The 51296-nt window shown below is 41.3% G+C and overlaps 2 protein-coding genes across 3 annotated transcripts in view; both read left to right on the forward strand.

Moving 5' to 3' along the window:
- The first annotated feature begins 12292 nt into the window (after nucleotides 1-12292).
- Nucleotides 12293-27953, forward strand: LOC131470085 (ceramide kinase-like). 2 transcript variants are annotated; one of them, XM_058645619.1, is made up of 13 exons: nucleotides 12293-12622; nucleotides 16629-16769; nucleotides 17472-17594; nucleotides 18979-19104; nucleotides 19187-19253; nucleotides 22701-22846; nucleotides 23324-23398; nucleotides 24235-24387; nucleotides 24472-24577; nucleotides 24676-24755; nucleotides 24915-25120; nucleotides 25444-25658; nucleotides 25747-27953. In XM_058645619.1, the coding sequence occupies exons 1-13, from the start codon at nucleotides 12487-12489 to the stop codon at nucleotides 25832-25834; spliced, it is 1662 nt and encodes a 553-aa protein (XP_058501602.1). In that variant the 5' UTR covers nucleotides 12293-12486; the 3' UTR covers nucleotides 25835-27953. The 2 variants fall into 2 exon arrangements, with proteins under 2 accessions (XP_058501602.1, XP_058501603.1); XM_058645620.1 differs by lacking the exon at nucleotides 12293-12622 and having other exon boundaries at nucleotides 16644-16769; nucleotides 17472-17560.
- Nucleotides 27954-32505: 4552 nt separating this feature from the next.
- slco3a1a (solute carrier organic anion transporter family member 3A1a) overlaps nucleotides 32506-51296 on the forward strand; it is a 20736-nt gene continuing 1945 nt past the window's right edge. Inside the window, exons 1-8 of the mRNA XM_058646470.1 lie at nucleotides 32506-33191; nucleotides 34873-35323; nucleotides 48044-48142; nucleotides 48214-48486; nucleotides 48685-48849; nucleotides 49646-49844; nucleotides 50705-50873; nucleotides 51144-51296. The exon at nucleotides 51144-51296 is cut by the window's right edge and continues 14 nt beyond it. Of these exons, the coding sequence (XP_058502453.1) occupies nucleotides 33048-33191; nucleotides 34873-35323; nucleotides 48044-48142; nucleotides 48214-48486; nucleotides 48685-48849; nucleotides 49646-49844; nucleotides 50705-50873; nucleotides 51144-51296 (1653 nt within the window). The 5' untranslated portion in view covers nucleotides 32506-33047. The remainder of the gene's footprint in view (nucleotides 33192-34872; nucleotides 35324-48043; nucleotides 48143-48213; nucleotides 48487-48684; nucleotides 48850-49645; nucleotides 49845-50704; nucleotides 50874-51143) is intronic.

Raw genomic sequence — 51296 nt, forward strand, 5'->3', positions numbered from 1 at the left:
AGATCTAAATGAATGAACTTAACTAACAATCTAAGGACATGTTTTTATAAATGTTATATGCTTGTCATATTAAGCCTGCTCTTTGTAAGAGAATACTACTAATATACAACATACAATATTATTTAATATGTTAAGCACATCATCATTTAATAGAAATACATTCTTGACATTTTCAATCCACTTTCTAGTGGATTATTGCAGCTTCACAGTGTAAAAAGTGTGAGACGTCCTTGTAATACTGTAGTCTGACGTCTCGTACCTCTTTTTAAAACCCTGCATGCGGCGCAGGAAGGAACAGATGGAGCTGTGTTTGGCTTTAGATCGCAAGAACTCTGCATATCTGTTGGAGAACTCAATGTCTCCTAGCTGCCTCCTGCGGTCCAGCAACTGCCTAAAAACAAAATCACATTAACCATTAAATTAACATGACATCAGCTGGGATTTCAATAACCATTTCATTCATTCATTCATTCATTCATTCATCTTCTACCACGTTATTCTCCACATGCCAATCCCAGCTGACATAGGGCGAAAGGCGGAGTACACGCTGGCCAGGTCAACAGTCCATCACAGAGACACACAACCATTCACTCTCACATTCACTCTCACATTCACGCTCACATTCACTCTCACATTCACTCTCACATTCACTCTCACATTCACGCTCACATTCACGCTCACATTCACTCTCACATTCACGCTCACATTCACTCTCACATTGACTCACATTCACGCTCACATTCACGCTCACATTCACTCTCACATTCATGCTCACATTCACTCTCACATTCATGCTCACATTCACTCTCACATTCACTCTCACATTCATGCTCACATTCACTCTCACATTCACTCTCACATTCACACTCACATTCACTCTCACATTCACTCACATTCACGCTCACATTCACGCTCACATTCACTCTCACATTCACTCACATTCACGCTCACATTCACTCTCACATTCATGCTCATATTCACTCTCACATTCACTCTCACATTCACACTCACATTCACTCTCACATTCACTCACATTCACGCTCACATTCACGCTCACATTCACTCTCACATTCACTCACATTCACGCTCACATTCACTCTCACATTCATGCTCACATTCACTCTCACATTCACTCTCACATTCACACTCACATTCACTCTCACATTCACTCACATTCACGCTCACATTCACGCTCACATTCATGCTCACATTCACGCTCACATTCACTCTCACATTCACTCTCACATTCACTCTCACATTCACGCTCACATTCACGCTCACATTCACTCTCACATTCACTCTCACATTCACGCTCAGTTTAGAGTGTCCAGTTTACCTCTGCATGTTTCTGGACTGTGTGAGGAAGTCAGAGAACACATGCAAATCGAGCAATAATTACCAACATGAAATAACAGCTACATTAGCTGAAGCACTGAAGCTTTGTTTCCACTCAACATTATTGTATTTTGGATAATCAAACTTAAAAAAAGCTATTTGCTTTAAGCTGTAGTGCAGAACCTTTAAATATTAACATATCATCCCATACTATTACTTGTTATATTATTACCTGCCATCAAAACTCAAAGACACCTCTTCAGTACATTCATAGGAAGGGGGAGTGGCAGGTACAGGTGGTGTGACAGGTGAGTGGTGCGGCGCTGGAATTGCCATGGCATGAACCATACAGTTAAAAAAAAGTGAAATATTTTCCCACATCTCCAAAATTAAAGCTAACAGAGTTCATTTACAAGAAACTCGTAGTAAGTACTTACTGACAAAGGAGGGTAGTGTGCGAGCTGTTTAATGGTATGTAGTATTAGTGAGTATTAGTGAATATAAACTTGGCACAAAGTCTCATCAGACTTCCGTCATCATATCCAATAAACACCAATCAAGAGTAGAGTAATAGTAATAATCTATTTGGTAAGTGTTTTTATGGGCATAAGCCACACGCTCAACTCTGCTGCTCAACCCACAAATGCTTTTTCCTGACAAACATGTCACCATTTAAAAGGCAAATAAACAGGCTTTCACACGGTATAAGATTAACTGCCAAGAAGCAAAGAATCCAAACAAAGAAATAACAGTCCAAACACCAGCGGCGGCTGGGGAATTTTTGGGGAAGTCAGTTTTTCACATGATCTATAAAGTTCTTTCTCTCCACAGAGTGGGAGTGAAGGCTCTGTGTGTGTGTCTGTGTTTCTGCACTTACTAATGTGACCAGCAGAGGCCGACAGAGGCTTGTTCCATGAATGGGCTGAAGTCTGCCATCTCTGTTGCCTTGTTGTATATCTCTACCTCATCTCCCTCTTGTCCTTTCTCTCCCTCTCCTCTCCTCTGTCCCTCTCCTCTCCTCTGTCCCTCTCCTCTCCTCTGTCCCTCTCCTCTCCTCTGTCCCCCTCCTCTCCTCTTTCTCCCTCCTCTCCTCTGTCCCTCTCCACTCCTCTGTCCCCCTCCTCTCCTCTTTCCCCCTCCTCTCCTCTTTCCCCCTCCTCTGTCCCTCTCCTCTCCTCTGTCCCCCTCCTCTCCTCTTTCCCCCTCCTCTCCTCTGTCCCTCTCCTCTCCTCTGTCCCCCTCCTCTCCTCTTTCCCCCTCCTCTCCTCTGTCCCTCTCCTCTCCTCTGTCCCCATTCTTCCTTTCACCCCAACCGGTCGAGGCAGATGCTGCACATCTGTGAGTCTGGTTCTGTCAGAGTTGTTTCTCTCCAGTGCCCCCTAGTGTTTGTTCATTGTGTGAACAGTTGGGTTTCTCTGCTCTCCATGATGTTGTCTATGTACAGAGACCAGAGATCATGTATGCTGTGATTTGGCGCTATACAAATAAATGAAACTGAATTGAATTATCAAAAGGTTTGACTATTTAGCCATTTATTTTTCCCTTTAAATATAAGTTTACCTGAGTGTGGCCTCAGTGTTCGTCCCTGGTGAAGTCAGGTGTTTAAACTCAGTCAGGTAACTCTCCACTCCATCCTTGTTTCTACGTTCATAGGACAAGAAGCACAGCACTCAAAGGAAAGGCAGGTTTACTTTCATCATAGCAAACTAAATGATTATTATTGTTGTTATTATCATTATTATGTGTATTATTCTGCACATAAATGAAAACGTAGAACTTGTGTGAGATTGTAGATGTGGTGTACCTGACTGGAAGTGCAGTCGTCAGGTAGAGGAGAGCAGACAGCAGGAACACCTGAGTCACACTCACAGACGACATCATGAGGATGCTGACAATTTCCTGAGGAAACAAGAAGAAACACTTTCATGTTTTAGTTAGATCTGAATGTTACCACAATGTTACAACATGAAGAAAACACTACACAAAACAGTGTTGTCCTGACTTGTCCTGAACGTCAAATGCCATTGAGACATTACCTCAGCATACAAATCCAGTGGGAGAATGAAGGACTCACCTGATCAGATGTTACTCAGAGACTCAGAGACAGTTGCAGACTGGGTGTCAGGATGTGTGATGTATCCTTTTGTACCTCCTCAGGTATCGACCCTTCCACAGACCTCCCTGTGATTTTATTGCTTTTCTTTATTGGCTTGTCAACATAAGCTGAACCACTGGTTTGCTCACTTCCTGAAATCTTAACAAAGTCATTGGCTCCAACTTCCTTAATTAGGTCTAATGACCTGAGAGAGCGGCCGGCTATTTGCTCATATAACACCCACACGTCAGGGCTAAGTATTGATCATCTATCTTACATCTATGCTGATTTATTGCAGTAATTCTGTGTTTGTGTTTCCTCCATCCTGGTTTTTCAGGAGGATTTGTGACCTCATGGCTTTATTAGATGGTATTTGCTACATTTAGGGTGGTGATAGTGCAAGAACCAGGTGATCCTGGATACATGGACCAGCTGTGTGTGGAGACCAAAGAGACCAAAGAGAATATAAAATTAAATTAAACTAACACAGGAAACAAGCAGAATATTCACAGCTTCATCATGTTTTCATCAGTTTGCTTTTCCTTAAGCTGCAGAGAGTGACTTTTTGCTGTTGTTACCATTCTGCCTGTTGGGGCTTTGTCAACAGAAACCAAGTAACATTTGTATCCTGCATCCTTAATCTAAACCTGAACCATAATCTAAATCAGATGAACCCAGTTTTGCTGTTGCCTCCATGGATGGACAAGGATTCTCATGAATGTCACTGGCTAACACAAAATCTGAACATGTTATACTGAAACACAGTCATGTGCAGCTTACAATTTAAGTTATAGGCCCCTATGAGGTAAAACCAAGTCAAACCCAAGACCAAGTCGAGCACAAGACCGAGCCCAAGACCAAGACCAAGACCAAGACTGGGAAAAAAAACAGACTAGTGTTGAAGTTAAACTAGGGCTGGGCGATATGACAGTCCGTTTTTTTAGCTGAATGGCGATACTCGATATATATCTCGATATTTGTTCTGTGATGTAATTGGAGTTTCCCCCAAAGCATTATAACATATTAGATCAAATGTTTTCCAGAGGCAAACCCTTTAAAAAATAAACAAACAGTCCGTTATAAGTTTAAGCCACATGCCAAAGGTCAGAGGTCATTGAAATAAATAAAAATAAAAATAAAAAATAAAAAATAAAACAAATCTTTCCTGCATGACAATAATATACAGTAATTAATTCAAAAATACAATACTGTTACAATTTTTTTTTTTTTATAAATCTTTTTATTCGGTTTTTTGTTTACATAACAGTAGTTCACACATACAGTGTATACAGTAAGACTTGCAGTAAAATTAGCAGTTGGTAGTCCTACACAATATATGCTGAAATCAACAACAACTTAACTTAAAGTCTGAACTGCTCCATGAGCCGTTATTATCCCTTTCCCCTACCGACCCACTGTTAGATAAAGAGAACAAAAAAAAAAAAAAAAAAAAAAAAGACGAACACATACGAAACAAGAACAAAAAATAAATAAATAAAATAAAATATTAAAATCACATGTTAAAATGAATAAAATTCAGAATAAAAAATAAAAGAGGTTGGGGGGGGGGGGGGGCATCTAGTCACTGTCTGGGTGAATAATAGTTCTATCTAAGTACTCCAAGAAGGGCTGCCAGGTTTTGTTGAAGGCATTATCAGAACCCGCCAATGAAAATCTAACCTTCTCAAGCTTGATATGAGTTAAGACCTCTCTAAGCCAGCTATTGTGTGAAGGTGGAAGAACATGCTTCCATTTAAACAAAATAAGGCGTCTGGCCAATAGCGTTGTAAAGGCCAGTACTCGGCGCTTTGACGCAGGGAGTTGAGGTGTAGCGAGTGGAGGGGAGCCAAACAGGACCGTGCAAGGATCAGGGTTAAGGTCCATATCGAGCACCGTTGAGAGTGTATCAAAAATTTGGCGCCAGAAACCGGTGAGTTTCGGGCAGGACCAAAACATATGTGTGTGATTAGCAGGTGACTGTTTACATCTATTACAACTGTCACTGGTGTCTGGATAAATCTTCGCCAGTCGGACATTTGTGTAATGCACTCTAAAAAGAACTTTACATTGTAATAAACCGAGCCTGGCACATATAGAGGATGTATGAACTAGCTTAAGGATTTGGTCCCATTGTATATCTGAAATTGGAACTCCCAGCTCCTCCTCCCAGGTCTGTTTCAGACGAGTCATTAGGTCAGGGTTAAGGGAGTCAATGGCATTGTAGATCACGGAGATGGAACGCTTTTGTGCAGGATCGAGGGTGAGCAAGGAGTCAATCCGAGACCCGGGTGGATGGTTAGGGAAGTGAGGGTAGTTGGTTTTAACAAAGTGCCTGGCCTGAAGAAACCGGAAAAAATGAGATTGAGGTAATTCAAACCTGGCTGCAAGCTCCGTAAAATTAGTAAATATGTTATCTTTGTAAAGGTGCTTGACATATAATAACCCTTTGTTACGCCACATAGTGAAGGTGGCGTCTGACAGGGAGGGCGGGAATAAATGGTTTTTAACAACCGGTGCTAAAGTTGAGGGATCATTCAAGCCATAGTGTTTGCGAAATTGGATCCAAATTTTTAGTGAATTGGTTACAACAGGGTTCTGTGAGATATTATGCACCTTAAGGGGAAGTCGCGCAGTAAGGAGGGACTGTAAAGAAAACTTTGAGGACCGTAGCTCTAACTGAACCCAAGAGGGGCCTGTATCAGCTCCTCTGTCAATCCAATTAATGAGTTTGTTAATATTGCATGCCCAATAGTATTGGATAGGATTGGGTAGTGCAAGACCGCCCAGCTTTTTGGGGAGTTGTAATACAGCTTTTCTAATACGGGGGGGCTTATTCAACCACAGAAAGGATGATATTGTCTGATCTAGCTGCTGAAAAAAGGATCGTCTGATGAAAATCGGAATATGTTGGAACAGGTAGAGAAATTTAGGTAGAATCACCATCTTTACCAGATTAACTCTACCAAATAGGGAGAGAGGGAGGGAAGACCAGCGAGCCAGGTCAAGCTTGCACTTATCAATGAGAGGGCGAAAATTTTTGTTGAAAAGGTCATTAAAAGAAGCAGTGATGAATATGCCTAAATATCGAAACCCCTCTGTAACAACTCTGAATGGAAAAGAAGACTGTGGCATCTTCTTAGACAGGGGATTGATAGGGAGAAGTTCACTTTTATTAAAATTCAATTTGTAACCAGAATATTTGCCGAATTGTGTTAGAATGTCTGTAATAACAGGGATGGATGACGCAGGGTTTGACACATATAATAACAAATCATCCGCGTACAGGGACAGCTTATGGGTGACTTCATTCCTGGTGATGCCCTCGACTCTCCCCTCCTCCCGGAGCCAGATGGCCAGTGGTTCGATAGCTAGAGCAAACAGGAGGGGGGAAAGGGGGCATCCCTGTCTACTGTTACAATTTTAACAGAAATAAAAACGGACTTTAGACGGACTTTGGAACATTTTCACAGATACAAAAAATTGTATCTGTGAAAATGAATGCTTAATTGGGTTTGAACAATTTTCTCAATTATTTCACTGTAGTGTGTGAACTATGAACCAGATGGTTCCCGCCATAGATATATAAAGGCTAGAACCTGTCTTACACCCGGAGTGTCTAACATCCGCACAGGACGTTGCCACAGTCAGCTCGCTCACCCATAACATGTGTTGTAGTGGTACATGGACTTTTTAAATAACCATAACATGTGTTGTACTGGTACATGGACTTTTTAAATAACCATAACATGTGTTGTAGTGGTACATGGACTTTTTAAATAACCATAACATGTGTTGTAGTGGTACATGGACTTTTTAAATAACCATAACATGTGTTGTAGTGGTACGTGGACTTTTTAAATAACCATAACATGTGTTGTAGTGGTACATGGACTTTTTAAATAACCATAACACGTGTTGTACTGGTACATGGACTTTTTAAATAACCATAACATGTGTTGTAGTGGTACGTGGACTTTTTAAATAACCATAACATGTGTTGTAGTGGTACGTGGACTTTTTAAATAACAATAACATGTGTTGTAGTGGTACATGGACTTTTTAAATAACCATAACATGTGTTGTACTGGTACATGGACTTTTTAAATAACCATAACATGTGTTGTACTGGTACGTGGACTTTTTAAATAACAATAACATGTGTTGTAGTGGTACATGGACTTTTTAAATAACCATAACATGTGTTGTACTGGTACATGGACTTTTTAAATAACCATAACATGTGTTGTAGTGGTACGTGGACTTTTTAAATAACCATAACATGTGTTGTAGTGGTACGTGGACTTTTTAAATAACAATAACATGTGTTGTAGTGGTACATGGACTTTTTAAATAACCATAACATGTGTTGTAGTGGTACGTGGACTTTTTAAATAACCATAACATGTGTTGTAGTGGTACATGGACTTTTTAAATAACAATAACATGTGTTGTAGTGGTACATGGACTTTTTAAATAACCATAACATGTGTTGTACTGGTACATGGACTTTTTAAATAACCATAACATGTGTTGTAGTGGTACGTGGACTTTTTAAATAACCATAACATGTGTTGTAGTGGTACGTGGACTTTTTAAATAACAATAACATGTGTTGTAGTGGTACATGGACTTTTTAAATAACCATAACATGTGTTGTAGTGGTACGTGGACTTTTTAAATAACCATAACATGTGTTGTAGTGGTACATGGACTTTTTAAATAACAATAACATGTGTTGTAGTGGTACATGGACTTTTTAAATAACCATAACATGTGTTGTACTGGTACATGGACTTTTTAAATAACAATAACATGTGTTGTAGTGGTACGTGGACTTTTTAAATAACCATAACATGTGTTGTAGTGGTACGTGGACTTTTTAAATAACCATAACATGTGTTGTAGTGGTACATGGACTTTTTAAATAACCATAACATGTGTTGTAGTGGTACGTGGACTTTTTAAATAACCATAACATGTGTTGTAGTGGTACATGGACTTTTTAAATAACAATAACATGTGTTGTAGTGGTACGTGGACTTTTTAAATAACCATAACATGTGTTGTAGTGGTACGTGGACTTTTTAAATAACCATAACACGTGTTGTAGTGGTACGTGGACTTTTTAAATAACCATAACACGTGTTGTAGTGGTACGTGGACTTTTTAAATAACCATAACATGTGTTGTAGTGGTACATGGACTTTTTAAATAACAATAACATGTGTTGTAGTGGTACATGGACTTTTTAAATAACCATAACTTGTGTTGTAGTGGTACATGGACTTTTTAAATAACAATAACATGTGTTGTAGTGGTACATGGACTTTTTAAATAACCATAACATGTGTTGTAGTGGTACGTGGACTTTTTAAATAACCATAACATGTGTTGTAGTGGTACGTGGACTTTTTAAATAACCATAACATGTGTTGTAGTGGTACGTGGACTTTTTAAATAACCATAACATGTGTTGTAGTGGTACATGGACTTTTTAAATAACCATAACATGTGTTGTAGTGGTACGTGGACTTTTTAAATAACAATAACATGTGTTGTAGTGGTACGTGGACTTTTTAAATAACCATAACATGTGTTGTAGTGGTACGTGGACTTTTTAAATAACCATAACATGTGTTGTAGTGGTACGTGGACTTTTTAAATAACCATAACATGTGTTGTAGTGGTACGTGGACTTTTTAAATAACCATAACACGTGTTGTAGTGGTACGTGGACTTTTTAAATAACCATAACACGTGTTGTAGTGGTACGTGGACTTTTTAAATAACCATAACACGTGTTGTAGTGGTACGTGGACTTTTTAAATAACCATAACACGTGTTGTAGTGGTACGTGGACTTTTTAAATAACCATAACACGTGTTGTAGTGGTACGTGGACTTTTTAAATAACCTTAACACGTGTTGTAGTGGTACGTGGACTTTTTAAATAACCATAACACGTGTTGTAGTGGTACGTGGACTTTTTAAATAACCATAACATGTGTTGTACTGGTACGTGGACTTTTTAAATAACCATAACATGTGTTGTACTGGTACGTGGACTTTTTAAATAACCATAACATGTGTTGTAGTGGTACGTGGACTTTTTAAATAACCATAACATGTGTTGTAGTGGTACGTGGACTTTTTAAATAACCATAACATGTGTTGTAGTGGTACATGGACTTTTTAAATAACCATAACATGTGTTGTACTGGTACATGGACTTTTTAAATAACCATAACATGTGTTGTACTGGTACATGGACTTTTTAAATAACCATAACATGTGTTGTAGTGGTACGTGGACTTTTTAAATAACCATAACATGTGTTGTACTGGTACGTGGACTTTTTAAATAACCATAACATGTGTTGTACTGGTACGTGGACTTTTTAAATAACCATAACATGTGTTGTAGTGGTACATGGACTTTTTTAAATAACCATAACATGTGTTGTAGTGGTACATGGACTTTTTAAATAACCATAACATGTGTTGTAGTGGTACATGGACTTTTTAAATAACCATAACATGTGTTGTACTGGTACATGGACTTTTTAAATAACCATAACATGTGTTGTAGTGGTACATTGACTTTTTAAATAACCATAACATGTGTTGTACTGGTACATGGACTTTTTAAATAACCATAACATGTGTTGTAGTGGTACATTGACTTTTTAAATAACCATAACATGTGTTGTAGTGGTACGTGGACTTTTTAAATAACCATAACATGTGTTGTAGTGGTACATTGACTTTTTAAATAACCATAACATGTGTTTATTTATTTATTTATTTATTTATTTATTTATTTTTCGGTCATGAAATTTAGATCACTCATCACATAACAGTGCAGTTCACACAATATACATAACCGAAAGGGAATGCGGGAGAAGCAAAGCATGTTTCAGCATCCGATAGAACTCAGAGATATAGTCTAGCTCTAGACAGTCAACTCAGACTCCATGTGTGTTTATTCATGTGTCCATGATGTTCCGTCGCGCGTGACATTCTCGACTTGTTGCCTGGCATATTCAACTTCCCAAAAGTCACAAATAATCCAATCAATCCAATCAATAGAGGGCACTGCATCATATTATTATTATTATTTATTTTTTTTCACCGTGGCAGCTAAATACTACTCATGTGTTGACATTTGTCTCAGTGTCAGCTGTTGTTTGGGTACATTTTTTTTTTTTTTTTGTTTGGTTAACTTTGCTTCCCCTGCCGTTTCCCACAGTGTCTACAGATTTCTGTCCCTGACCTGTCATACTTTCTTTCTGTGTCAGTCTGTATCGATTAATAGTCATCTCTACATACTTCTTTTTAAATACACTCAGTTTTGCTGATTTTTTCATCTCCTTATCCAGATTGTTCCACTGTCTGACCCCCGTGACCGATATAGTGAAGGATTTTAATGTAGTTCTTACCCTTCTCTGCCTAAACCTCATGTTCCCTCTTAGATTGTGTCCCTCCCCTCTGTTCAGGAATAATGTCTGTAGATTGTGAGGGAGGTTTTTGTTGGCAGCCCTATAAATCATCTGTACTGTGCGGTATTTTATTAAGTCATAGAATTTAAGTATTTTTGATTTGGTAAATAGTTGATTTGTATGTTCTCTGTAACTGGCATAATGTAGGATTCTCAAGGCTCTTTTTTGGAGCGTAGTACAACAAGTACAGTGCCTTCTGGTTTAATAGTTTTTGTGCCCTCCAAAGTATGGACACACTCCTGGCCAGCTTGCCTTTTAACTGTTTGGTGTGTGGCTTCCAACTTAACATGTCATCAATAATCACTCCCAGCACTTTATACTCATTAACCCTTTCAATGTCCACTCCATTAACTTGTATGTTAATACTAGTCTTACAGCCTTTTTTCCCATACAGCATATATTTAGTTTTCTCTAAATTTAGAGATAGTTTGTTTATATTAAACCACACATGTAGCTTGGCCATTTCATTATTGACTGTTTCCACTAGTTGGTTTAGGTCTTCCCCCGAACAGAAAATATTAGTATCATCTGCAAATAATGTCAATTTCAGAATATTGGATACCTTGCATATGTCATTAATGTATAGTATAAACAGTTTGGGGCCCAGCATGTGCATAACATGTGTTGTAGTGGTACATGGACTTTTTAAATAACCATAACTTGCTCAATTTTCTACCGATTTTCAAACGGTTTGGGTTGTTATAAACGTCAGAGATAGACTGCATATTTATGAATAATTATAACCATAGGCTTCAAATAACATTAAACAGAACAGAAAGGTGCAATGAATACATACACACACACACAAGGTACTTATGTTAAATCAATATATATGCTACTAAAACTCAGGATACAGAATGGCATGAGATAAATGTATACTTTTATAATAGGAATATTACTAATATAATAAAATAATGTATTTAATATGTATTACTTGTTTAAACTAAACATGCATGTAATAATTCAAATTATTATTCTTTAAATACAGTAACTATACAGGAACTATATTTCACTCATTGAAAATACATACATATACACACACAAATGAATCGAAATATAGTTATAATAGTAAATGTTTGTATGGTTTGTTATCTCACTTAATTATGTTGGTTATTAGCCGTGTGAAGAATAAATAACGAACGACTGACCTGACCAAAATCCATACATTGAATAATAGAGTACGTCTATTTAATATCCATTCATCCATTTTCTACCGCTTTATCCTATTTTTATTGCTTTATACTGTCACAATCCACGATAATTTAATATTTGAGTCATCCGAACTTTTTGGTAACACTTGAACGCACCACACAGCCCCTCCTACATCCGGTAAGAAACCGCTATGTGTGAGAAAAACACATTCTGACCTCAGTAAACACTGATGTGACAGAGTTGTACACACTACCGCAGCCGGTAAAAAGCCGTTTATTATCGGGCTTTGGAGCCTTTCATCCCTGACACGCTAACAAAGATCATGCCCACGCGGTGGTAAATAACCACGCGCTGCTATTAGCTGCCTCCTCAGCCGGCTGAAGGAGGGACAGGACGGACAGTCGTAGATGGAGCGGCCGGGCAAGCTGCTGCTGCTCTCCGAGCTCCAGGTCAGAAACGTCGCGTACGATGTGAGCCTGAGCCGGTTCCATCTCACCTGGAAGAGACGGATTTCCAGTCCCGTGTACCACCCGTTTAGACCCAGTAAGAGCTGGATATAAAGTCTCTGTCTGCCCGTGTATGTTCGTCTTTAATCCCTGTCGGCCTGAAAGATTTAGCAACATATGACCTACATACATCCTGTGTGATAAATAACATACAGGGAACAACAAGGGAACACCAGGGGACATGTTGTTTGGACCTCGATCGGAACACAATGAGCACAACTCGGTGTGGAATGTGTCAATAAGTGAATCGATTGATTTATGCGGTTACGTAACTACCTGCGTTACATCGACACTGTGTGTGTGTGGGGGGATCGAACTGAGGCTGAACTTTTCGAAAGTCTTCATATTTTTCTTTTTCCAAGACATTGAATCCAGTTTCTTATTTATTGAAAACATTTGACCGTCAGTTGTGAACCTCTGGCTGGGGTGACACGTAATTGAGTTTTATTATTATTAATAGGGGTGACACGTAGATTCTCCGAATCGTATTTGATTTTCTATTTTAAGGTCACGATTCGAAACGATTATCAATGTTGTTTCTCTCTTTTAGGGCACATGGGTCTGCCACTTTAGACTTGTCTAATTTATTCTAGAATCATTGGTTTTATGTCATAATAACTCATTAAATGTCGATTGTCTACATGGTGTCATGACTGATGTCATGTCCATCATGTATTTGCAGTGTACCACACTAAGGCCTATTGTCAAATTGAAATAATGTATTCACAATATGTAACAGTTAGCAGTCAATTCTTAAATGCATGGTTTTCCACCACTGGAATAGCCCCTATAGGGCCACAGTGTTGCCCCACTCAGAGTCCTGCTTTCACTCACTGACCAGCTGAGACACGCAGAGGAATGTGGGAATGATGTGGACCTCACTGTTGGACGAGTAAGTAAATGTTTGTTTACAAACGAAACATTGTGTGTCAGGTGGTGTTATTGAAGTCATGTTGTTCCCTGTTTATGTTCAGAATTTGCAGTGATTTATTTATTTATTTACAATTTGAAGTTATTGCTAACATGCTAGCTAGTTTATGATAGCTAGCATGCTGATTGTAACAACAATTCATTCACAGAAACATATGAAACAGTCCACTGTCCACAGTTGTCCACAGTTGTCCACAGTTGTCCACTGCACTGCAACACTAGTCCCTATCGAAGGGCTTCTATGACATTGACAAGGATAAATAATATTAAAGTAAACTAAATATAAAACAACTTTGTTGAAAGCGAACATTGACTATAGCTTGTAGAAAGAATATATCATCATTGTGTGATTACAATCTCAGGTGGAATGTACTGTAGGATTCCTGTTGGTGTTTTTTATTTACCTCAAATGTTGTTATTCAGTGCATGTAAATGGGAATGGTGGCAGAATCTACCTCCTTCAAGCCAGTTGATGATTTCTGCATAAAATCTATTTTTATGGGGTGGTTATGGTGCAATGAATGGACTGTCATCCCTCTTACAATATGATGTGATTCCAGGTTCAGCAGCTCACCATCGTCCTGGACAAGCGTTGGTTTAAGGATGTGAGTAAGTTCATCTACTTTAGGTATACACTGTATGTTTTACTAATGTCTGTGTCCATTACCAAACAAACCGGAAAGGTGGAGTTACTGAAGCCCAATTTACAAAAAAATTAAAAAAAAATGTTTTTGGCCTGTATGCATGGTGGCATGTCAGTGCTCACTTTCATTGTTATGTTGTTCTGATAAATACAAAGACATACAGTAGTTAGTGTTTCTTTGATAGTTTGAGTTTTGACAATACATATTTTGTGTTTGTTTATTACACATTACAGGACTACATCAGATTTGGAAAACTTCCAGAACCATATCCTGATGTACGCAGGAACATCAGGAGGGTAAGAGGACCACTTTTCACTCAAGCAATGCTAGCAGCATCCATTACAACTGTCACAGTCGCCTCCTTCCTGCATGAAACAGAGATTTACACAAGATGTACTCTACATTTATAGTATACTGGTCGCAGTGATTACTTTCCTCACCTGATTGTTTAACAAATGACTCTCTTTGTTGTTACAGATGATACTACAAGAAGCGTCTGCGATCATCAGACCAGACGATCACATGTTTTGGTGTTCTAGCTCCAGTACAGCCACCTACAACATCTGAGCTTGTTACAACTCTTGTAATGTGTGGTATAGGTGTTCTCCTAAGTGAACACTGAGGATTCTGCCTTGTGTGTACATGTGTATTTCATTCTGAAGTTATGTAAATAAAAGTTTGTCCTGTTTTTCAGAAAATTCCTTTTCTATGTTCAAATTGTCAAAAAAATTAATGAGAGAACAGAAATGCTAATATACAATCATTAGCCACCAAAAGGAGCTTGGTACTTCACCCCACTGAGTGGGAGTAAAGTATTGTTTTAAGAGGCTCTGTCTGTCTGTCTGTCTATTTGTTTGTTTGTGTTTCCGCACTTGTCAATATGACCAGCAGAGGTCGCCAGAGGCTTGTTGTGCAAATGGGGTGAAGTCTGCCATCTCTGATTGCCTTATTAGGACTTGTGGTGAAGTCGTTCTCAAGAGTAAACACTAGGGATGTCCCGATTCGATATTGATATCGGATATTGCTCCGATATCAGCCAAAAAACGCTTGTCGGATTATATCGGATTGCATCTAAAATCTCTGCTAAAACAACATTATTTCATAAACCAGCGCCACCACTGTTTGTTAATTCTACCCCAAAAAGCCGCCATGCCAAGAGCTTTCTGAGTTTTAAATGTGTCCTGAAGCTCCACACACGGAGCTAAGTACGTCTGCGGGGCCGGTCCCCCGGCTCCGGGTTTACCTGCGGGCCGAGTCGCTCACCCTGTGTGGGTTGGGCTAGTCCAAAATAGTGAAAACAAGGGGGGGTGTTCTCTGAAGACACGCTGTTACCTGTGAAACACGGGTGCTCTGAAAACACCCCCATTAGCACTTGGTACTTTCCTCCTGATTAAATTAACGATAGACTGTATGAAATTAACATGGCAAAAAATCCAATATTCTTATTTTGACGGTTAAAATGTGTGTAACCCAATGGTTAATAATAAATGGGTCAGTTTTTCTCATACTTACTGTTGCTGACTATTGTTCTCCACAATACAAAATATGTAATTAAAGTATGTATGATTCGTGCTGATATCGTATCGGATCAATATCGGTATCGGCCAATACTCAAGGCTGCAATATCAGTATCGTAACGGAAGTGAAAAAGTTGTATCGGGACATCCCTAGTAAACACTGAGATCCTGCCCTCTGTACATATGTATGAAACATTTTGAAGGTGTGTAAATACAATGTTCAATTTCACACATTCACAATTTCACAAATGTATTTGTGAAATTTTGGGAAAATGTCTCAAACACAAAATGAAGATATATAAATGAGAAATTGGAAGATAAAAAACCGCCTCTTACTTAAATTTGTGGTGGGTCAGACTCAGATGAACGAGACATAGAGGTGTTTTCTGGATAAACATTCCTGGAAAAACCCCAAAACTAAGTGTTACAGCACAATCAGAATAGTCGTTTGCCCAACACTGATTTTTACAACGTTATATTTTGTCTTTACTTATTTGTAATGTCAAAGCTTTGAGAGAAAGGACTTTGAGTCCATGAATAGTGCTATAAATTAAATGTATTATTATTATGTCTTTTAAAAATATTGATCCACCTCAGCTCTTTTATTTTACAGATATATACTGTATGATAACAATCATAGTCGCTGTAAAATACTAAATTGTCTGTATAAACTGTGAAAAAAAACTACAAAAATGAATCCGTGAAGTGGATGTTTATTTGACCATCAAACTTATCGATAAACTCCAGAAGACAGAAGCTTGTACTGTATTACTGGCTTCATATCCATTTTTATTGTGTTTATTTTTATTATTTCAGTCCCTGTACTAACACTGATCATATCAGCATTTTGTTTTTGTTATTTTCTGGGCTGCTGCATAATTAGTTATTATTAGATCATCTTGAAATATCATGCAAAACTTTCTGTATCTAACTGAAGTTGTTTTACTTTCAGGTTTGTATCACAATGTGCTGGTGTCCGAGATCATCTCTGTCAGAGAGGAAGAGGAGGATCCAAGCAATAGGCGAGGAGACGAGGGCAGCTGCATGAAGTTCAAAGAGGGAGAAGGAAAGGTGTGCAGGCACGCCTTCACAGGTAAACACATCTGGACATGCAGTCAAAACAGCAAGGCACATATTGAAGCTATAAAGAATACGAACAAGGAATAACACATTTCACCAATTAATCCTAGAATTGAATCTATTTATTTTAATACTAAAGCTTGATATAATTCATGTCTTGGATTTAAAATTAATGATTGTGTCATTTATACAAAGGAACATGGCTGTGCAATTACTCGTAATTTGTGTTGCAATTACAATTATGGTATCAAACGATTATAAAAACAAAATAATCAACACAAAATGATTTATTAAAAAACAAAATGATTTATTACAAAACAGGCAATTTTATTTTGGAAATAATGCTTTTAATGTTGTAAATGTGTCCTGATAAGTCCTTTGCGTAGCCTAGCAGTTGCAGGGTCATACTTAGGACATTGTTAATATCAAGTGACAGTAAATACTACATTAGGCATCAGATGTAGACAAATACAGCTGCACTTGGCACAGATAAGAGTTCTGTTGTTAATTACAGGTTTCACAAAAAAATGACACCAAAAAGCACCAAAGATTCATACAGTGACCACACTGTAAATAAAAACACACAAAGGAATGCATGCTAATTATAAAGGACAAATTACGATATGAATGTTTCTATTTCTTCTTTAACTTTTATCCTCCTTATACTTTTGAACCTTTTTTTTAATGAATAACGTTTATGTTTATTGTGTTTCAGTGTTGTATGTGGAGAGATGTCGGCAGCACCGCTGGCAGTTTGCAGAGGTCACCTTCATGTGTCCAGAGAGGGCGCTGTGTCAACACTGGGTCAGCAGCATCACAGAGCAGCTCAACACTATCAGTATGACTTCACATCAACACTCCCTCACTAAAGGCTACTTTACTCTCATTATTGGATACTTATGTGTCGGGCTGGGTGACATATATATTGTGAAAAAAAGGTAGAAAAAAATACAAAACATATCAATTAACTTCAAGGCCGTGTAACACATGATTACAATGTAACAATACAAACATTTTAGTTACTCTTAAGTAAACATAAAAATATTAATCTACCAGGGGTTTCTTTTCGATAATGCATAATGTTGCATCCATTTTTTTATTGTAAATAACGCAAAAGAAGTCAGTAAAGTCAAGGCATTGTAATTGTAGTATATTATGTTATAGATATATAGATCAATATTAAGAAGAGTCTATGAAAGTCTTAGTAAAACGTGTCGACAGACTCTTAATTGTTTTCACTCTGTGGTCCGTCTCAACCTCTTTGTGGAGAAGACACTTTAATGCTGCAGTTAAGGGAATAACAGATGCATCAGATGAGCTGATGTCTTCAGTTAACTGAAGAGAGAGAATGTTCTCTGGTGTGAAGTGAATGTCGCGGGGAGTTCATCTGCACTGTCTGCAGCCAAAGATGCAGCATTTAACAGGCGCTGTTCCACCGCGTACAGGAATAGACAGACAGATAGACAGACAGACAGAGAGATAGACAGCTGGCTGAAGTTTTTGCATGCGTCATCACAACTTCCTTTTTCGGTCGCTTTGTTAAAAGTCTTTTGACCGAAAACCGGAAATGCCTTTTTGGCAATTTCTGGCCGATATGTTTGGGGCGCTGAATTTCCGGTGCATCCTTAACGAGAATCAGTTTAATGTTTTAATGTTTATAGTGAGGCTGGTCATGTTAGCAGCTCAGCAACAGGAGTGAGACCCTCATGAGTTTAAAAACACCTCTGGCTTCTTCCATGTGTTTTTGGAACAGCGTGTGAATTTGGCCTCTGTTCCAGACAATTATGTCTGTAGCATTTTTAACACTACATTAAGGTGTGTTAATATTGATTTGTTTATCTGGATCCCAAGACCCGTTTACCTCAGTGTGTCCAGATAGTTGTCACATAGCACACCTGTGAATGACAGAGCTCACATGGCAGATCTGTCAGAATCTCATACCTCGGTGCCTTCACATATACTTATTGAAAATGTTCAGTTGATGCTCCTCGTGAAAAGCTCCAGACTCAAATATGCAGATATTTGACAAGTGCGAGCCAGAGGCAGGTGAGAGCCAATCATCACAATAATCTTGTTTCCAGGTAAAGCTGAAGCAGAGTTCTACTAGAGCGTCACTCAGCAGCAGCTACATGCAGTTGCTGTGAAATTGGAGTAGAAATGATAAATGAATACTCTACAGAGTTGCTGTCAGTCAGTCATGCTGATGTTGTGACTGTTTACAGCCAGCAGACCCAAACATCTGCTCGTCTACATCAACCCATATGGCGGGAAGCGGCAAGGCAAGCGTATCTACGAGCAGAAGGTTGCCCAACTGTTTGATAAGGCTGGCATCTCCACGGATGTCATTGGTATGTACTGTAATGTTGTCTATGACGCTCTGGGACAGATATTATACAATAACACATGTTCTGTCTGTGTTTGGTACCTCAGTAACGCAGTATGCCAATCATGCCAGGGATCACTTGAGGACGGAAGCAGAGCTGAGAAAGTTTGACGGGTGAGTTTCACAGGCGGGGTACACCCTGGACACCCTGGACAGTCCGCCAGTCCATCGCAGGGCCACTCACACATAGAGACAAACAACCATTCACTCTCACATATACGGTCAATTTAGGGTGCCCCATTCACCTAATCCCCATATTGCCTGTTTTTGGACTGTGGGAGGAAGCCGGAGAACCCGGAGAAAACCCACGTACACACGGGGAGAACATGCAAACTCCATGCAGAAGGGCCCTTGTTCCAACTGGGGCTCGAACCCAGGTCTTCTTACTGCAAAGGCAAGAGCGCTAACCACTACACCAACCGTGCAGCCCCAATTCAATTCAGTTCAATTGTATTTGTATAGTGCCAAATCCCAACATACATTATGTCAAGGCACTTTACATAGTACAGAAACCTTTAACCTGTAACTGATCACATAACTTTCTGTACTAATCGTAGTTAATCCCATCCTTTCATTTTTAGATATATTTTTATAGATATTATTTCTTCTAATTCATGTAAAATGAACACAGAGAAAGCACATTTACATACACACACCATGGTTTATTGACATCTTTATATTTAAATTTCAATACAGGACGGGTGTTATAATCCCTTTCAGTGGGAAATGACCTGGCGATGGCTGCCAGGGTGAGGTTGCCACCACCAGGACACATCGTCAGTTTTCTTTTGGCCTTTTATCACAACACAGCTTCCGCTGAGGCAGTTCCACCACAGGCTGATCAGTCCTGGGTCTGGGTTCTGTGGTTAGTTTTTCCGCTTGGCAACCCAAGTTTGATCCAAGCCCAGGTTTGGCCAAGTCTTTGATCACTTTCCCGTGGACCTGCCCCCTGACTTCCAGATCCCTCAGGAGTTTTGCTGTGGAGCTGGCCACAAAGCAAAGAGTATTGCAGTGTCTTTAAAGTCGTGCATAATGAATATCCAGTTCAAGACTGTTTCCTGTTTTCCTCGTCGTATTCTTGGTTTTTGGACTTGTTTTTTGTACGTGTTTGCACTTTTTATAATAATCTGTTTAAGCTTCTGATCCTGGTCTTGTGTCTTTTCTGGTCCACAATCTTTAGTAAATTGGGACAGATTAACATCCGGCCAAAATGCTTTGGACCCGGTAGACACCAGCAGAACCCCGACCCATAAAACACTTTCAGCCCAGAGTGCATTTAAACAGTTATTGAATGCACTTTGAAAGTAACCACCTTATGGCAGAAGAGGTTTCACAGCTGGTCAGACAACAGCAGCCACACATTGTCTCCAAGATACGCTATGTCATGCGTCTACTCCACAGAAGAGCTCTACAATGGGCTGAGGTGCACCACTCCACTGTGGGTCCAGACATGCTTTCATTTACAGACTTTCTGTCCCGGTTCGTCACGGTTTTTGACCAACCAAGTCACGTGGGAAATGCTTCTCAGCGGCTGCTCAGTTTACACCAAGGGGGAAGATTGGATGGGATTATTCTGACTATTCAATTAAAAGATGAACTGGCTACACGTGAAGACCCATGTATCTAAATAAGGGAAAGAGCGTTGCACTACCAGCCTGAAGAAAGCCTCTGCAGGAGATGTGATGGTGAGGTCATTTCACTGCGGGTTGTCTGGTCCTCTGAGGAACCCTGCTTCCTGTTGAATGCCAGTCTCTGTCTTGATGGATAAGTTTCCCCCTGTCAGTTATCATTGATGAAGGTGCTGAGGAGAACTCACTTAAAGGTGACATAGACCGGAAGCTCCAATTAACGCTGCGTTTGTGTGTGTATCTGCGTCATTACCTCGTTTATGAAACCCTAAAGTTTCAGAACAAACAGTTCAGCCACTGCTGAGAAAATAGTGTTGTATTGTTTTCCTGGGCTCTGCGAAGCGGATCGACACTTCCTTAATTTGATGTCGTCATCAGAAATCCTCACCACCGTAGCGCCTCCCGGTGCGGGCACTAGTCCGGGCACATCCGGTTGCGTACATTCAACCGCAAAAGAAGAAGAAGAACTAGTCTCGTTGTAGCTGCTGAGATGCAGAGCATCCACCGTGCCAGAGGGGGAGCTGTGTATCTGAGAGCTGGCCTATCTATTACGTCACTTCCAGGTACCTGGCCAATCACAGGACAGTAAGAAAGCTCTCGTTGGCTGGCCAATCACAGCAACTGTTTGGTCTGAAACAGCGCGGCTGACGAGAGCGTCAGTGAGGAGATATTTTGATCGGCTCGTTTGCAGCGATTAGGAGGTTTTTAATCATGAAAACAAGTTAATATATGTAAGTAGACCTCCATAACTAACATATATGTGTGATACAAGCATTCTATGTCGCCTTTAAAAAAAAGTATCCTCTACCCCAATTCAATTCTGCCTTTGAGCTGTTGCAGGAAGCCACCATCTTCACAAAATTGGACATGCATATCATCTAGTTCGGATAAAAGAGGGGGACCAATGGAAGACAGCATTCAACACTCCATTGAGACACTTTGAGTACCCGGTGCTGCAGGTTTTCAAGCCCTTGTTAATGATGTTCTCAGGGATTTTCTGAAGCGCTTTGGTTTGGTTTATCTGGATGACATCCTGATCTTCTCGTCTGATCCACAGGAACATGAGTAAGTTTACTCAGGTTTATAATAAGACAGGGGCAGATTCAGGTCAACTGGCCAGTCCCCAACAACCACAAGGAAGTGCAGCACGTCTGGGCTTAGCTAATCAACACAACCTCAAGTCAGATGCTGTGTCGAGACAACACTCCCCTGACCATGCTGAAGAGCCCATGGAAACCATCTTCCCTCAGGAAAGAATCATCAGCACCCAAACCTGGGACATGGACCAGAGAGTCATCGATGCCCAACGTCAACAGCCCGATCCAGGTACTGGTCCCCCTAACTGCCTGGTCATTCCTTCCTCTGTCCGATCTCAGGTGCTGCAGTGGGGATGTTCTTGTCGCATTACCTGGTGCTAACTCATTTCTGGTGGCCCAGTGTGGAAGATCATCAACTCCCACTTTTCCTCCAACAGGAGAAGAATCTTGTGGTCCCTGTAGTCCGGGAGCTCCTGGGGAGATGCTGCCAAATCTGTCACTCGCACTGTACTACAACGCTCGTCCCAGCTTGTCCAACAGTCAGCAAATCGTCACAGACCGTCTTTGGAAATATTGATTCTGTTTTAGTTTTTTCTTGTTGCTCTGTCTCTGCCCAGTCTTCCCTGTAGTCCTTGTTGTATTCTTGATGTTTGGATTTCCACTGCGTTGCAGTTCAGTTTTTTTGTTTGTACTTTTTATAATAAACTGTTTACGCTTCTGATCCTGGTCTTGTGTCTGCCTTTTCTGGTCCACATTGTTTTGTACTGGCACCCATTAGCACATGTGGATCTATCTATCTAGTGATTTCTCTCCATCATCCTCTTCAGTGCTAATTTGGTTTGTTTTACTAGTGAATACTCATGCTAACATTTCGTTTTGACCTCTGACCCTGGCAGTGTGGTGTGTGTCGGGGGTGATGGCATGTTCAGTGAGATCATCCACGGGCTGATCTGGAGGACTCAGATTGATGGTGGCATCGATCCCAATGGTCCGGATGAAATTCTCCGTCCCTGTCTTCTTCGCATCGGAATCATTCCTGCAGGTCAGGAACACTCTTGTTTACAGGAAGTCAGGGACTAATGGCACTTTTCCAATATACAGTTCCAGCATGACTCGGCTCGGATCATTTTCCTCTACTACAGAACCTCCTCTACATGGGCGGAGTCAACCGCCATCAAACTGCCCTCATGTTGTTTTATATTTGAATATATATGCACTCAATACCTTTCAGATTTATATTTGTAAATCATTTTGAAATGATGCATTATTCTGTGTTGCTTTATTACATAAAACCCCAATAACATATTTCCTGAATAATTCAAACTGAGCAAGACGTTATAGATTGGAGCTTTGAAAGGCAACAACCCAGAAGTGCCACTGAAAGTGAGGAACATGTTTGTATAAGGTTCACTGCTGATGACAATTAATGGTCTAAAGAACAAGACCAAGACACTGTAAGATTGACCTTCATTGTAATGTGGTCTCATCCGTCATCTTTCCTTTTATCTGTTTGTTCTAGGTTCTACAGACTGTGTTTGCTTTGCCACGGTGGGCACCAAGGACCCCGTGACCTCTGCACTACACATCATAGTGGGTCAGTCACACACAAGACTGATTATGGTCAGAATTACACAAGTATGATCCTGCAGTGATTACATTTACCAGGATAATCTCTCAGGAGGAGAAGTGGAACTAAATCTGTTGCCTGTGTTGCTTTGTCCTCCACGACAGTCATGGACAGGTTCACCAGTCGTCTAGTACTGTTTTAGGAAGTCCTTTAAGGCTGGCTTCACACCAGCCTTCTTCAGTGCAGTTAAATTCAACCCAGGCACATTTACCCCCCTTATTATGGTTGGTCTGGATCAGTGTGAACGTGGTTTGGGACCAAAACTCTAGTCTGATTGAAGGAGGTGGTTCACCTTGTAAGTGAACAATGATTTCTGGGATTGGTTCCAGCTCCTCATGTGACCCTCAGAAAAGGACACGCCCTAGATGAAGAGGGGACGACGATATTATTAACATTAGCAGTAACAAGGAGCTTTATAGTATATAATACTGGAAATGAAAGTGAAATGAAACGTTCAGACAGACAGAGTGGAGAAATTATTATATCAGCTGCAAAAAATAAAAGAAAATCACTTCAAATCCAGAAGGAAATATTAGGAAAATCTTGGAAAATGTTATAAATCAGATCAGAAATCAGAATCAGAAACAATAAAGCCACAATTCTGCCTCTCTTTTTTTATAGTTCCTGTCAGTACCCGTCTGTAGACTGTTCAGAGACTCTGTGGAGCATCGTGATAATAATGACTGACAGTCGTTCAGATGTAATAAACAAGCTTTTCAGCGTCCTTTAATGACAGGATGAAGAAGGCTCAGATTGTTCTCAGTTGAAATGTATTGAACATGTTTGCTTCCGTGTGTGTTCAGGTGACTCTCAGCCAATTGACGTGTGTTCAGTTCACCACAACGACTCCTTCCTGCGTTATTCAGTTTCTCTTCTGGGATATGGTTTCTATGGTGATGTGCTAACTGACAGTGAGCGGAAGAGATGGATGGGTCCATCCAGATACGACTTGTCAGGTAGAATGAGTGAAAATAATGAACATTATATAACATTAGATAAATGAGAATGACATTATTTATTGTCTGTATTGAACGTCGCAGGTGTGAAAACGTTCCTGGCTCATCGTTCTTATGAAGGAACAGTGTCTTACTTACCAGCCAGAGACGTCAAAGGAACACCGAGGGACGTCACCAGGTGTCTCTCAGGGTGAGAGCGATGCGTTAGGTTCTGTAACTGTTTACCTGATGTGATTATTATTATTATTATTGTTCTTTATTGATGTTCTTATGTTTGTTCATGTGCAGCTGTGTGGTTTGTCAGCACAATGGGAAGCTGCTTTCAGAGCAATCGGCCCGGTGTAAGATGGATGAAGCGTCACAGAGTGGTAAGTCCATTATCTCTACACTTTATTAAAGAGGAAAGCCAGAGTTGTCGTAGCATCTGAAAGTTGATGTATAGAAGTCTTACCTCAATGATTTGTTCAATAACTGGAGATTTTTTGAACTTAAAACCTTTTAAAACTCGAATGTGTTCTTTTTCTGAGGGGTTGATGGTGAATGGAGGACGATCCATGGGAAGTTCTTGGCTGTGAACGCTGCCAGTATGAGCTGCGCTTGTCCTCGCAGTCCTAAAGGCCTCTCCCCTGCTGCTCATTTGGCCGACGGCACCACAGACCTCATCCTGGTCCGGAAATGTTCCCGCTTCAATTTTCTCAGACACCTCCTGCGACACACCAGCAAAGACGACCAGGTACAGCTCAGTCCTTTGTTTTCATCATGCAGTGAAATGATCTATTGTTTAAAAGTTTGTGTCACATAATAATACTTTTATTATACGTTACTGATGTCGGCAGCAGGCGTTTAGGGTGAGTGTTGGTAGCAGAACAGCGCTCCACTGGTCAGGTTATCATTTCTTACACCACAGGGATGTAACGGGTGGTTTTTGGAGAATATCAGAAGCAACACGTTGGCAACATCTGAAATCCAATAAACTTAACTGTGAGGAACAAATGAAACTTAAGGTTTCCTGCAGAATCCCTCACTGTGTGTTTATGTTGTTGTTGTTTGAAACAGTTTGACCTGGCTTTTGTTGAAGTGCACCGGGTGAGACGTTTCCGCTTCATGCCACGTCACCGTCAGAGCGACTCTGACCTTCAGCTGCAAGAAACGGGCAAACGCCAGACCCTCAGCCAGATCTGCCGAGAACCCCCCGCGTGTGGCTGCGCTCCTGCCTACAGCAGCTGGAACTGCGACGGCGAGATCCTGAGCGACACAGCCATCGATGTCAGGTACCACCACCGATTCACTTTTAGACTTATTTACTTTCATATTTCAACCGGACTTCTCATTAAAATCCTCTTTCCTTTTTTGCCCCAGAGTTCACAGCCAGTTAGTCAAGCTGTTTGCACGAGGGATCGAAGAACTCGCAGTGTTTGAGGATCTCAACAACCCCTGTACACTATAAACATTATTCACTCTCAGGCCACGCGGGTGGTGTAGTGGTTAGCACTCCTGCCTTTGCAGCAAGAAGACCCGGGTTTGAGCCCTGTGTGTGTGTGGGTTCTCTCCAGGTTCTCCTGCTTCCTCCCACAGTCCAAACACATGCATTGTTCCCTCTCTGTTTCCAGCAGCAGGAGTCCAGAGGATTCATGTGACACACTGTTACTCTCTGGGTTTGTTGTTGTTTTAGTTTTAGTTTATTTTTGTTTAAATTACACCTGAAGAGATTTGAGTATATTTCTTGAAAGTAGCAGCTATTTCTATGAAATCAACAAAAACATTGTTTGGTGAGTGCTTTGCTTTGATATTGAACTGAGATCTGTAGAGTTTGACGGTCTTTAGAATCCTGAGATCATTGATGGATCTCAGATGTTAGAGCTGGATTCTGTAGAACGGTCAGATTTTAATCCTAAATCTACTCCTTCTTTGTTTTTGCTTTCCTTTTAGCCAGGACTTGTTTTGAGTAATGCTGGTTTATTATAGTTTATTATAGTTTATTATAGTGATCAGATATGCTTACAAATCTGGTCTCGGTCTTGGTCTCGCCTGTGTGATAGAGATTACATCAAAGACGACATGTTAATTATTATCAATAGCACCATCTCAATTTATTTGATTTGTTTTTCCTTGTTTTCATCACAGCTTGACAAATGCTTTGGTTGGCTACTGTTACTGAAACGTTCATATGAAGTCAGCCCCTGTTTAGATTTGAAATTTAAGCTCATTTCACTGATGTGTCTTTGCCTTTTTTTCAAATATGAATCACGGATCATGTCGGAGGATTTGAATTAAAAAAAGAAATGCTCCGTTTGGGAGGAAGTCGTGCTACAATGCTACAACCGCAGCTCTGTTTTGTTGGGGTTTTTGTGATGATCAGGTCCAGAATGAGATGTTTTATGTATATGAGAAGCCCAATAATCCAAATCCAGCATCTATCTTACATCTCTGAAGGATGGACTTATTCTCAGGACTTTCCCACACCACACAAAAAAAACGAGAAATATCCTGATCAATGGTCTTAAAAAAGCTCTTAGATAAGAAAAGAGAAGACATTGGAATAAGAACAGGAACCTGGGCAGGACAGTCATTTGAACTCTATTCATTTTTCCTATAAGCAATAAAGGCAAACTCAGACTTGATTTTAGCTATTAACGACGTGAATTTAGCAGTTAATGATAGTTACATTGATTCTTTCAGAGGTTGAGATTGTGACGTCGTTTTGATCAATATTCAATTTACAGTGGAGATTGTGACACAGGAAGTGTGGGAACAACAGTTTAAAAAGACTGTTTGTCATGTGATTACATGCTGGTTCACTCGTTCATATAGTGAAGCTATTCTGCATCTAAGTGTGTCAGTGCAGGTCGGCTCTTGGGCCTGAGTGCTCTTGTCATTTATGGGATATTTAGTGGTGCAGTATATAGTTCTGTGCTTTAATAACCACGTGTTTTTGAAGTTCTGAACAAAGTCATTTTCATAGCAGATGATATTATTTTGCCTGCTGACGTGTGTGTGTGTGTGTGTGTGTGTGTGAGACATTGTCCTGAGATCACGGTGAGGAGGCGGAGTGTAGCTTGGGTTGTAACATTGTGGCTTTGACTCGTCTGAACTGATCTACACTGCAAACCTTTGACACTTTTTAATTGTTTAATTTATATTCTGGAATAAAAGAAAAACCCAGTCTGTTTCTTGTAAGGATACCAGACACTGTTCTGGGACTGAATCACACCGGCTGGAGTTGTGTTGATGTTTGTACTGGTTTTCAGGAAGATATCATTCTTTTTTGTTTTTTTACATATTTAAAAAATATGTCAAGATCTCAAAATGTAATTATTCACAATAGAGTTTGTGTGAATCTTTGATTTGATGTGCACACAAAAGCAAGCACAGGAAATCCTCAGAGCAGTTCACACTTTAACTCCATGTCATCATAATGTAACATTTGATTGTATTGTGTTATTGATTTTACATTTTGTGAATGTTAGTTGTGTCAAAACCAAGTTTCATTCAGTTGCTCACAAACTCTGAGAGGTTTGTAGCCTGTTGTTTACCTCGTTCATTAATAAAATCCCCATGTAGCAGCATCTGTGTTTCACTTCACATTGTTTTGTCGATATATTTATTTATCAGAAACATTGCCTTGACTTTGAGTTCATTCATGTTCTCCTAAAATCTAAATCATCATGGTTTCATTTAAGTCCATTTAAAATGCAAATATAACTCATATATTATATAATATATATATTATATATTAATATATATTATATAATATATATATACATACATACAGATATATACTTATATATATGTGTAACATAGTTAAAAAGGTTCAGCTAAATCCAGCTAAATGGAACAACTCCGCCACCTGCTGTCATAAAGGCTTACCTGCATGATCACTAATAGCAAAGGATTATGGGGCAAAACAAAGTGAACTAACATGATAACTGTGTAGAAGTTGGTTACATACTGTGTGTTTTTATGAAGTTAAATCCATTTGTTATTGTATTGTCCTGAGTGTATATGGTGTAAGGATGGATTTATGATGAGAGAGAGCATGAGATTCATTTTATTTAAGGGAGAATTTTGATGGTAAGTATGAGTCTCGGCAAATTTGGGACCTCTGATATGTCGCCTCTTGGTGTTGGTAGAGGGTTGCATAGCACACCTGCTCCATTTTCCCTAGGTGACCATGATAACACAGCTCTTGGTGATGACTGTGTGCATAGTCCTTTCAGATGTATGGATGTAGTGGTTCCTCAGAGCCTATAGTTGAGTCGAACCCACCTCCTTCAACTCATGAAGACACGTGTAATAAGAAGGAGTCGTCAGCCACACAGACCTGTCCCAAGTCCAGCAGATAAACACTCACCTGTGTTCAGAGACTCTGTTGACGTTCACCTGGAGAGGCAGAGTCAAAGATGTGCTGAGATTTGGAAGAAAACGGTGAACAAGTGGTGACAGTGATGTCCAGCAAAACACACACGCCATCCACGGACTCTACTGACGCTGCCCCAGCAGAGATTTAGCTCTTGCCTTTAGATCAAAGACAGTTGATAGATGTCAGGAAGTGTTGGATGAAGTTTTAATAATAAACAGTGTGATATTAGTCGTGAAAGCACAGGCAAACACTATTGTCCAGATTTCTGCTGGCTGATCCTTTCAGCTCAATACTCCCTTCTGGAAAGGGTAACCACAACAAGTACGGCGGGTACAACTCCACTGTCTTTCTGAAGGTTTATTCCACATACACAGTTAAATAGCAGTCAATTAGTAGTTAGACAGTTATTAGTTAGAAGTTAGTCAGTTAGCAGTGTGTTAGCTACTAACTACAGTCAGTTAGACCGTCAGTCAGGTTCTGATGATTGATAGATTTACAAAGCCACTTACAAAGGCACATACAAAGGTAATATTAACAAAAGATGGCTTTGACAATGCACCTCAAAGGCACTTTAAAGGCAACGGTGCTTTGATACCAATTACAACATGAACAGATAAATGGAATGAAAGATAAATAGCTTTGCCTGCTAGAAAGTTCTACAACTATTGATGGTCACACAAGGATATTTCATTATTTCATCAGCCACTCCTCCATCTCTGTCAGCCACTCCTCCATCTCTGTCAGCCACTCCTCCATCTCTGTCAGCCACTCCTCCATCTTTGTCAGCCACTCCTCCATCTTTGTCAGCCACTCCTCCAGCTGAATCAGAAAGACTTCATTCACCACATTTCAACTGTATTTATTTTATTTTTTGTCTTTATTCTTGAAATTCATCATCTATATGAATCAACTTTGAGAGTTGTCGAGGGAGGCGGAGTTTATCCTGAACAGATCAGCAGTCTATTAAAGGACCTACACACACACACACACATATGGAGAATTGTGACAACAGCAGAATAATAAGACGGTTCAGACTGCTTTGACACAACATTATTACAACAGTTCAGGGGTGAACGTGTTTTTTCCTCAAAACTTTAAACAGGAAAACTTTGTGTACACGGCATTGTTTGAAATGCAGACCGGCTGCTTTTCTTTTCCACACTCCACCCTTTTCCAAATGCTATAAATAGCAATTGTTTCAGAGGGCAGAACAATGCGCGGCAGGCTTCACACATTCCTGGCACCAGTCTGAGCCGCTGCCGCCTTTAACTCCCTGACTCATGTCTGCACATTCACGTCATATAAATACTGTTGTCTCCACACACACACACACACACACACACACCACAGCAGAGTTCCCAGACTGATCTTAAAAGTGGGAAAGTTTCCTGCAGGAATCCTGAATTTAACCCACAAGTGCAACCGTGTGAAACTCAATAGACAATAGTCACTTCTTCACTTCCTGATTGTGCTGAGGAGAATTTATTTTGAGTTAAGGGAGGAGCCTCTCCACCATCACAGCTGGGCTAGAATCACTTAACCACAGCTGACTGTTCAGTCTCTAGTTGTTTTCAGGTCAGAACAGAACTGAGAGCCAAACTGACTAAATCAAATATTTCATATTTCATTTGATCTGCTCCTAATATTGTGATTCCTGATTTTACTCCAGAGTGTTATTTGAAAGGAGAATAAGTTTAATGCACCTAATGTCAGAGAATTCTGATTCTAAAAAGGAATACAGTGATAGTAAATGTGACATCATATTGACAGGTCTAAAATAATCACTTCTCTAGGATTAAAGGTTAATCTCAACTAATTATTCTTGTCTTTTTCTTGATCTATGAATATTGACAGATGTCCATCACATGTTCTCATACTCAGATCCACATTTGTCTTAATCGAATACATCTGATAAATGTCATTTTAACCTTTTGAAGCCGCTGAACAGATAACTGAAAATATCCAGTTGCTAGAAGAAAAAAACAACATTTCACTTTCATCATTTTGATATCATCTCCTTGACCTATCTTTTTTTTTTCCAGACAAAACAAGGTCATGTATTTAAGGCAGTAGTAGCATGGTATCTGCACGGTGAAAGGAAACCTAATAACAAAAATTATACTAATAAAATAAACAAAATAAAATCATATTCCCTGACCCAGCCTGTGGTTGTGCAGAGAAACACCACAGCACTTCTTTATTACAGCCCATCATCATCCTCACATTATGTGGTCACATGACACACTGACAACATGATGATCCAATAATAACAGCTCCTCACTGAAGTGTGTCGAGAGCCAACGCTGCAGTCACTCGTTTGTCAACAACCAACAACTATTTTAACAGTTTGAATGTGTTCAATGAGAAACTCAGAGACTTAAAGAAAAAGTAATGAAGTCACTTGACGCTGAGCAAATCACTATTAACACGTTTTTCATTTTCTATGCATATAAATATCAGATGTTATCATTATCCTCCATGATGTGTTACCATGACTCCACACCAACACCTCTCTAACTTCTTACTGTGTATCCTAAATGTATTGTTTTAATCTGACCAATGCCAAAGTTTACAACGACCCTTCTCTTAGTTCTTCTTATATTTTATACAAACATTAATATTAAAATACAACTAGATTCTGTGTCTTTTACATAAATGTAATCTATGTAAAGACGTACAACAGTGATCTTGTTTCAAAGTGTTTAATAATAATATACACTAAGTGGAAACACTGCAGGGGCGTGGCCATCATTTTTACAAAAATATGGCAAAAAAAGTTCATTAGTTCATGCACAAACAAACGTTAATAACTGTCCCACAATCAGCTTTTTATCTTCTTTATTGGTCACTATTGCTCTATGCTCTGGTGCTATGAGCTTGACTGTCACACAGACACAAACATAAAGATATACTGACTCCTGACTGCCGTCATCTCTGATGACACATCATTGTCATTTTATGTCTTAATGGAAGACATTTCTTACTTATTATAGCACATTCAAAGTTAATACACTTATACAAACACTGCAAAAATAAACCTCCTAAATGTTGTGTTACACACTGACCCTTTGATCTTCTGTGATCTGTAGGGAAGTCATTGTTATGACCCTGGTCTGTGTGAATGTGTTGTGGGGGCGTGTCTCTGTGGTTCCTGTCAATAGAAAGAATCTATTTAACTGCTTTTGAGGGTTGTTTTGTTTATTGAAGGTAAATAACAATTGTAATATTGTTGAAGAGAAATTGCTCTTCATCTTTAGCAGTTATAGGAGAGTGAAGCCATTTTGTTTCATCTTTCTTTTCTCCTGTTTTGAGTTAGGAGAACTTTTTCTGTCGTTTCTTTTCTTTTCTTTGATTGAGTTTCTAAAGAGAAGTTTAGGTTTGTTACTTTTTGACATTGATCCTCTCTGAAGTTTAATAAAACTGCTCCACTTTTGAACAGACAAATTATATTTTTAATACTAAAATATAGTTATGCATGTATGCAATTCAAACAGAAACAATAATAAAGCAGATTATTCATTCTTGTTTAATATGTCAAATCATAGTTATTTACTTGTTTTAGTGCTTAAATGTTATGATTGATTAATGTCTGACTTCTCACAGAAACCAGTGAGCACACTCACTTTATTATCCAAATAAATAACAATCATATGTTTTAGAGACACTCGGAGAGAGGGGGAGGGAGAGAGAGAGGGGGGAGAGAGAGAAAGACATTCAGAGAGAGAGAGAGAGAGAGAGAGAGAGAGAGAGACATTCAGAGAGAGGGAGAGGGAGAGAGGGAGAGAGAAGTCATTGTCCGGACAGCAGCAGCAGCAGCAGCAGTAGTTTCAGCAGCAGCAGCAGCAGCAGTAGTGGTGACCGGAAGAGCAGTCCGGTACCTAAACGTTCACCTGCTGCTATAATTCCTGAGGAAAGCGCGGCGGAACCATGCGACGTGTCAGAGATTTGCGCGAGCGTCATTCCTCCTCCGCGCCTTTCGCTTCAGGGAGTTTACGTGTCTGCGCGCGTCGACGAGGAACTCATGTGTAGCCGCGGACGAAGCGCTCAGTCCCGCGGAGTTGTGAAGTGTGTACCGTGAGCTGTCACATGGAAGAAGAAAACAAAGCATAGAAGCAGAAAAGTTCGCGTGGGTCACTGAACGCAGCAGCAGCAGCAGCAGCGAGGACGTGTCTCGCTCTCTCTCTCTGAACCAGGAGCGAGGACGTGTCTCGCGCTCTCTGAACCAGGAGCGAGGACGTGTCTCGCGCTCTCTGAACCAGGAGCGAGGACGTGTCTCGCGCTCTCTGAACCAGGAGCGAGGATGCAGGTGAAGAAGCAGCGGCAGTCTGAGCGCAGCAGCGGGGACACGCTAGCGAAAAGCCCCTCATGCTTCTCAAATATCAAGATCTTCTTGATATCGGAATGCGCTCTCATGCTGGCTCAGGGCACTGTTGGAGCTTATCTGGTGAGTTCACCACACACACACACACACACACACACACACCCCTCACTGCTCTGGTCTCATCCGGGTTTGAGCTCTGTGCAGCTCCTGTGTGCGGAGTCAATGACACGTAGCTCAACTTTGACACAAGTCCAGCTGCTCGTGAGAAAACCTTCTTTGACACGGATCCACTGACACGTCTGGAATGCATCACAACAAAAACAGCACAACACGTTCTACGCCTTCGTTCTTTTGTTTCACGCAACAGGTCCTTCACTTGTACTAAGTGTGAGTGGACATGTCAAGTGTATACAGTGATGTTACAAAGGACTGATCGTAGGAAACTTCCCAAAGTTCTCTGAAATGTTGCTCAAACAGCCTCAGGCCACTGTGAACTTTCATTTTCCAAGAATCACTCAGTAACTGCAGCTTAGTTGTAATAAATAGACGAAATCCAAAATACCATGGCCATATTTGGAGTGGAACATCTTATCTAGTCTGGTCGTGGACCTGCTGAGCATCAAGCATCCTGTCGCTGAGAGCAGCAGCAGCAGAACACTGAGGCGGCTTTCACAGGAGCATTTTCTACACAATATGGCTCTCCTCGTTATGCCTGATAAGCCACACCTCTCACACAGGTGTCACACCTGTTATGGTGCATTTTGCCCTAAAAAATGTAGCACAAACACCTGTCCTGGCAGTTTAAACAGTAATCCCCGCAGGTTAGTGTGAGGCTTGTAATTATTGACTTGACACAAACGTAGGACGCTGTATGACCTGTTTGTGTGTCAGAGCTCATTTACATGGACAGGACATGAGCTGGAGTCTCTGTGGTGTCTCTGATGGGATGATTGGATTTAAGGCTGTTTGCTGGCAGCCAAGAGTCAAAGCTCCAGCGATCGCTCCTCCCTTTTGTTTTCTGGGATTTGCTCACTGTACAAGACACTGTGCAAGTGGAAGTGTGCCCTGGATGACCAGCCCGGTACAAGAGTGCACCCTGCACCCTGCACAAGAGTCATGAGCAAGAGTCTGACACAAGAATCAAACCAAGCCCAACTGTAGATCAATTAAAAATCCTTAGAACTCTTATTTAACACTCAAACGTCTAAAATCTCAATATTTCACAGAGGAGTCTGGTGTATTTATGACAGTGCTGCTGAAAGCCTGTGATCCATTCCTATGTTTGTGGTTGGTAACAGGTGCAATTCTGTTTCAAGAGTCAATCGCAGATTACACAGGTCATCAGATGGGGTAACAGCAAGTATAGTGTCCTCTGTGTTAGCTGCAAGATGGATGTTTCAGATGTGAGGAACTTGAAAGTAGTAAAGTATTAAGGCCCAAACAAAAGGCTGCTTCACATGGGGTCAAAGTGGTGAATATATTCTAGTGCTGGCAGAGAACTGGCAGAAACAGGGAAAGATAGTTGGTAACAAACTGGAACACAAACGAGGTGAGTAATCTAGGTGAGTAACTGGGATTATGAGAATAAAACATTGAAATATGTCAATTCTGATGTGTTCATATACTCAAAAAGGACGGAGCAACATAGCACAGACAAGTTAGCTTGGTGTGTTCATATGATATGCCGTGTTTGTAGTTATATGACATAACTTCAAAATCATGACTCGTGAGTCTGTGACAGGAAATGACCACACCCTTGGATTGCGTACATTGTGGTCTGATTTTGTGCCCCTGGATGTTTCAGGTGAGCGTGCTGACCACCTTGGAGCGGCGATTCAACCTGCAAAGTGCTGACGTCGGTGTGATCGCCAGCAGCTTTGAGATCGGCAACCTTGCGCTGATCCTGTTTGTCAGCTACTTTGGGGCCAAAGCGCATCGGCCCCGCCTGATAGGCTGCGGCGGCATCGTCATGGCACTTGGCGCTCTCCTCTCAGCACTCCCGGAATTCCTCATAAATCAGTATGAGATAGGAGAAATGTGGAGGACTGACCTGGGTCGGGATTACTGTGCCAACACCAGCAGCAGTGCTCAGATTGAGGATGCTGTGTGTGCTGACAGGGCTAACACTAACATGATGTACCTGCTGCTGATCGGAGCGCAGGTCCTGCTGGGGATCGGGGCCACACCGGTACAGCCGCTGGGAGTGTCCTATATTGATGATCACGTGAAGAAGAAGGACTCCTCTCTCTATATAGGTGAGCCACACTCTTCACACTCTATGCTATACTGTACAAGCATGAAGGAGACAACCATGGGAGCCTTGTAAAGGCCGTGGTGTTGGGAGGTTTGAGGATCACCAGCTGAATGAAAGGAACTGATAATCATCACAATGGAAAGTAAAACACTATTTGCTGTGACACACTGCTTTCCCAAGGCCGTGGAAACTGGTACAATAGAAAGTCTGAACACATCAGATCATTCAAAGGAGGAAGTGCACTGTGTTTTCACTCTGACTCAGAAGTTGAAGTGTGATGTGATGTCACCTCATTACATCACTCATTAATCTAATCTTAATCTTACACTAACACAAACACAGTGAAGTAAAACAAAGAGCAGTACATCACATTAAGTACATGAATTCATATTTTATTATCATGTTTGAATTTGTAAGTAGTGTTTTGTTCGTGTCACTTTCAGACTGTTTTTTCTGCTAAGCTAACAGAGTTAGCTAGTCTGGATCTATCTGTAGAAAACTAGCACAACTAAAAGTTTAATACTTACCAGTTTTTAGTTTTTGTAAAATGGAAAAGCTTAATGGTAGCGGCAGCCTTTATGCTAAGTTAAACTTAACTAACTGGCTGTTAGCTCTAGCTAATAGCTAATATTATCACAGATTTGAGACTAGCGTTGGTCCCCTTGTCTAATGGTGCCTGTGTTTTAGAGATCAGACCATTTGAAAGATTTCCTCTCTGTGTTGCTATATGAGTTCATCAGTGGTATTTGATGAACCCCTAAAAAGTTTAATGTAAGTATGTCAAAAACAACATGAGCACCCACCACGTATGTTTCCCTGTGTTCAGTGCATGGGCCGTGCTTTGAATTGATTCTCCAGGTTGCAGTGTCATGCACCAAAGGAGTAGATTAGATGTGTTTGCAGTGTATGTGTCATTTAGTTACCAGTGCAGGGCAGAGACGGTGAATAGAGGATGAGTTTGAGTGCAGCCTTCTTCACACAGCAGTAGGGATGTAACGATTACCGGTATGACGATAAACCGCGGTAATATTCCCGACGGTTAGTACTACCGTTTCAAATTTTAATTATCGTTAAAACCGTGATTGATTACCGCAACTGATTACCGAAAAACTCACAGTGATACTGATCATTTCCTGGAGAAGCAGCAGCACTTGAACGGCACTCGCTCAGAAGCGAGTTTCCACTGTCTGTCCAGCGACACGGCTGAAGCCACCTGCGCTCCAAAAATCTCCGCGAAGGGGGGTAACACTTTCAATTTGATCTCCGTGACCACCACCCACTACTTTTCAGCAAGTAAGTCAACAAATAAAGGAAACCTAAGTTAATTGTTACCTAACGTTACTCCTGTAAAAATACATGTTATTGGGCGCGATCAGCGAAAGCGAGTAGTGTGCAGACGACAGGTCCAAAGTGTGTTTGTTTCTGTGTTTTTTTATTTTATTTCTATGCTGTGTACGACAGCCGCTACTTAATTATTATCCGATACAGAGTGAGGACCTGCGTGTGTGTGCGCGTGTCAGTCAGATGATAATTAATAATAATAATAATCATCATCATATAATATAAAATATATTGTTTTAAATAAAACTTGGTTAAAAGATTTCAGTGTGTATGTTCAGTACTTTTGGAACATTTTGAACACATCTAACAATACCGTGATAATATTGATAACCGTGATAATTTTGGTCACAATAATCGTCACATATCGTTACATCTCTACACAGCAGCCTTCTGTTGTGCGCCGTGTTCTCTCAAGTTCAAGGCGGATTTTTCAAGCTTGTAACAACTAAGCAAAAATCAGGGCCTTGGTTTTTTAACAGCACCACTGTTGGTGTGTGAGCAGTGTTCGTGGACTGTGGACCCGGCATAGAGAGGAGAGGAATTTGGTTCTGTCCTCTGATAAGCTGCGAGCAGGAAAACGCAGGAAAAACAAGCGGTGAGCAGCAAGGAACAATGTGGTATTGAGTCGCACTCAGCTGATCGTTCAAATCCTACTATTGCAAGCATGTCATGTGCCTGCAGCTGCATGAATGGTGCAGATTGTCTGCGATTCAGGGAGATTTAATTATTTTTACTCAGTTAACTTCAACAAATTCATACTTTGTGAATTGCAACAACAATATATTTTTTATATTAATGTCATCACATAGGACATTTATGAAGTAATTTGTACTTATGAAATAAAAATGGTTAAAGAGGCCATTAGCAGGTGTCATTACTCTCAAACATGAGTGCACACATGCACATGGAGACATAGCATCAAAGATCATCTGCTCTCATTGCATCCTCATCTTTCACAGCAAGGTTTAACCCTGACCCCGAGTGAAGGACAGGGTTGAAGCCAATGTATTATTTATTCTGCTTATTTTGATTTCACATCATCAAAAGCAGTAGTAGAACATACTTTGTCATGTAAGTAAGTTAAACCTTGATTATTGTTACATAACACCATGTGCACCTGAAGCTGCTTCATGTCCAGGTGTGAAGAACGTGGCATCTGTGGTTCATCCCATCAGAGTTCAGTGTTGCAGGAGGAGCAGAGCCTGTAGACCTGGAGCAGAGCCATAATTACACAGTAAGGCAGGAATGCCAGCCAGCTATGAGGTGGTTCTGAGTGGGCCGGTATGCACATGCATACCACACAGGCCTGTGAGAACTCCACCAGCAGCTCTGCCTGCTCTTACTGTGTATACAACAGCACAAACAGTAACATACGCTGTCTGCTCAGTGTCTGCTCTGGCTTTCATACAGAATTCCTCAGTGATGCGTGTTCTTCTCTAAAAGGAAATATCTCAACCTCGCTGTTGTCAAGTGAAAACTTAACAGAAACTTAAACATAAACATAAACATAAACATGCATTTTATGGATTGTGTTGTTTTGGTGTTTCCCTCGTCTTTGGCCAAAGGAAACAAATATGATTGGACAGATTGCGTCAACAGGCTCTTCGTTCCCACTGCTCTATGACCTTTCACTGGCCACTGCTAATTCGGTCTGGTCCCTCAGGACCCCCGACTGCAGAAATAGACCACACAGGACACACAACTGATTTCAGAGCCTGGGATTTATTTCTTTTAAAGTGTAACGGTATAATAACACATCATACACACGATACATACGTAAGACATTAACTGATCAGTGTCGTACATATCATACATCACATATCTTGAATTGAACTCATGTAATGCTCAAGCATGTCTTGAATACACCTGGTGTAATCTACCTTTTTGACAGCAGCAGAAAAAAAACAGGTTTTACCGGTAACAGTAATTAGGGTTCCACTCCGGGGTTTTTTTTTCTGTATTTTAAAACTGCTTACATGTTTACCAAATTCTCTGAATGTGTTCCACAACTTTCTTAAAAAAGCTTAGAAGGTTAGCATTTAAAACAATCTAAATACCTTTGTATGTATGAATAAATTGGAAGTGTCACCCCTGGCAAAGGTCAGTGAGGATTCCTCCTCACTCATCATCCCACAGCGCTGGATGACAGCAGACCTGAATACGTTCACAGTCAAAATAAGCAATAACATTAAGACACAGACAGTATGCTGAATGATGTAGATATGTATACATTTTAATAATATCATCCTATTAGAGACTAACCCTAACCTCTGTAACATGTAAACATGAATCTGAGTTGATTCAGAATGAGATCAATAGTCATTGTATCAGGTTTGTTTCATTTCTTGCCAAAGAGCAGAAACATCTGTGCTTTCACTTTGACTGTAACAAACTGCTAACCTTATTTTTGCTTTCATTTATGAGGAAAAAGTACTGACTTCAGATTCCACTGAACCAATGACGGGCCACGCGGTGTGTGTAGTGGTTAGCACTCTTGCTTTGTAATAAGAAGACCTGGGTTTGAGCCGCGGTTGGAACAAGGGTCTTTCTGCATGGAGTTTGCATGTTCTCCCCGTGTGTGCGTGGGTGTTCTCCGAGGTTCTCCGAGGTTCTCCGAGGTTCTCCTCCCACAGTATGTGGCATTAGGTACACTGGACACCGTAGGAGTGATGGTTGAATGGAAGGCCCTGTGATGGACTGAACTCCTGTGGAGGCTCTGTACAGCAGCAGCAGCAGCAGCAGCAGCAGCAGCAGAATCAGACATGCCTCTTATAACTGGCTCTACCTGTAGAGTACAAGAAACACCTTCCATGTCATGTTTGGAATGGCCGTTATTTGCAGGCTGTATCACCATCTCTCACTAAAGCTATTGTTTATTCATTCAAACTTAGATATTTTATCATTAGCTTGACTTCTGTTCTGCAGGTTTATTGAGAAAGGAGGAAAAGGTCTGAGAAGGACTTGCCAACATTTCTCTCGCTGCAGTCGGGCGTTTATATAAGCTACTTAAACTCAGTGCATGCTAATGTCATCTTGGAGGATTAGATTCTAAATGGCTTTTTCCGTCCCTACTATAAGCTGCATGCTGAGTTTGCCTAGCAACATTATGGCAAGACGATAAATGACATTGCAGTTTAACTTTGATCATCAAGCCACTGCTGTGTGAGAGGAGGCGCGGTCGTCAGCGGGGATGTGAGCACAATGACCCAGAGGCCACACCCTGTTCCTGTCAGTCCAGTCCTGTATGAGAGAGAACTGAACACGAGCTTATCTTTTAACCAGCTGGTCAACAACGTGCTGCTGTTGTCTCAGAGCTGATCAGTAATTATCTGGGCACAGCTCCTGCCTCTGAGCAAACGTATGTTTGTGATGAGTGACTTTTATCTGCTGCTCTTCTTCTGATATGAATCGCAGGGGTTGAGTATGGAGACGGTTGTTCACCTCAAGTCAGCCTGCGTTTTCACAGCGTGTCACACTCTGCAGTCAGCTCACATGTAAAGCTCCAGAGTCACATTGTGCTAAATCATTGTAAAATCTGCGTACATAGTAATTAGTGCTGGGCCATATGGAAAATAATCACACTTTATGTATCATTTGATATATATCACGATATAAATCATTGTTCTGTCAAGCTTCCCCTTTTCCCCTCTGAAGTGAAATTTAAAGATATGAAAAGGTTATTTTGGTTATTGTTTATTGTGGAACTCGACAAGTGAACTGAAGTCAAACAGGAACTAAAATCTTACAGGTTCAACTTTTACAGGACAACAACCTAAATGATTTGATCAGTTCTACACTAAAGTTAAATATCAGGAACTATGAAAAACATTTTTTAATCCCTGTGTGTGACTTGGAACGAACACTAACATAACGTAGATTAACCCATCCCATAAGAAAAAGGGAGGTTAATAAGAGGTTCCGGGTGCAGCGTCGTGTCGTCATCTCAAAAGTAACTACTGTACGTCTGTTCACCTCAAGGTGTCCAATCATTCTCATGTCTCTGTCTCACTCTCTCTCAGCCGCTAAATAATCCATCCGTTTGTTGTTCATAATCTCTGGAGAGCGTTTGCAGCTTCATGACGGAGAATTCTCCTCTCCTGCTTCTTCTATAGCAGCAGAAGTGAGACCAGAAGCATCTGTCTTCATTAACATTTGCTTTTTTCCGTGTCCGTCTTCAGTCAACAATGAAAACTCACGCAGCTCCTCCGAACACCAGGAACAGGAACTAGTTTACGCAGCAGCGGCTGCATATAAAGTAGCCAGCAGCTGATATCACCACACACACTAACTAGGAATTGATTCCCAGCGATCAAACAACCCAAATTCAAATACAAGGTTTGTAGTTTTAAGACCCACGATACTGTGATTTGAAGCATGCAGTGGCTTCTTCGTGATTTCAACATTCTTTTTTTGTTTTTGTTTACCCGACTTGTGCTGAGTCGACTTGTTGCTGGTTTTCTCGTTTGGTTTAGTGGAGTTTGTCGTTTATTAGATAAACATATTATCTTCAAACGCTAAAATCCACTATGGGTTAGGGCAGCGTTCACCAACATGGGGTAACATCCGTGATCACTCAGTAAAATATCATTGATATCGTTTATAAAAACTGTAATTAATGCATAATATTCAATATTTAAATGGTAAATTGCATAAAATGTTAATATGGTAGCCCTCCATATTATTCTACACCCTTCAGTTAGCTCTCGGTCTCTGAAAGGTGCTGATCCGTGGCTTAGGGTTAATGAATCAAGCTCGAAGTGATGAATCTAGAACTTGTTCTCACAGATCTGTACAGAAACAACCTGGTAGTAATAACACTGTCACAAAACAGGAACTCAACATGTCATCACACAGGACATCTGTGGCTGAGGGTGTCAGGTTTTGTTGCGCCTCCCTCTGAACGGTGGGCAGTTGAGTGCGTGAGGCGTGTGATGACCTCACACGGAGAAGAGGGCAGCTCTATCATCATGGTCGCAGTAGTGGAGTCCGTTTGTTCCATGTTTTGGTTGTGACCACTTAGAGAAAGCATGTGGAATAGTGGAGTGAAATAATATTTTGTATTGCAAAAACAGGAGAATAAGAGCTGTACATGCACGAGTTCTTTTAATGTGCAGTCTGTATGGAGTTTGCATGTTCTCCCTGTTTGTGCATGGGTTTCCTGCCACACTCCAAAAACATGCTGATTTGGGGATTATGCAAATACGAACTGGGATTGGCACTAGCGCCTCCCGCAGTGGCAGAAGATGAGTGACTGTTTTTATACATACCAATGTTATTTTTACACTTAGAACTTAGAACTCAATCACTTTTTTGTTTTTTTTATCTAAAACTGATACGGTTAATTAAAGTAATTGAGACTGGTCCAACATTACAGACCAGGGTGAAATATGTTAGTGGTTCCACTGGATTGGTCTGAAGACATGATCTTTTTGAAGATCATCATTAGCACATGTGCTTGAGACTTTCTTGGCCATCAGGGACCAGAACGAAGTGTAAGTTTGGAGGCCATCCTGAGGCTGTTGTGTGTTACACACCATGTTATTTTTGTGACATTTTCCTGTCATCATGAACCCCTGTGGCCTCAGTAAACCTCACCACACACCATGCAACCTTCTTGAGGAAATCTGGGTCAGGCTCTCTGGCTGCTGATTAAAAAGGGGATTTTTCTGTCATCTATTGGCGCCTCCCCCAGTGGATGGAGATAAGAAGTGGGAGGAGACGGATCATAAACACAGCAGCATCAGCAGGCCCTCGGCACAGAAACGGCCTCTATTTGAAGTGCTGAGCCTTGTGGAGGGTGCAGCTCTCCCTCTGTTTGGCTTAAATGTGACATGGATGTTGCTGGTCAACAAAAATGAGCAATCCTGACCTCGAACAAGGACTTTCTTTGCAAAATACAGTCACTCTGCTAATGTAGCTACAAATCCGTAGCCTCATAGATTGAGTGGTGTGTAAGTGGTTGGTGCATGGGCTCTTAGGATTACTCAGTGAACTCATGTTCAGCAGTTAATTCCCATATCACAGATAGTGGAAAGTGAGGGACAACAGTGCCTAATTAAATGGACTCCAATCGATAGCTGGGCGGTAATAATTGATTATTTGATTCAATCAATGTAAACTTTACTCAGTGTAGAGTCCTAATTCATCCATGTCATGCTCCATTTGATTAGAGGTTTTTATTATAATACTCTAACTCAATGTCAACAGCAATATCTGAAGACTATTTCTAATGACTTTCAGGATTCATTACAAATCTAGCCTGCCTCGTCGAGTGTCCTCTTCCTCAGGATGCAGTTAGTGCTCCACTATAATCAGTGGCATACATGGCGTTGTACACTTGGCTGTATATTGTGCAGCTGCTTTTCATTTGTTCTTGAAGATGGCGGGTAAATGGGCTGTTGGCATTTCTAACTTGGAATCTGTGACCACCTGCTGTCCGGCAGTCACGAACCTCTCTGGACTCTCGTCTTCAATGGAGCAGCTGCAGCTCTTCAGTGGAGAGACTTGTTCAGTCTGTGTCTTCTCCCTTTTCCCCACACCGCCCTCATGCTATCACCACACCACCCTCATGCTATCACCACACCACCCTCATGCTACCACCACACCGCCCTCATGCTATCACCACACCGCCCTCATGCTACCACCACACCACCCTCATGCTCTCACCACACCGCCCTCATGCTATCACCACACTACGCTCATGCTATCACCACACCGCCCTCATGCTATCACCACAATGCCCTCATGCTATCACCACAATGCCCTCGTGCTATCACCACACTGCCCTCATGCTATCACCACACCGCCCTAATGCTACCACCGCACCGCCCTCATGCTACCACCACACTGCCCTCATGCTATCACTGCACCGCCCTTATGCTACCACCACACTGCCCTCATGCTATCACCACACTGCCCTCATGCTATCACCACAATGCCCTCGTGCTATCACCACACTGCCCTCATGCTATCACCACACCGCCCTAATGCTACCACCACACCACCCTCATGCTAACACCACACAGCCCTCATGCTATCATCGCACCGCTCTCATGCTATCACCGCACCGCCCTAATGCTACCACCACAATGCCCTCATGCTATCACCACACCTCCCTCATGCTAACACCACAATGCCCTCATGCTATCACCACACCGCCCTCATGCTAACACCACACTGCCCTCATGCTATCACCACACTGCCCACATGCTATCACCGCACCGCTCTCATGCTATCACCGCACCGCCCTAATGCTACCACCACAATGCCCTCATGCTACCACCACACCACCCTCATGCTAACACCACACAGCCCTCATGCTATCACCACACCGCCCTTATGCTAACACCACACTGCCCTCATGCTATCACCACACTGCCCTCATGCTATCACCGCACCGCCCTCATGCTATCACATATATAAACATTATACATTACATAGAATACAATGTTCCCAGGCTGGAATTATAATATTATTGATATTAAAAAGACAAATGCACTGTTTGAATGTGTTTGACATGAAACATGATGCTAATACTGAACTTATTTAGGTCAATGATGGCTTTTACTGCTTCCTGGAACAGTTGGACTGAACGACACAAGGTTAATTGGACTCAAAGACTAAGTCACTGTATATCAGTTAAAGTAGCCTAATGCTGTTGGCCTAGAAGCTAGAGGTTTACAGGCACACACACACACATCAGCCCGTGGCCAAGTGGAAAGGGAACTTGGCTTGTAACCGGAAGGTCGCCGGTTCAAGTCTCCAACAGGTCGAAAGGGCTGGGGTACCCCTGAGCAAGGTACCCAACCCCCATTGCTCCCCGGGTGCTACTCAGTGTGGCAGCCCGCTGCTCCTAATTCTAGGATGGGTCAAAATGCAGAGAATAATTTCCCTAAGGGGATTAATAAAGTATCTAAAATAAAAAAAAAAACACACACAAAATGTTTGTAAGCTACTATAACGTCAAGGTCTTTACACAGCTAATATTAGTGCAGACGTCCAGGTGCTTCTATGGAGTCGTTTATTTACATGTTGTCCATGGAATAAAAATCAAAAAATACCTACAAAGTAAAAGTAATAACGACGAGCTTGATCAACATCCCAGAATCATAGATAGATGATCCACATACCCATTACAATGTTATGATAGAATCAATGTGATGCAAACAAACATTTTACTACGCTTTTTATTTTTGATTCCGTTGCTTCCAGTTCTCATTCCAAATTCACAATTCATAAAATGGGAAAGGCTTTTCTCAAGATTTATCTGGGAAGGCAAAAAAACAAGAATACACTGTTCCACCCTTCAATTACCTCAAGAAAAAGCAGGATGGACTCTTCCAAACTTGAAGGAATATTACAGTGCAGTACAGATGCGTCCACTTACTGGTGCGGTCTTAAATGTTTATTATGTATGTGCGTTATGTTGTTCCATTGAACTGTTCTTGTCCCTGCTCGCTGTCAATCAGCTGACGTTCATTCATATGAAGACCTGCAGGTGTGTTAGTCTGCTCTGACTTAAGGGATTAGTGAGGCAACTTGAGCAGGATTAACAGAGGAGGAGGAGGACGAGGAGGAGGAGGAGGACGAACACCTCCTACCTGTGTTGCCTGGTATTAAAGTTATCTGTCCACATGGTTTAACCTGGCTCCACATTCATTTCAGAAGTGGTTTTATGAAGAGTGCAGTGACGCCTTTCACTCTTATCTCCTCTTCTCTGGTCTAATCCTTTCAATTCAATTTTATTTGTGCTGAATCACAACATACAACAATTCACACAGTGACACAAGGCATCAGTGGAGAGAAGCAGACTCACAGATGTTCAGCACCTGCCTCGACCGGTCGGGGTGAAAGGACAAGAGGGAGGTGTGGCACTGTGAGACACACACATTTCAATAAGTTCACACACTCACACGTGCACATGAATTAGTAATCGACTGTATGAGTCGATGATGCCAAGGCAGATTGCTCTGCGTAGTTCATTCATACAGCTGTCTTGAATTAGCGACCTATCAGCCAATCAGAAAATAGTATTCACTGTCGCTGGGTAGAATGGACGCTCTGCAGCTGGAGTCACGAGACGAGGATTGTAAATGTTGTAAGTGTTTGCTTCCTTTATGCGACATTATTAGAAACATACACTTTCACCGTCTATACTGTTGTAAAGGTTTCTGCTGTACTGCGTGTGGAGCCTGGAGATAATGTGTTTTGTCATTTTCACTATACAAATAAAACTGAACTGAATTGAATTAAAAGACGCAGGTTGTTTTGTATGATCATTGTTGTGCCTTCCTAGTTCTGAACAGTCAGACTGGTTTGGAGACGTTTGTGCTGTCAGTGGTTGTGGTTGTGAATCAGCGTCCTGTGACACTATGACAGTGTGTGTGTAAGGAAGCACTTGAAGCAGAGAATGTTCCATGGCTGCTGCTGCTGCTGCTCTCTGTCTGTTTGTACTTACAGTACTTCCAGTGTACACACACAGTACATCCTCATCATGTGTATTTACATTTCTGGGATGTTTCATCTGGATGTTGACAGCGTTGCATTTAAAGCGCCTGCAGAGCAGATTTGCATTGTCATACAAGCTGCCTGCCTGCTTTCACGTTATTAAACGTGACTGAAGCATGTCATGCTCTGGCGCCTTATGTTCATTTCCGTCTGACTGTTTCACATGTGAATGGTTTTATTTTGTTTCTTCAGTGAAAGCCACAAATCTGCCATTTCCTTTATGTGAAGAATAAACTAGGACGTGAATAAGGCTAGAATTATGTGGATGTGTTGACTCCCTTCCTATGTTGTGGCAGGATGCAGAACAGAACACACCCTAGAGCTGCAACCAAGCATTATTTTCATCTTCGATTCATTATTTTCATGATTAATCGAGTCCATAAATGTCTTGTTTTTGTCCACAAACCAAAATGATTGAGTTTTTAATGATTTCTTTGTTTTATGGAGCAAAGAAAGCAGAACATATTCACATTGAAGAAACTGAAGCAATCAGAAATCTTGTTTTAATCATGAAAAAAGCTTCAAACCGATCAATTGATTATCAAAATAGTTGTAATTGATTATTATTCGATTAATGGAGTAATTGTGACCATGCTTAGTCACAGTTGTTGAGTTCATTTGAACTCAGAATAAGATGATGTGGTTCATGTCAAAGATCCATGTTCAGACTATAAAATAACACAGTTCACTGGGAGGAGCTTCTGAATGCTTCTTATCTTCATGGATAAACTCTCAGCTGACTCTGTTCTAATGATTCTTCTCCAGCTGCAAACTAACCAGCAACTGCTTCTTCTGCTGTTCCTGTCATACTATGAGTGGAAGGTTTATGCGTGTGTGTGTTTGTGTTTGTGTGTGCGTGTGTGTGTTCACACTGAGCACACATTGTCTGCTGGTTGCGTGTGTAGGTGTGTGTGTGTGTGTGTGTGTGTGTGTGTTGCCTCTGGCAGATTTGCTCTTCCATGACAGTTTCCCTGCTGTCATGCTTCACCCTTTTCCTGCTGAAACATAAAAGTAATTAGGACTCAGCAGGTAGAAATCCACATTGCTCGATGCTTTTAAACTTATCAGTAAAGCTGCAACTAACGATTATTTTCATGATCGATTAATCTGTCGATTATTTTCTCGATGAATCGTTTGGTCCATAAAATATCAGAAAACCTTAAAAAATATCGATTTGTGTTCGTCAAACCCTGAAATGATGATGTTTTGTCCACAAACCAAAATGATTGACTTTTAATGATTTCTTTGTTTTATGGAGCAAAGAAATGAAGAAAATACTCACATTTAAGAAGCTAACAATCGAAAACCTTGTTTTAATCATGAAAAAAGCTTCGAACCGATTAATTGATTATCAAAATAGTTGTCAGTTAATTTAGTAATCGATTAATAATCGATTCATTGATGAATAGTTTCAGCTCTACTTATCAGTGTATTGGAGCTCTTCACTCACGTTATGTGAACCTAACACAGTGTACAGTGTGTTCTTTAGCTGCTTCAGTGTTGGACGTGTGTGTGTTGTAATGAGTGGTTATTTGAGTTCCTCTTGTCTTTCTATCATCTCAAACCAGTTTGATCTCCGTCATCGAAAATGGAGACAAAGACATCGTCTACACGTCTATGCAAAGATGAACTTATCAGTACAATATTCTGCTATAATCCCTTAAATAATCTCTCTTTCTCATTCTGATGCGTGAAAGTCAGCAGCTGGTCTTCACCATGTCGACATGCTGCTGCCATGGTCTGCTGATATTAACGTTAATGAGCAGTTGAACAGGCGTACCTAATAAAGTGGCTGTGTGTGTTGGATCACATTCACTGTTGTAACTCTGTGAAAACATTAAACTTGGTATTTTTGCCATGTGTGTGTGTGCAGGAATCCTCTTCTCCACGCTGGTGTTTGGCCCCGCCTGTGGCTTCATCCTCGGCTCCGTCTGCACTAAATACTACGTGGACGCGATCTTCATTGACACGAGTGAGTGTCATAATATTCCCTCAGTGCTGCGTTATTTCTTGGCTTTACTGACACGAGCTGCATCTCCACAGGTGATCTGAGCATCACTCCAGACGACCCGCGCTGGATCGGGGCCTGGTGGGCCGGCTTCCTCCTGTGTGGGGCCTTGCTCTTCTGCTCCGCTGTCTTCATGTTCGGTTTCCCTCAGTCGCTGCCGACCGCCGAGAGAGAGGAGGGAGTGGACAGCGAGCAGGCGATGCTTCCGCCCTCTCTCAGTTCAGAGTATGAAACTCCAAAAAACAGCAATGGAGTTGTACACTGCCACGAGCTCCCCAACAGCGCCACCTGCTGTCAGCAACTCAAAGGTGAGCATGTTTTTATCATACTGTATGAAATGAGCTGTTAATATTGTAAAGTATTTTAAACAACATTAGTTTGTGATTAGAATGAACATCCAGTTTGTTGCTGATGTTAGTTTTAAACATTTACTTGAACATGTGATGTTTGAAACATCTGCATTTTATCCGTAGAGATTTCTTATTGTACATCTTCCGTCTCCTCAGTGATTCCAAAGGTGACCAAGCACCTGCTGTCAAACCCAGTGTTCACCTGCATCATTCTGGCCGCCTGCATGGAGATCGCCGTCGTGGCCGGCTTTGCAGCCTTTCTGGGGAAATACCTGGAGCAGCAGTTCAACCTCACCACCAGCTCAGCCAACCAGCTGTTAGGTCTGCATTCACAGAGCATTCACACCTACTGTGTCTCACTCTGCTGTGTCTCACTCTGCAGCGTCTCACTCTGCTGCGTCTCACTCTGCAGCGTCTCACTCTGCTGCATCTCACTCTGCAGTGTCTCTCTGTGCTGTGTCTTACTCTGCAGCGTCTCACTCTGCTGCGTCTCACACTGCAGCGTCTCACTCTGCTGTGTCTCACTCTGCAGCGTCTCACTCTGCTGTGTCTCACTCTGCAGCGTCTCACTCTGCTGTGTCTCACTCTGCAGTGTCTCTCTCTGCTGCGTCTCACTCTGCTGTGTCTCACTCTGCTGCGTCTCACTCTGCTGTGTCTCACTCTGCTGCGTCTCACTGTCTCACTCTGCTGTGTCTCACTCTGCAGTGTCTCACTCTACAGTGTCTCACTCTGCAGCGTCTCACTCTGCAGCGTCTCACTTTGCTGTGTCTCACTCTGCAGTGTCTCACTCTGCAGCGTCTCACTCTGCTGCATCTCACTCTGCAGCTTCTCACTCTGCAGTGTCTCACTCTGCAGCGTCTCACTCTGCTGTGTCTCACTCTACAGTGTCTCACTCTGCAGCGTCTCACTTTGCTGTGTCTCACTCTGCTGCGTCTCACTCTGCTGTGTCTCACTCTGCAGCGTCTCACTCTGCTGCGTCTCACTCTGCAGTGTCTCACTCTGCTGCGTCTCACTCTGCTGCGTCTCACTCTGCTGCGTCTCACTCTGCAGCGTCTCACTCTACAGTGTAGTAGAGTGTGTAGTATAACACCTGGCGTGTGCACCTGTCATCGTTCAGGCATGACGGCGATTCCCTGTGCCTGTTTGGGGATCTTCATGGGCGGTCTGCTGGTGAAGAAGCTGAACCTGTCGGCGCTGGGAGCGATTCGCATGGCCATGTTAGTCAACCTCATATCCACCGCCTGCTACGTCTCCTTCCTCTTCCTGGGCTGTGACACGGGTCCCGTCGCAGGAGTGACGGTTACGTATGAAAACCAGTAAGAAAAGAGTCTTCATTGATGGCAGCCATGTGCATGAATCAATGTAGAACGTTGTTAGATATATTTATCTCTATTTTTGTAATTATTAGCAGTATCTATTGTTTATTTATTCATATCACTTCTTGTTTCTACTGTTTTTTTTATTCCATACAAATTCAATAATTACAATAAGAATACACAGTAATGTGCGTACAATGTAAAACTATATATACTATAACTAAGCAGCATAAGTAATCATAGTGTCGTTAATAATAAGAATAATAATCAAACTCACAATAGAAATATTTACTGAATTATCTCACTGCTGCATAATTATTCATTTTAAGAGTTAAACCACTGTAAATAACACACCAATCACAAGTCAATTATTAACAAGAATGAGCACGGAGGCAACAGCTCATTCATTCATTCATTCATTCATTCATTCAAAATATAACAGAAGACCAGAAACATCATTATATCAATATAAATACTATGTCCACATCTAAGTTGTACAAACATGAAGTTTTTCTGCTTCTATTGAAATCAGTGCATTTCTGCTCAACTGTACATCTGTCACTGAGGCCTGAGAATCCTTCATGTCACAGACACACGTGGAAAAGATGAAGTCCTGGTTATAATGAATGTACTGGGATGGTTTGTATTTATTTTAGTCTGCAGTTTATAAAGCTTGACGTTTGCTGTAGAAATCAAGACTCTAGGCTTTTGTTGGTGTTGCCTGACCTCTGCATCTGTGCCAGTTATCATGGAGACGTGTGAAGGAAAGCAGAGATCCAACACTGATGAATGATCCGTGCTGGTTTGTGCCTTGTAGCTGAAACTGAGTGTTTCCTGTGGTGTTTCCTGTGGTGTTTCAGCACGCTGCAGGTGGGACAGAAACCAGACGCTCAGTGCGTCAGTCACTGCAACTGCTTCACCTCGTCCATCAGCCCCGTGTGCGGCTACAATGGCGTCACCTACCTGTCTGCCTGTTTCGCCGGCTGCACCCGAGCAGGAGGCGCTCGAACCACTCCCAGCATCGCCCAGGTCTGGAGCCACGTTATGTGTGTGTGTGTGTGTGTGTTAGTGTTAGTGTGAGAAAAAGTCAATCAGACTGACTGTTTACATGTAAGTCATGTTTAATCTCCTCTCCGTTCAAATCTCGTGCATACTTACATGCTTTGTCTGAGGTGTGAGAAACATTGTTGCTCACACGTCAGACAAATAACAATGTAGACACCAGGCTTTCTCTGAAATGTTAACACAGTGTGCTTCAGACATAATGTGATTTTTTTCCCCGTGTAACTTCATTTCCAGAACCTGACAGGATGTGGTTGTATATCAGCTGAATTTGCCACAGCGGTTCCTGGAAAATGTCCGACTCCGGGCTGCCAGGAGGCCTTCCTCATCTTCCTGTGTGTGATCTGTGCCTGCAGCCTGGTGGGAGCCATGGCCCAGACTCCGTCTGTC

The sequence above is a fragment of the Solea solea genome, chromosome 12, assembly GCF_958295425.1.
Source record: "Solea solea chromosome 12, fSolSol10.1, whole genome shotgun sequence".
Lineage (NCBI taxonomy): Eukaryota > Metazoa > Chordata > Actinopteri > Pleuronectiformes > Soleidae > Solea > Solea solea.

Coding starts and splice junctions, on each gene's coding strand:
- LOC131470085 (XM_058645619.1), top strand. CDS start 12,487: ATGGAGCGGCCGGGCAAGCTGCTGCTGCTCTCCGAGCTCCAGGTCAGA. Junction 17,595..18,978: donor AGAGCAGCTCAACACTATCA/GTATGACTTCAC, acceptor GACTGTTTACAG/CCAGCAGACCCAAACATCTG. Junction 25,659..25,746: donor GACACAGCCATCGATGTCAG/GTACCACCACCG, acceptor TTTTTGCCCCAG/AGTTCACAGCCAGTTAGTCA.